At 40.8% G+C, this 72,089-nt stretch overlaps 2 protein-coding genes and 1 long non-coding RNA gene across 5 annotated transcripts; 1 reads left to right on the top strand and 2 right to left on the bottom strand.

Moving 5' to 3' along the window:
* Positions 1-22,841: 22,841 nt before the first annotated feature.
* LOC133791197 (uncharacterized) lies at positions 22,842-26,671 on the bottom strand. The gene is made up of 3 exons (XR_009874141.1): positions 26,115-26,671; positions 23,445-25,876; positions 22,842-23,353 (listed from the first exon to the last, which is right to left on the bottom strand). It is a non-coding gene; the product is annotated as an uncharacterized LOC133791197 (long non-coding RNA).
* Positions 26,672-26,944: 273 nt separating this feature from the next.
* LOC133791195 (cytosolic enolase 3) lies at positions 26,945-33,221 on the top strand. 3 transcript variants are annotated; one of them, XM_062229119.1, is made up of 14 exons: positions 26,945-27,265; positions 27,453-27,607; positions 27,928-28,102; positions 28,518-28,589; positions 28,742-28,858; positions 29,148-29,228; positions 30,079-30,155; positions 30,458-30,561; positions 30,809-30,907; positions 31,004-31,089; positions 31,465-31,551; positions 31,826-32,023; positions 32,687-32,771; positions 33,009-33,221. In XM_062229119.1, the coding sequence occupies exons 1-13, from the start codon at positions 27,161-27,163 to the stop codon at positions 32,750-32,752; spliced, it is 1,422 nt and encodes a 473-aa protein (XP_062085103.1). In that variant the 5' UTR covers positions 26,945-27,160; the 3' UTR covers positions 32,753-32,771; positions 33,009-33,221. The 3 variants fall into 3 exon arrangements, with proteins under 3 accessions (XP_062085103.1, XP_062085104.1, XP_062085102.1); XM_062229120.1 differs by having other exon boundaries at positions 32,687-32,761; XM_062229118.1 differs by lacking the exon at positions 33,009-33,221 and having other exon boundaries at positions 26,946-27,265; positions 32,687-32,999.
* Positions 33,222-33,458: 237 nt separating this feature from the next.
* On the bottom strand, positions 33,459-35,237 carry LOC133791196 (proliferating cell nuclear antigen). The gene is made up of 4 exons (XM_062229121.1): positions 34,826-35,237; positions 34,220-34,372; positions 34,012-34,109; positions 33,459-33,880 (listed from the first exon to the last, which is right to left on the bottom strand). Exons 1-4 carry the CDS (start codon positions 35,142-35,144, stop codon positions 33,656-33,658), a joined length of 795 nt encoding a protein of 264 aa, XP_062085105.1. The 5' UTR covers positions 35,145-35,237; the 3' UTR covers positions 33,459-33,655.
* Positions 35,238-72,089: the final 36,852 nt, after the last annotated feature.

The raw sequence follows: 72,089 nt of genomic DNA on the forward strand, positions 1-72,089 counted from the left end.
AACTCGTATATTTCCCTTAGATCAATCTGATTTTACAAGAATTTTCCAACCCCCTTCAATGATGAAGTGAGGTTCCCTTTATAGTGGGCTCTAATGGCCCCTAATACATTGTGGTCCTAGGGGACCAAATTGTTCACAAGTACGTTGTCAGTGTGGTGGCACAGGTAGTAGTGGTGCAGAAGGTCGTGGTGTCGGCTCTAGTACGTAGTCAAGGTCCGTGGGAACGCCTCCACTACTTATTTAGTACGAGTGTCAGAGAAGTGGCACCAGATGTAGTGGCACAGGTGGTCGTGGTGTCGACCATGATACATGGTCAGAGACGTGCAGGTAGTGCCTCCACCATTGTAACTAACTTGTACCATCACTGCCTTTCTAGTACAGACGTCATAGTCACGCCTCTATGCTCCTCATGGTCGTATAGCCTGTTCCCGTACGCGTGCCTTGTACCTGAAGGTTGCTCTCGTATATCCAAGATACACCCTTCCTCCAAACCCCTTTTTATTTTGTTAAGTATAAGAGGACTTGTAGCCTTGAGTGTGATAAGTATGTGGGAGTGGCGCCCCGCTAGTGACACCTTCCTTAGAAAATAGAGAAGGGCCTCATCAGTGGGGCATATGCTTATACCATAGAGGTGCGTCTCGCGAGATAGTGCGAGGGACCTAGGCACCTAGGCGCGGCTGAGGCGTAGCCTCGCGAGACAGGATGGGGGCCTAGGCACCTAGGCGCGGCCGAGGCATAGCCTCGCAAGACGGGATGGGGGCCTGGGCAACTAGGCGCAGCCGAGGCGTGGCCTCGTGAGATGGGGCCTCGCACCTGGGTGCAGTAGAGGCGTGGCCTCGCGTGGCCTTGCGAGATGTGATGGTGCCTCGCACCTGGACGCGACAGAGGTGTGGCCTCGCATGGCCTCACGAGATGGGATGGTACCTCGCGAGATGGGACCTCGCACCTGGGCGCGGAAAAGGCATGGCCTCGCGGGATGTGATGGTGCCTCGCGAGAAAGGGCCTCGTACCTGGGCGCGGTAGAGGCATGGCCTCACGAGATGGGGCCTAGCACTTTGGCCCGGCAGAGGTGTGGCCTCGCGTGGCCTCGCAGGATGTGATGGTGCCTCGCGAGATGAGGCCTCGCACCTGGGCGCAGCAGAGGCGCGGCCTCGCGAGATGTGGCCTCGCGAGATGGGGCCTCGCACCTAGGCGCAGCAGAGGCACGGCCTCACGAGATGTGGCCTCGCGATATGGGATGGTTCATAGGCCTGGGCACCTAGGCGCAGCCGAGGCGCCTGGGTGCGTGGCACCTAGGCACAGGTCCATAGGACCTTCAGCGAGGTAAGCAAGGTGAAGTGAGCTTGGGCCTCGCATGGGATGAGATAGGTCAATCTCGCGAAGGCCTTGCGTGAAGCCTGGGTCTTTCAGGATCATGTCCAATCTGCGGTGTTCACACTTGCCCCCCAGTCTACGAGAGAGTCTTCAGGCTCTTTGGTAGATTTCAAGGTACGATGCATTAGGGTTGTCCGCGAGATTTTGATGGTGTATGTGAGCCTATCATTATGCTTTGCCGATCCTAAGGCAAGTGCCAAGGCCCCTCCTTGACCATTGATCAGGCCTTGGGTTCGATGGCTAAGATGAGCCTATGGTTCCTATAAATAGGCCTTCATATCTAGCCTATTATTTACACTTTATCTCTTTAGCTTAGTGGTTTTGGAATCCTTACTCCTTTCAAGAGGTAAGGGGTTTGAACCCCCACAACCTCACTTTTGTTGTCCTTTTCTTTTATTATTTGTGTTAATTTCTTTTATGCCCATATCCATGCAAGTACTTGGGGACTAAAACACCATTTTCATTTGTTTTTGCAGACGCATACTTTCGACCCTTTGCTTCTCGTCGACCGCAATGGTGTTGTTAACCCTTGGCTTTCTTTTGACCGTGACGGTGCTTTCGACCCTTGGCCTTCTCTTGACCACAACAGTGCTCGATTTTACTTACTTGAGGTATACTTTCTTTCTCTCTTATGCTCAATGGGTCTAAAATAGCACTACTCAGGATGGGTTGCCTTGGCCGGAGCTTGTTGTGAGTTGATCCACTTACATGCCCTTGTTTGTGTCTCGTAGTTGGCCATTTAGAACGCTCGTGTCTAGAGGTTTTGAGCCCATTCCTTTGTGTTTTGTAGCAATCCTCTCATTTACACGTGCACCCTTATTACCTACGAGACCTGGTTTCATGGCATGTGAGGGATCATCTGGTGCTCCTCCGGGGGTCAAGTTTGTAGACTTATCTTCAGACTCAGAGTCCCCTGAAAACAACCCTCACCAAGACTACGACACTTTGAGGCAAGCCCGTATACGTCACCTTGAGCATATGGCTGAACTTAGGCATAAAATATGGGTGGTGGAGAGCAAAATAGACTCAGTTCTGAGGGGTGATGGAGTTTCTTTCCCATTTGACCTTAGCGACCACATAGCAAACCTTAGGGTGACCCTTTTAGATCTACAGATGGAGTTGGAGTTCATGGAGGGAAATCTCCCGCTCGAACCTCTTGCCCTTTTTCCCCTTATGGTTGTCATGGGGTCATCCCGAGTTCCCCTCAACCCTTGTTTTTGATTCACCCTTGCTTAGCGCTCTCACACTCAGCGCATCGGTGGAAGACCCTTGATAGGAAGAAAAAATGGAGGGTAAAGTGCCCTGTTTCTACCTCACCTTTTTCTTTTGGTTTTGAAGATGTGGCAAAGAGAGTACATTGGCAGGTGGCTTCCGAGGCGCAAGATTCTGGTCTTTTACTGGCGTCCTCCATTGTGTCCAAAGTGTCAGAGAATCGGTTGTTGGAGCTATCCGCGAAATATCGCATTGGCAAGGAATACAAGTTGTTATTTCCTTCCAATACTTGTTGGGCAGATAATCCCCCCCCCCCCCAAGGGGTGCGTGGCCATGAGCAAGCATATCATGAAAGTGGGTGGGACCATTCCTTTGCACCTGTTTTTCGTCATGATACTTAATCACTTCGACCTTGCTCCGCTCCAACTGGCGCCTAACAGTTGGTTAACCTTAAGTTGCCTATACATGGCATTCATTGAGCTCAACCAACACGCTCCTACGGCTCGAGAGGTGCATTTCTTGTATAATCTCATGCCAACCCCCAAATCCAAAGGGTTATATTTCTTACAGAAGGCCAATTCCTAGGTTTCCCTCATAGAGGGTTCTGTATCAAACCCGGGATCTTGGAAGCAAGACTTTTTCTTCGTAAAAGGTCCCCTTTACGTACGTGAACACTTTCGCTCGTCCCTAAGTAAGTACTCCAAGCTTGTCTTCCTTTTACTTTGAATTAGTTATTTTGGTGCTTATGCTTATATTGGTAATTATGTTGATTGTGCAAAGGAGTTTGGTGACCTTGACATTCCCCGGTCAGAGTCAGCGCCAGTGGACAAAATCCTCAATGCCAACCCTGCCCAGAAAATGGCCGCCCACCTCTTCACTGTAGCAAACCTGAACCGCCACAACTTATCCACGGTTTCGGATCCTGATACATTGTGGCACATTTCCGAGCGAAGGAAGAAGGCGCCTCTAGTTGAGCATCACTCTAACGGGGGCAACGCGGAGTGGGTGCCCGAGGAGGTTTCCCCAGAACCCAGACGACCTTGCTGATCATCTCTATCTCCTAGGGGGTGCCCTCCTTTGGCCCCTATGGACCATGACATGGTCTCTCACTCCCACGGTCATCAGGTAATGCCGGGGGGCTTTGTCTGTCCCTTTTCTGAGGACTACAATACCCTTCCTCCTGCTCCCCTCAATCCTGGTTCATCGGGGGTTCATTTTCCTGATATTCCCGCGCCCCCTCCTCCTTCGGTGAGCAGGTCATCTGTCCCTACCCAGCTAGGTGCCCCTGACTTAGAGGGGGCACCTTGGGTGGGTCGTATGGCGACCTCTTATGGGCAACGGTATACCCGGGTCGTCGAGGGTCTTCCTGAGACTGATTGGAGAAGTCTCGAGAATTTTTCCATGTCAGAGCTTGGGGAGACTCTTGTGCGCTCCGCCACTTGGGTGAGTTCATACATCTTACATTGGCCTTACCCCTTTTTTTTTAATTCTTTGTTTGCTCATCATCATTATTATTTTTCTTGTGCAGACTTCTCTAGTGGCCCAACGCTTCGTCGACTCGGCGCAGGACCTTTCCTCGTCGAATGCCAAAAGGGACCGTATAACGGTCAAGGTTCAGGGGCTCGAGAGGGAACTTAATAACACCAAGCTTAAACTTGAGAAGGCCCTGTCAAAGGCCTCTTCATCATCAAAAAAGAAGAGGAGGGCGAATGCCAAGGCCGTGATGTTGTAGGAGAAGGTTGCTCGCCTAGAGGCCGATCTTGGTGGAGCAGAAGCTAAGGTCACAATGTTGTAGGAGAGGGTCACTCTCTTAGAGGCGAATTTGGCTGAAATCGAGTACAAATCCATAGAGCGCGCCCTCTATGGAATGTGGAGGCAAAATCCTAACTTTGATTTCTCCTCCTTTGGTGAGCACGTCGTTGCCAGGGTGGCTGAGTAGAATTCTCGCGGCAGAAGGCCCTGAGATTCTGCTTCTGCGATCTTATCATTTAATTCGATTTGGCTGTATGCTCACTTGAGCTTATCATTAAAAAGAAAAGTATTTTGTTGGAACTTTTATAAGTCCTGTTACATTATCGCGACTCCTTTTTTCTGTATATATATATGTGCGATTATTTTCTTTTGTTCCTCTATGTTTGAGGTCCTTTTGAGCCTGCAAAAAAGGGTTCGATAGGTTTTTTTATATATATACTTTTTTATTTATCATGCTTGGGGTCCTTTGGAGCCCATACGAAAGGGTTCGATAAGTCTCTCTTTGGTGCATCTTGATTGTATCTATAAGGATATGTTGACCATTTGGGTTCTAGTTATCCTTTTATATACTTTTGCGCACGCTTATTATTCATTGCGAGAAGTGTCGTTCTCGTCATTATTCATAGTACTATTTTTGCAAGGGTCTCTTTTAGGACCTTTTTTGGCTAGATGGCTTAGTGGCCGCTCTAGGCTTATTGGTAGGTGCTTTTCCTGAGGCATTTCCTCTCGTGGAAGCATCTGCCTTTATTAGGAGGTTTTTCTTGTAGGACCTTTTGACCTCCGTGATGTTCATAAGGGTAGCTAATCCTCGTGAACTCAAGTGATGTCTTTCCAGGTCTTCTTCTTTATTTATAAGGGGTCTTTTTATATATATATATAAGGGTCTCGTTTAGGACCCTTTTTTTTGCTATATACTCTGCCCCCCAAGTGGTTGGTGAGATTTATCTCGGCAGGCAGTTTGATCATTCCATTCACGAATTTTGATAATCATTTTGCTTAAACAAGAATCTTCACTACATATTCATTTAATGTCACAACATATTCATTGGAAACAGGTGAAGTACATGGTAACTTAATGTGACTTCGTTCTTACTACATATTAAGGAGTCCAAGTTGAACTTATAGCTATTACATTTAACTTGCACGTTAGACAGATCAATAACATTCTTGCCTCAACATGGAGGTCTTATTGATAATATTTCTTTAGATGTTCTGCTTTCCATGCTCCAGGTACCATGGTATCATCAAAATGTGAAAGCTTGTAGGTGTTAGGGGGCACCACCTAGGCAACTTGGCAGGGCCCTTCCCAGTTTGCCCCTAACACACCCGCGCTCGGGTCTCGATTGTTGGGCAGGACTTTCCTTAACACGAGGTCTCCAACCCTGAACGCCTTCTCTCGCACCCTTGAATTATAGTATCTTGCAGCTCGTTGCTGATATGTTGCCAACCTCAGTTGTGCGCTTTCTCTCCTTACTTCCAACATGTCCAAATTTTTTGCTAATGCTGCGATGTTAGCCTGGTCATTATACGCTTGTATGCAGATGGAGTTGATCTTCATTTCTATCGGAAGGACATCCTCGCAGCCATAGGCTAAGGCAAAAGGCGTATCTCCAGTGGTGGAACGAGGTGTAGTCATGTAGGCCCAAAGCACATTGGGCAGATCTTCGACCCAGGCCCCTTTCAACTTTTCCAACTTTGTTTTCAGGTTCCTTTTTAGGATCTTTTTTATGGCCTCCACTTGTCCATTGGCTTGTGGGTGTACTACAGCGGAGAAACTCCTCTTGATTCCTTTTTCCCTGCAATATTCTTCGAATACACCTCCTTCAAATTGCGTCCCATTGTCGAAGATTATCTTATAGGGTACTCCAAACCTGCAGACGATAAATTTGTTGACAAAGGTGGTGATTTGCTTAGCCGTTATGTTGACTAGAGGATCTGCTTCCACCCACTTAGTAAAGTAATCGACTGCTACAACCGCGTATTTCGCTCCTCCTCTTCCTGCCGGTACCAATCAAGTCAATTCCCCACACAGTGAAAGGCCACGGACTGGTCATGCTCACCAGCTCATTTGGTGACTGTCTGGGGTAATTTGCATGTCTTTGGCACTTGTCACACCTTTTCGCAAAATCACTCGCATTCTTCTCCATGGTAGGCCAATAATACCCCTGGCGTATGGCCTTTTTTGCCGTGGATTGCCCCCCAGCATGATTTCCACATTCTCCTTCGTGTATCTCTTGTAGAACTTTTAAATCCTCCCCCTTATCTATGCACCGTAGGAGCGGGGTAGAGAAACCTCTCTTATATAAAACTCCATCTACTAGGGTGTATTGGGCGGCTTTGTAAGTCAGCTTATGGGAATCTTTTTTGTCCAAAGGCAAGGTCCCGTCACTTAAGTACCTCAAGATGGGTGCAAACCATGACTCCTCAGGGTTATTGACCATGTGGATCTCTTCTTCAGCTATGCTCGGCTTGGAGAGGTATTCGACAGGGATGGACTCAAGCGTGTCTTCATCTCGGGTAGAGGCAAGTTTCGCGAGAGCATCAGCGTTTGTGTTTTGCTCCCTTGGGATCTATTCTATGGTGTATTTTTTTTGAACTGATCCAAATACCCCTTCACTTTGGCGAGATATGCAGCCAGTTTTGGGCCTCTAGCTTAATATTCGCCTTTCACCTAAAATACTACCAGCTATGAGTCGCTAAAGACATGCAAATGGGTTACCTTCAACTCCTTAGCTAGCCGCAGGCCAGCCAATAGTACCTCGTATTCTGCTTTGTTGTTGGAAGCTTCGAATCTGAATCTTAAGGAACAATACATCTTGTGCCCCTCAGGTCCCGTCATTACTATGCCAGCGCCGGCTCCTCCCTCGTTAGATGCCCCGTCTACATGGAGGCTCCATTCTTCAGGCTACTTTTCCCTTTCACCCACTAGTTCATTCTCTTCTACTTCTCCCTCCTCATGGGGTCGGTGTGCAAATTCAACTATAAAATCTACAAGTACCTGCCCGTTGACTGAGGTCCTTGGGGTGGAAGTGATGTCAAACTGACTTAATTCAATTGACCACTTTAACAACCTTCCTGAAGTTTCCAATTTGTGCAAGACTTGACGCAAAGGGGTGTTGGTGAGCACTTCAATAGCATAAGCGTGAAAATAGGGCCTCAGCTTTTGTGAAGCCACTATCAAGGCATATGCTAACTTTTCTATTTCTGGGTATCGAGTTTCTGCGTCTACCAACCGCTTGCTCACATAGTACACGGGCTGCTGATGCTTCTTTTCTCCTTTGACCAGGGCAGCACTTATAGCATGCTCTGATATAGCTAAATACAAGTACAACTTTTCCCCTTTTCTGGCTTAGCCAAAAGGGGTAGTTTCCCAAGGTTGTAATGACCCAACTAACTACTAGACATAGCCATTATTTTTTAGAAAACATACATAACAATTAATCATAATTTTATTAAAAACTCCAAAGTAAATATTGAAATACATAATGAGCGATATGGGATCCCATTGTTTTAAAATAAAAACATAACTTTAAACTAAAGGAAATTGTTTACAAATCTAAATGCGGAAAATACATATGCCCATAGATTTGTGGGGCTTGCTAACTAAGCAAGTCATATGCCCATAAATTTTTGGGGCTTGCGAGCTAGACAAGTCATATGCCCAAGGATTATATACTATACATAATGTGAACATAAGATAACATAACATAAGCATAACATATCATATAAACATAAAAATTCTATCCTATTTTCCTTACCAACACCAGGATTTTTGAGAACAAGGACGGGATTTGGAACACTCCTAAAACCAACAACAAGAATAGTGAGTATTTCTAAAGAAAAGAGATGGAAAGAAGAGAACTAAACCACCAAGAGGAGACTTACTGAAAAGAAACCTTAAGTTCAAAGAACTTGAATACCTAACCAAGAATTTAAACAACGAGTTAGGATCTGAATGAAACTAAAGAAAACTACAGAACCATATAGAAATAAACTTAAGAATAAGAATACCTTTGGATGTACTAGAACCGATCTACACCTCGATATTGAAAACCCGCTCTAAATCTCACTTCCCAAGTGTTTATAAAGCTTAAGATGATAAATCTTTTATCCCAACCCAAGTGTTTATCACTCTATAGCAACCCTAGCAGCTTGAAGGCTCTGAACATAGCTTGAAGAATGAGAAAATCGGCTGGGTACTAGGTCCTATTTATAGAGTTCAAGGAGCGAACTATCTCCTTTTAGCTTGAATAAAAAATAATGAGTATTAATTGAAAAATATTTGAATATTCGTTCAACAGGTGCTGAAGACTCGGTCAAAACGTTCAGAGGCTAGTCAAGAGGTTAAGGAATGAATCAAGCTTGGTTTCAACAACGTTTGAAATTATGGCCCTAGGGCCGATATATCGCCTGGCTCTATGTCCCAAGTGCTCGTCGTTTCGTTTGTGCGAAGTTGACGTGTTTTTCGTATTCCCCATGTGGCGATACATCGGCTCCTAGGCTGCGATATATCGGCATACGTGAATATATTGAACACATAATTGCACTTTTTCAGCATAATTTGAATTGATTAATCAGGTTTGACTGAGTAATACGAGATTCCAGCAAGTTTTGGAAGGGTCTAGAGCTTCTAGAAACTTCTATTTTTTAATTATCCACTTAAAATGCTTAAATCCCCAAATAAACAAGATTGTGACAAATGTCATGCTCTCAATGGTCTTGGAAGATTCTAGAGCTTTCTTGAACTTTCTTTTATTTAAACTATAATTAAATCCTTAAATAAACATGCACACGACAAGTGTCATGATCTTATTAATTCTATCTAAACCTTATAGTATAATAAATGACATCTTTATAATCGGCTATATTAATCAAACCTTATGTTATAATTAATATTCTTAAACTATAGGTTAATCTTATAAAATCTATAAGTGTTGCTACGAGTGTCTAACTAAGTCCCGGTTTGAACCAAAATCCACTACAACTAAAATACTATAAGCTACTACAAGCTACTACTACTACGACTACGACTACTACTACTACTACTACTACTACTACTACTACTACTACTACTACTACTACTACTACTACTACTACTACTACTACTACTACTACTACTACTACTACTATCTAGCTTGCTAAGTAAAGTTCTTGGACTCTACAAAGGTGTTCCTTTAGCTTAGTGAAAGCTTCCTGACAATCTTCATCCCAAGCAAACTTTTTGCTCCCTTTTAGGATGTTGAAGAATGGAAGGCATTTGTCAGTGGACCTAGAGATGAACCTATTGAGGGTCGTTACTCTCCCAGTAAAGCACTGCACCTCCTTCTTGCTCCGTGGTGGGCTCATTTCCAGCAATGCCTTGATTTTGTCAAGATTGGCCTCGATACCTCGGGAATTCACCATAAAACCCAGGAACTTCCCTGACGAAACTCTGAAGGTGCACTTGAGCGGGTTTAGCTTCATTCTGAATTTTTGGAGGGTGCCGAACATCTCACTGAGGTCGTTTGTGAACTCTTCTGCCTTCTTTGTCTTTACCAGCATATTGTCTACGTATACTTCCATATTCCTCCCTATTTGATTTGCAAACATTCTGTTCACCAGCCTTTGATAAGTAGCATCTACGTTCGTTAAACCGAAAGGCATCACTTTGTAGCAATAAAGCCCCTTGTCTGTTATAAACGAAGTGTGCTCTTCATCGGTCGGGTTCATGGGTATTTGGTTGTACGCGGAATATGCATCCATGAAGCTAAGTAGCTCATGCCCCGCCGTGGCGTCTACTAACAGGTCTATCCTAGGAAGCGGGAAGCTGTCCTTAGGGCGGGCTTTATTGAGGTTAGTAAACTCCACACAAGTCCTCCACTTTCCATTGGGCTTTGGGACTAAAACTGGGTTTGATACCCATATTGGGTAGAATGCTTCTCGGATAAACCAAATTACCTTCAACTTGTCAACCTCTTTTTTTAGGGCCGCGTATCTTTCTGGGTCTAGCGCTCTCCTTTTCTGCCTCACAGGCCTTATTTTTGGGTCGATGTTTAAGTGATGACACATGATTGATGGGTCTATTCCTACCATGTCCTCATGACTCCAGGCGACTACGTCGAGGTTGGCTTTCAGAAATTCTACCAGCTTCTCCTTCACGATACCCGGAAGGTTTCTTCCTACCTTCAACTTCCTCAATGGCTCATTCATGACCGTGACTTCTTCCAACTCCTCTAGTGGCTCAGCTCTGGGTTCTTCCGTGACTCATGGGTCCAACTCATGCGGGTTTGCGCCTTCATGCACAACCATTGTCATAGGCACTGATGGCTTTATGGTCGTGCGGATGGATGTGTTATAACATTCCCTCGCTTCCTTCTGCTCTCCTTTCATGCTTGCTATTCCCCCAGGAGTTGGGAATTTCATAACTAAGTGGTACACAGAAGTTATCGCCTTCAATTCTCTTAGGGAGGGTCTCCCTAATACCGCATTGAAGGCTGAGGCGTAATCCACCGCGACAAAGTTTGCCATTATGGTGGTTTGTCTGGGTTGTTCCCCCATGGTGAGGGCTAACTCAATTGCACCTAGGGGCTATATTGAATCCCCTGTAAATCCATACAGGGAGGTATTGCAAGGCTTTAGGTGCCGGATGTTTAGTCCCATATTCTCCAAAGCTGGGTGATACAGGATGTCTATAGAGCTTCCATTATCCACCAAGACCTGATGTACTCTCATGTTTGCAAGGTGGACAGTCAACACCAAGGGATCATTATGAGGGAAATGCACGCCCCGTGCGTCTTCTTCTGTGAAGGTTATCGAGTCGTTCTCCCCCTTAAAACTCTTTGGGGGGCGTTGCTCCAAACTTAAGGCGCACGGCGATGGACTTCGCCTGGCCTCCCTAGCATATTTGTCTCAACCCTTCCTTGATTCGCCTCCGAATCCTGGCCCTCCGAAGATGGTCCTGACTTCTCCTTGTACCTCTGGGGCTACCTCTCGTGCCCGTGGCGAGGATACTCCTTCTTCTGGCCTTTGGTTCTCTTTGCGGATGTATATGCCCAAATGTCCCCTGCGTATAAGCTCTTCGATTTCTATTTTCAAATGGGTGCATTCTGCGGTGGTGTGGCCGATATCTTTATGATACTAGCAGTATTTACTAGGGTCTCTTTTTTATCGGTCTTTTTTCATTGGCGGTGGCCTTCTAAAAGGGACTTGGTTTTCATTCGTGATGAAGATATGTTCCCTAGCATGGGTGAGGTCAGTATAAAAGGTGTAGGGGCCATGTTTGCGCTCATCAATGCATTGGGGCTTTCGAGGCCGATCATCTCTTGACCCTTCATAGACCCTCTTCTTCTTTGCACCGCTTTGGCCTTCCCGGATTGAGAGCTTTGATGGGCACCGGTCTTTTCCGACCTTAAGGCTCTCGTGACCATCCTCAACACGAATATATTTCTGTGCCCGCTCGTAGAAATCGTCCAAATGTGTGACCTCTCTCTTAAGCATGTTATCCCATAACTTACTTCCCAGGCGTACTCCGGCCGTGATGGCCATTTTTAACTCCCTACAGGTCAAACTCCCTACTTTGGCTACCTCCATATTGAACATGTCGATATAGATCTTTAGATTCTCATTTTCTCCTTGTTTCATGTTAGTGAGGCTGGTGCCCGGCATTGTGTAATCACGCACGGCGTGATGTTGCTGGAGAAATTCATCAGAAAATTGTTGCCAAGACCTGATGGACCCTGGTCGGAGTTTTTTGAACCATTTGTATGCAGGTCCTTTCAACGTGACAGCAAAGCAATGGCATCTGGCCCCGCTACTAATTCCCCTTAATTTCATTAGATCGTTAAATGCGTCTAGATGGTACTTGGGATCCGTGTTTCCTTGATATGGGGTCATATGAGGCTCCTTGAAGTTGGCTAGGAGCCGGATGGCTTGGATTTCCTTAGTGAAGGGCAATTCATGGTCGAACTCGTCATCGACGACTTGTCCTCCAAATGCGGTGATTATCTTGCTCCAGAGGCTCCTCATTTCTGTGTCTAGGTCTTGTCTCCTCTTGTTCAAGGAGTCTCTCAACATGGACGGGTTAGCGTTTCTCTGTCTTTTGTCTTCCCAGGGCGCCATAGGAGGTGTAGTCCTTTTATCTGCCCTTTTCTTGTTGAGCTATTCTCGTAAGTCTGAGGGTGTTTTCCTTGAAGTGACTTCGACTTTGTTACGAAGGTCAGTGTTGTTCTTCTGCTCTGGCCTCTGGGGCTACTTCGATGGTCCGGGACATTCGCGCTGCTTTGTTCGGGGGGTATTACTGGTGAAGAGTCGAGTCCTCCCATTTTCCACTGGGACCGTGGTATTTACCCCCTCTCGTCCTTTCTCTTTTCGCCTAGGAAGAGATATGTTTGATTTTCCTTGTAGCAGGCCATTCAACATCTCTTGCATGTTCTCTAAGGTGGTTTCTAGCCTTTGGTTCTTCCGGTGCAATTTGCGTATCTCCTCCTCGTAAAATCGGGACCTAGAACTCGAGCTCACAGAATGGACTTGAGGATTCTTGTCGGGCCTGCATGCCGATGGCCCAGATCTTGCCGGCCGGAGTTTGGCACCTGTGGCGGCTTTGGGGGCGGGAACTCGCCGCCGTCTCTCGCGGGGGCAGCTGCTGACCTCGGACGATGCTCATCAGGTGGGACGGCCGGGGACGAGGCCTCCCTTTCACCTTCGGGAACTCCTAGCTCCTTTGATAATGTGTGGCAAAGGATTCTTCATGGAGGCCTTCAGTTGATCTCCATCGAGGTGTACCTCAACCTCCCGTGGTTCTCTCATCCACTTAGAGCGTCTCGGCATCTTTGCTACCGGAATCGATGGAAGAACAGTGGCTTAGCACTTATCCTTCCCACAGACGGTGCCAAACTATTGACGGTAAGAACTCGTCAACGAAATATGGATGGAAAACTCAGAAACTTAGATCAATATCTAATGAACACAAATGAACTTATAGAAACTTGAAGGAAAATTGCAAGTAGAAAATAGAAAATAGAAAGAAAACTCGTATATTGCCCTTAGATCAATCTGATTTTACAAGAATTTTCCAACCCCCTTCAATGATGAAGTGAGGTTCCCTTTATAGTGGGCTCTAATGGCCCCTAATACACTGTGGTCCCAGGGGACCAGATTGTTCACAAGTACGTTACCAGTGTGGTGGTACAGGTAGTAGTGGTGCAGAAGGTCGTGGTGTCGGCACTGGTACGTAGTCAGGGTCCATGGGAATGCCTCCACTACTTATTTAGTATGAGTGTCAGAGAAGTGGCACCAGACGTAGTGGCACAGGTGGTTGTGGTGTCGACCCCGATACATGGTCAGAGACGTGCAGGTAGTGCCTCCACCATTGGTACTAACTTGTACCATCACTGCCTGTCTAGTACGGACGTCAGAGTCACACCTCTGTGCTCCTCATGGTCGTACAGCCTGTTCCCATACGCGTGCCCTATACCTAAAGGTTGCTCTCGTATATCCAAGATACACCCTTGCTCCAAACCCCTTTTTATTTTGTTAAGTATAAGAGGACTTGTAGCCTTGAGTGTGATAAGCATGTGGGAGTCGCGCCCCGCTGGTGACAGCATCCTTAGAAAATAGAGAAGGGACTCATCAATGGATCATATGCTTATACCATAGAGGCGCGTCTTGCAAGACGGTGCAGGGGACCTGGGCACCTAGGCGCGGCCAAGGCGTAGCCTCTCGAGACGTGGCTGGCGAGACAGGATAGGGGCCTAGGCACCTAGGCGCGGCCGAGGCGTAGCCTCGTGAGATATGGCTGGCAAGACGGGATGGGGTCTTGGGCACCTAGGTGCGGCCGAGGCATGGCCTCGCGAGATGGGGCCTCACACCTGGGCGCGGTAGAGGCGTTGCCTCGCGTGGCCTCGCGGGATGTGATGGTGCCTCGCGAGATGGGGCCTCGCATCTGGGCGTGGCAGAGGCGTGGCCTCACGAGATGGGATGGTGCCTCGCAAGATGGGGCCTCGCACCTAGGCGTGGCAGAGGTGTGGCCTCGCGTGGCCTTGCGGGATGTGATGGTGCCTCGCGAGATGGGGCTTCGCACCTAGGCGTGGAAGAGGTGTGGCCTCGCGAGATGGGGCCTCATACTTGGGCACGGTAGAGGCGTGACCTCGCGTGGCCTTGCGGGATGTGATGGTGCCTCGCGAGATGGGTCCTCGCACCTGGGAGCGGCAGAGGCGTGGCCTCGTGAGATGTGATCTAACGAGATGGGGCCTCGTACCTGGGCACGGCAGAGGCACGACCTCGCGAGATGGGATGGTGCATGGGCCTGGGCACCTAGGTGCGACCGCGGTGCCTGGGTGCATGGCACCTAGGCACGGGTCCATAGGACCTTCAGCGAGGTAAGCAAGGTGAAGTGAGCTTGGGCCTTGCGTGGGGTGAGACAGGTCAATCTCGAAAAGGCCTTGCGTGAAGCTTGGGTCTTTCAGGATCATGTCCAATCTGCGATGTTCACAATCTCCATATGAGTTATGGAAAGGAAAGAAACCAAACATTGGTTATCTTAAAGTGTGGGGGTGTCTTGCTTATTGCAAGAGCATCGATCCCAAAAGGACCAAGTTGGGTCTAAGGGCTATAAGATGTGCATTTGTGGGTTATGCCCAAAATAGCAAAGCTTATAGATTATTAGACTTGGAGTCTAATGTAATAATTGAATCTAGAGAGGTTGAGTTCTTTGAGAACATGTCATGCGATGACAACAAGTTATAACCAACTCAAACTAGAGAGCCTCAAGAGAAGACTCCTAGAATAGTTGGTGAGCAACCTCAATTGCCTAGAAGGAGCCAAAGGCTCAAAGATTTGGGATCAAGCGAGAAGTGTTCTCCAATAGAGATATTATACCTTGTTGAAGGTGATAATGAGGAAGTTACTTGGAAACATCCACAAATAGAAGTTGATCCCAAAACTTTCAAAGAAGCAATTTCCTCAAGAGACTCTGTGTTTTGGAAGGAGGCAATTAAAGATGAAATGGATTCAATTATTTCAAACCACACTTGGGAATTGATTGACCTTCTAAAGGGGTCCAAACCAATTGGGTGCAAATGGGTATTTATAAAGAAATACCATACTGATGGCACCATACAAACCTTCAAGGCTAGGCTAGTAGCCAAAGGATTCAAACAAAGAGAGGAAATGAATTACTTTATGTTCACCAAATGGATGTCAAAATAGCATTCCTAAATGGGGATCTTGAGGAGAAGATCTATATGGAACAATTTGAAGGTTTTGTTCTTCAAGGAAATGAACATAAAGTGTGTAGACTTGTCAAATCATTATATGGTTTAAAACAAGCTTCAAAACATTGGCATGAGAAGTTTGATAAAGTCATTGTTTCTAATGGATTTATACTATAAGACTTATGGTGACTTCTTCATACTTGTGTGTCTATATGTAAATGATATATTGATTTTGAGTAATGACGTGAAAGGAATAATATAAATGAAGAGGTTTCTATCTTCTAACTTTAAAATGAAAGACCTTGGAAATGTGGATACCATTCTAGGTATCAAAGTTAAAAGGAATAGTGGGGGTTTTGTGTTGAGTCAAACCCACTATGTTGAGAAAGTGCTCGACAAATTCAATCATCTCAAAATCAAAGAGGCACATACACCATTTGATTCAAATGTGAAGTTTGAAAAGAATGAAGGAAGAGCGGTGGCTCAATTGGAATATGCAAGTTCAATAGGAAGCCTAATGTATGCCGCTCATTGCACAAGAGCGGATATTGCATATGCGGTTAGTAAACTTAGGAGGTTTACTAGCAATCCAAGTAAGCATTGGAAAGCTATTGAGAGAATTCTTGGTTATCTTAAGGGCACCAAAGAGTATAGTCTTCACTATACAAATTTTCCAAAGATACGTGAAGGATATTCCAATGCAAATTGGATATTGGGAGTTTGAGATAATCTCTCCACCACGGGTTGGGTGTTTACTCTTGGAGGATGTGCAATCTCATGGGGCTCCAAGAAGCAAACTTGTATATCACACTCAACCATGGAAGAAGAGTTTATAGCTTTAGCGGCAACTGGAAAAGAGGTTGAGTGGCTTAGGAATCTCATGATGGATATTCCTTTGACCACAGATATGGTATCAATAATTTCAATACATTGTGATAGCCAATCCACACTTGCTAGAGCATCTAATAGTGTGTATAATGGAAAGTCTAGACACATTATTCTAAGACATGAATATGTGAGACAATTGATTCAAGGTGGAATCACATCAATCTCATATGTTAAGACAAGTGAGAACTTAGGGGATCCATTTACAAAACCTCTTGTGAGAAGGTTAGTAAGTTCTACTTCAAAAGGGGTCGGATTGAAACTCCTAGAATAATAGATTCGCCAATGATGGAAACCCAACTCTCAACTTGTACAAATCAAGGGAAAGAGTTCAATGGGTAAGAACAAGTCATTGATAAGTGAATAGTTTCAACACTAAAATTTATGATGAGTTCCGTCTGAGATGATTAGTGTTGGTTGCTACCGAGTTAGGGATAAGCCTAGGGTTTTTAATGAAGTTCAATTGAGTGTAACAAGCATCTATAAAGGTAGCAAATATGTTGCAAGAACTTCACCTATGTGGACTTAAAGGTGGTGCTGCCTCTCATGGAAGTTGGAGTTTCTCCCCGGAAAGTTCATGAAGAAATGAGCACATGGCCATGATAGTGCTAAGCGAGAAAGTGGGAAAAAAAATGTGGTGGAGGTGTGTGAGGTATCACCGATTTTATCATATGGAATACTTGGTTCAAGCTTTAAGCAATGATTTTGATAAGACTTTGTGATATTTTCACTAAGATAAAGTTCAAACCGAAAGGCACTTTATTTTATGCGCTAAAATTGTTTTAAGCTGGAGAATGAGCCTTGTATTTAACCAGGTGGGGGATTGTTAAGATTGGTTAAATACAAAATATAAGTGTTAAATTACAAGCAAGCTATAAACACTTAGTAAATTTCACATAGTGAAGATGTGAAATTTGAGCTTCAATTGTAGGTACTTTTAAAATGCAATTTTTGGTCCAAAGTGATACATGAAAGTATCTAAGGGTTCCCAAAAAGTTTGGTAGCATTTAGATCATTTTTAGGACCTTTAGAAGTGTCAAAAAATAGAGAGGGTGGTGATACATCGCCACCCAAATGGCATAGCATCGCCTGATGCTTAGGGTTTCAAGAAACCCTAATAGGCGATGCAAGGTCCTAAAATTGCTCCAAATTCTACCATACTTTTTGGGGACCCCTAGATACCTCCATGCATCACTTTGGACCCAAAAACACAATTTTAAAGTGCCTACAATTGAAATTCAAATTTCACATCTTCACTATGTGAAATTCACTAAATGTTTATACCTTGTTTGTATTATAACACTTATCTTTTTGTATTTAACCAATCATAACAATCACCCACTTGGTTAAATACAAGTCTCATTCTCTAACTTAAAACAGTTTTGGTGCATAAAATAAAGTAACTTTCGGTTTGAACTTTACCTTAGTAAAAATACCACAAAATCCTATTGAAATCATTAGTTGCTTAAAAGTTTGAACCAAGTATTCCATATGATAAAACCGTTGATTCCTCACACACCTCCACCACATCTTTTATTTTCCCACTTTCTCGCTTAGCACTATCATGGCCATGTGCTCATCTCTTCGTGAACTTTCTAGTGACAAAACTCCAACTCCCATGAGAGGCGGCACCACCTCTAAGTTTACGTAGGTGAAGTTCTTACATCATATTCGCTACCTTAATAGATGTTTGTTACACTCAACTAAACTTCATTAAAAGCCCTAGGCTTAACCCTAACTCGGTAGCAACCAATACTAACCATCTCAGATGGAACTCACCATAAGTTTTAGTGTTGAAACTATCCACTTATCAATGACGTGTTCTTACTTATTGAACTTTTTCCCTTGATTTGTACAAGTTGGTGTTGGGGTTTTATGCCCTAATTAAAACTCAATTTCTTGTAATCTCATTTTATTATCAATAAAAGAATAGAAATCATTTTTTACTTGTTCAATCACTTTGCTTGCATGTGTTTATTTTCATGATTATTTGTTTAATATAAACTTCTATTAAATCCCGAGCATATATAGTGACGTAATGACAATAGAATATAAATATGATTATATGTTCAAAATAAGTTAGTCCTAAGATTAGTCAGTGCACAAGATTTACACTAACTTGTCAATCTTCGATATGATCTACTTACACATTGTAGTGTTATGTTCTTTCCAAAACATTAGCAATGTAGATAAGATCGGGTGTATTTCTTATATCGGACAGGAATGATATTGACTTTAGATAGATAAGTAAACATATCGTTATTATCTAATATAGTCATATCATAAAGTTGACCATAGGTCAATTCAATCTCAATTTTGAGTGGTTAGTATTCTAATTGATTGTATTATTTAAGTCATTTGATTTGTTCGTTACTAGCTTACCTTATGAACTAGCCCATACTTACATCTTGGGGACTTGGTAGTATAATGCAGTAGGAGTGTTAATCATAAATATGAACATCTATAGCTTCTATCAATAAGTGAAATGATGATCACCTTATAGCTTGGTTCAATGAGTTAAATGATTGAGTACTCATTTGTGTGATTAAAGTTCACGGAAATATCATTTACAAGGAACTTAGTGGTATTTAAGGATAAAAGACAACGAGGGGTAAAATTGTAATTTGTACCCAACTCAGTTGTAGATCATCTATAGAGGATTGAATGAAAAATTATGGTAGTAACAATGGATAACGTATTTACTTTAAGTGTAAAGTGTTCTATGATTTCAAGAGTGTAATTCCGAGTCTTTAGTGGAGTCACGAAGAATTAATAAGGTAGTGAAATTATTCGATAATAATTTTACGGTAACTTATTGGAGCTTGAATTCATGGGTCCATGGCCCCCACAATGCCCTTGATTAAATCATCTAGATAGTCTCGATTAATTGATTTAATTCTCAATTAGGATTGTCAAAATTGTTTTGTGTCAATTTTGGACAATTTTACTAAGATGTGGAATTTAGAGAATAAAAGAGAATTTTGGGCAAATTTATTAATTATGACAAATTGGTGTCAAATTGATAAATTATATTAAATTAAGGTTCAAATTATAATTAGCTAATTTTAATAAATGATTTAATTAATTAAGTAATTAATTTTTAAATATAATTATATATATTAAGTTTTAATAAAATATATTATATTATATTTAATTAATTAATTAATAAGGGTTTTGTTTTATTATATAATTATAGAAAATAATAGTATTTGAATCTAAAAGGCTTTTATACTTTGAATTTAAAAATGGAAAAATCTCAATGCTTGGCAAAATATCTAATTTTCAGCCATATAGGGATTTTAAGCTATTATTTTAATTATTTAATTAAATTAACCATAAAATGTTCTATAAATAGGGATTTAAGTCTAGGGTTGTTAAGTAAGTGTGAAAAAGCAAAAACCTAGACTTAAAAGAGACCTATTGTCGCCGCCCATCACTACTGTCTTCTTTTCCATAATTTTCTCATCTCATGTGTTGAGAATTTCCCACCCTAGTCTAGGTAGTCAAAGGAAATTGTGGAATATTGTGTAGTTTGAAGATCCAATTCACTCTCTTGTTATTACTCTGCGACAACAAGAAACAAGAGTTAGAGAGAATGAAGGAAGGAGTCTCAATATCCGAGGAATGAAAGTAAGATTCTTAAACTCTATTATTTTATTTACTTTATGAAATTCATTAGAAACATGTTTCTAGGTTGTTTTATATGTTAATTTGTTTAATATATAAAACATACATGAAAATATTTATGATCCTGTAAAATATATTCCTAACAGTTGGGAGTTGGGTTGCCATCATTGGTGAATCTATTATTCTAGGAGTTTCAATCCCATCCATTTTGAAGTGGAACTTACTAACCTTCTCACAAGAGATTTTGTAAATGGATCCGCTAAGTTCTCACTTGTCTTAACATATGAGATCGATATGAATCCACCTTGATTCAATTGTCTCACATATTCATGTCTTAAACTAATATGTCTAGACTTTCCATTATACACACTATTATATGCTCTAGCAAGTGCAGTTTGGCTATCACAGTGTATTAAAATTATTGATACCATATCCGGTTAAAGAAATATCCATCATGAGATTCCTAAGTCACTCGGCCTCTTTGTCGGTTGCCGCTAAAGTTATAAACTATGCTTCTATGGTTGAGTGTGATATACAAGTTTGCTTCTTGGAGCCCCGTGAGATTGCACCTCCTCCAAGAGTAAACACCCAACCGGTGGTGGAGAGATTATCTCCAACTCCCGATATCCAATTAGCATCAGAATATCCTTCAAGTATCTTTGGAAAGTTTGTATAGTGAAGACTATACTCTTTGGTACCCTTAAGGTAACCATGAACTCTCTCAATAGCTTTTCAATGCTTGATACTTGGATTGCTAGTAAACCTACTAAGTTTACTAACCGCATATGCAATATCCACGCTTGGCAATGAGCAGCGTACATTAAGCTTCCTATTGCACTTGCATATTCCAATTTAGCCATCGTTATTACTTCATTCTTTTCAAACTTCATGTTTGAATGAAATGGTGTATGTGCCTCTTTGATTTTGAGATGACTAAATTTGTCGAGCACTTTCTCAACGTAGTGGGTTTGACTCAACATAATACCCCCACTATTCCTTCTAAATTTGATACCTAGAATGGTATCCACCTCTCCAAGGTCTTTCATTTTAAAGTTAGAAGATAGAAACCTCTTTATTTCTATTATTCCTTTCATGTCATTACTCAAAATCAACATATCATCTACATATAGACACACTAGTATGACATAGTCACCACAAGTCTTAGAGTATAAGCACTTGTCCGCATTGTTGTGTCTAAATCCACTAGAAACAATAACTTTATCAAACTTATCATGTCATTGTTTTGGAGCTTGTTTCAAACCATATAATGATTTGACAAGTCTACATACTTTATGTTCATTTCCTTGAAGAATGAAACCCTCTGATTGTTCCATATAGACCTCCTCCTCGAGATCCCCATTTAGAAATGTCGTTTTGACATCCATTTACTTGACAATGAAACCTTGTGATTGTTCCAAATTGTCGTTTTGAGGGAGAAGTGGTTTATTATCATGAAACTTAATTCCATATATTGAGTAATAAGGAATTTTTTTGTATCTTCTTCTTCCTCTTTGTATTTCTTTTCCAAGGCCTCCCAAATCTCCTTGGCAGTCTTGGTGTTGGTGTAGAGATCATAGAGTCTATCTGAAAGAGCATTAAGGATGTGACCCCTACATATCAATTAATCTTCTTTGTGCTTCTTCCTTTCTTTGACAACTTCTTGAGTATCATCTTCCTTGGGCTCTCCCAAGGCTCTTAGGTCTTTGTCCAAGATGTATAAAACCTTCAAAGTAGTGAGCAAGAATCTAATCTTGCCCTTCCAATGAACAAAGTTAGTCTCATCAAACCTATCCAATCTTACAAAGTCTTGAGTCATGAATTTCAATGCTGAAAAAGAGTTACATTCTTCCATGATATGCGAGAGTGAGATAACACCACCTCTAATTTTAGAATCTACACAAAAATTGGATTGACAGAGACTAAAAAATATTAAGAAAGATTATGCAAACCCAATTTGGTGAATGATCTTCTTCAACCTTGATGAACCTTGAAAACCCTTGTAGAGCCACCACTTTGAGCAAATCCTTAGAACAAAAGCAAAACACAATTCCAAGGCTTATACACATTTCTTAACGCTGTATTAATACTCTAATTCCTAGCCACCATTGATGCTTGAGGCCTTTTCTAGGAGGAAATGAAGATTGAGATTGAACAAGTCTTAAACTCAAAAAGTCAAGCACTTTCTTTATGAGTTCTTGGAGAAAACTTGAGATTCTTATAACTAGAGAGAAAGGTTAGAGAGAGATTTGAGAGAGTGATCAAGTCTTCCAAAACTCTATTTTGACCCTTATATAGAGTAGGCACTGTCATTAGGTCTAACCAATAGGATTAGACTTGTAAAATACGTCATTTAGAGCAATTTACATAACTTGTACGGACTCTAGTAGGTGACACGTCGCCTTCATGTAGGTGATACGCTACCTACATGCAGGTGATGCATTGCCTGCTAGAGTTTCAAAAACCCCTAAGCATCAGGCGATGCCATGCCACTTGGGTGGCAACGCATCGCCACCCTCTCTATTTTTGGACCCCTCCAAAGGTCCTAAAATTTCTCCAAATGCTACCAAAATTTTTGGGGACCCTTGGATACCTCCATGCATCACTTTGGACCAAAAAAACACAATTTTAAAGTGCTTACAATTGAAATTCAAATTTCACATCTTCACTAAGTGTTTATATATTGCTTGTATTTTAACACTTATCTTTTGGTATTTAACCAATCATAACATTATATGCATCAATAACTTGTATAACATTATCATTTAAGGAAAAAAATAAGCAGTAATAACTTGCACACATGACTAGTATAAATAACTTGTTCATTATAATGGCATGTTCAATAAACAAACATGTCCAAACTACCCAACATATTTAGCAGATGTACAATGGATATACACCATTTACATGTAATGACATGACCCAAAAGCACCTGCTATACAACATCTACAATTAGAAATATACAAATCTAACCAAGAGTTACACATTTCCAAAAAAAAAAAAAAGACCCCCTGAACTATGTAATTGACATTCTGCAACTACATTTGACTAATACTTAACAGTTTTCTAAATCAGCAAATGTCCCAAAAAAAAGGAACAAAAGACATCATCTTTAGAGAATCTATCCATTGCTTCTTCCACCTAGTTCTGGGAGCTTGTGGGCTACTACCTCTTTCTCTTGCAGCTAGCCTAGTTGCAGGTCTGGAACATGTGTTAGCATCTTTAGTTTTCTGCTTTCTAAATCTCTCCTTCCTCTTGATAGTTTCTTGAGTTGGATTGACCAGTGGTAGACGACTTCTCTTCTTAACAAGACGGGGCTACATTCACATAAACGCTTTAAGTTAGACATTTACCAGTTCTATTGAAGTGTTTATTTAAATATTACAAATGAGTAAATATGTGACATACCTCATTAATAGTAAAGTTTGTGCAAGTAGGTTGAATATGGCCAGGTTGCTTGCAATTTGATCAAGTCTTTATCTGACCAAACCTTCTACCTTTTGTTGCATTTGGGGCTGGTTCATCCTTGTCTCTCCTCCTCTGCTTCTTTGGTCTACCAGGTAAATTGGTTGGTGTTGGTGGGAAGATTGGATTGTTCCATTTTTCTGGCCACAAATCAAGGCTTGGCATAGGTTGTATCATTCCTTCATAGGCTGCCATAAATGCTTCCTTTTTGTAATAGTCATGGACAAAGTCCATAACATCTAACCTCCTACCCCATATACAAGCCAATGCATGGCCACATGGGATTCCAGTAAGTTGGTATCTCCTACAGCTGCAAGTTTTCTTCACCAAGTCAACAACAAAGTTTTGAAGGTTTAAAAAGTGCACCTAAAAAAGAGTTACATCAGCTCTAGTTGTGTAATAGTTTTAGGCAACCTCTTTATTCTTCTCAATGATTTTCAATATCCTTGTATCAACTAGGTGAACCCATTTTATCACACTCTCTCGCTTCTTGAATAACCTACTCATCAACAAAAAAAAAACAGATCTTCTCAAGTAGGGTAATTATAGGCTTCTCCCTAGCATCCAAGATTGTTGCATTAAAACTTTCACATAGGTTGTTGAACAAAATATCACACTTCACATTTTCAGTAAATTGTGTTCTAGTCCACTCAGATTTCTTCTTTTGAGCAAGCCAATTGTAAGCCATTTCACTAACTACCTTAATATCTTCCATTCGTTTTTCAAATTCCACTTTAGTTGTAGCCTTTGCTACTAACCATAGAAGTTGCTTCAATAACAGCCTTGGGTGTTCCTTCTTGAAGTTAGAATGGAGATGTCTAACACAGAATCTAATAGCTGCATCACCCACAACAGATACAAGGCTTATCACTTATCATACACAGCCTACTTGGGTCCTCAATCTCCAAGTCGTCAATGACCAACTTCAAAAACCAAGTCCAAGAATCTATATTCTCCTTCTCCACAACTACATAAGCGATCGGAAACATATAATTAGACTCATCAATCCCAATGGTCGCAAGCAACATACCCTTACAATAACCCTTCAAAAAACAATCATCAAGGCCTATAAATGGCCTACAACCATTCCTAAATCCATCATTGCATGCCTTTAGATAGACATAAACTCTTTCAAAGATTCTCTTGTTATCAACTAGGTTGGTCTTGATTATTATTGTACTACAAGGATTAGTATGCAGCAGTTGCTTACAATAATCTTCTAGAATGGCATATTGCTCCTCAATTGACCCTTCCAAAATCTTTTTTGTCTTCTCTTGAGATTTATAGAATTTCACTTTATGATATGTGAGTGTTTTGTCTTTGACACTTGAAAGTAGGGTAAGACATATCTGGATGCAATCTAAACTGTTCTAGAATTTTTTTTGGCCAACCAAGTTCAGGTAACAAGGTTATTGTCCAACACCAACCCACATGTGTGTACATCAACCAATGTGTTGACTCTAAAGGTCCTATTGTCAGTTTTTAAAACATGAGCACAAATCAGCCATTTACAACCTACTTCAACTCTGAAACTCTTTGTGTCATTGCTAATGATTTTGTATCTTCTTTCAGTAGGAATAAAATGCTCTTTCAAAGCATTCCTCAATAACTCTACACTACCAAACTCCATCCCTAACACAAACTTGAATTGATTAAACTTTGTTTTCGGATTGAATTCTTTGTTGGATTTTTTTTGGTATGGCATTCTCATGTTCACTGGCCAAGTCATCTTCTTAGGCCATCAAATTCATTATTGCCTGCATCTACACAAAATGAAGTGACTAATCCCCACCATGTAGATGGATCAGTTTGCCTATTCATCTTCCTTTCTATGGTCATTGGCCAAGTCATCTTCTGAGGCAATTCCATCATATTCATTAATCTCTATCTATTTATCGTACAAAGGTGGTGCAGATGGAATCCCAACCTCATATGCAACTGCATCAATACCATTTGGGAGCTCCTCAATGATACAAGCTTTCAATGGAGGTTGTGGGGCAGGTTCAGGCACATGTTTCAAAACCCCATCATCCTCCTTCCAGTCTAAAGCACGAGCCTTCTCAGGCAATATCAGTACACATCTATTTCCCAAATTTTTAGCTTCATCATCTCCTCAACTATTTCAATAGTCTCCTTATCATCAATGATCATCTTCCCCTGATTCAGAATCTTTCCCAGTGGCTAGTAAAAAAACCCAAATGGCAGTTTGTACCCCTCCATTAGTCCAATATCTTCCAAAATCATTCTACAAAGTCCGCCAACCTCATTCATGTTCTGGTATGAGATTTCACCATCATGGTAGTTTCTATTGCCAAAAGGAAAGAACCACATGCCTCCATGGCGAAACTTGACAGTGAAATACTCACTATCCTCACCTGCACAAACATAAGGTTCCAAGCAGTACAAGGGAAGTCCCAAGTCAGACCCATTTTCCATTTTCAATGCAAACATAATGTTAGAACAGTAAAGGGTAACGAAAAAAAAACAAGAACAATGAAGAATTTCGAACCATTTAATTAAGCAAATCTAAAAAAAAATTGAACATCCCTTGACCAAATGTTCAAACCTATTTCTATATCTGATTTGAACAAGAAATCAAATACCAATACATACCATACATGGGTGGTGCTTCATCGGGCTTCTGTTTCTTCATCTCCATTCCGTCTCCTCCGTTTCCTCTAATTGGGTCCACCGGTCTAGGTATTACAGCTAGTTTTTCTATCACAAAAACTATATAACAAATTAAAATAGACTAGAAGGAGTGAAGAGAAAACAATTCTCAATGATGTCCCTCAGTATTATACACACATAGTCTCTCTTTAAAATGGTGATATTTCTTAGGAAGAGAGAATGGAGCATTGACCTGAATTTGGGTAATGGAGTAATGGGTATGTTGGTATAAGTTCGGTTTGTTGTTTCTTCGTCTCTTCCGGCGTCGGTCTGGGTCAACTATCGCGCCTGAGGAAAGATATCCTCAGGGTCAGTAATCGCCTGAACTCGACTTTTGGTTCTTCTGTAGAACGGTGAGGAGGGCTGGGAATTAAGGATTTCAACGTTTTAGGATTTAGGGTTTTCTTTGTTTAGATTTTATTTATCTTCTAAAATAGTATATTTTAATTAGTTTTTGTTTAATAGTTTATTTTAGTTATTATCATTTTAAAAAAGAAAATAAAATTATTTTTTTTTAAAAAAACAAAAGTATAGTATTAAGTGACATTATTTAAATGATATGAACGAATGAATGCGAGTCACCTGTACTCATGTTCCTCCGTTAATAGCGTGTACCAACAGTTACACTGATTTCAGAAAGGAATATACTATTACCAAAAAAAATTTGAGTATTAAATTTTTTTTTTTTTAAATTGGGGTATTATCGCATCTATATACCTATTTATTTTCATAACAACGGTAAAAGATTACATGAATTTATTCTCACACGACAACAAACTTCAAATAAACACACGATTGGGGACTGGCCAAGACATTTGGCTTTAGCAGTATTATTCAGCTCAGCTCACTCGCAAATAGAGGAAAACCCGGGACCTGACTGGACTGGAGAACGCTCTGAGCGTCACGAAGAAGACGACACACAGCTCGAGAAATCGCCTCTTCGTCGATTTCAAATCTAGAAGAAGAGAACCGATAAAGGCAGCGACGAAATGTCGGTGCAGGAGTATCTGGACAAGCACCTGCTTTCTAGGAAAATTGAGGACGCCGTCAATGCCGCCGTTAGGGCCAAGACTTCTGATCCGGTCCTCTTCATCGTAATGTTCCTCTTTCACCTCTTTATGTTTCATTCCCTAGAAAATGGGAGAAAATTTTGTTTAAGGAACTACAATTTTGAATTTCCTGCGTAATTAAGCCCCTTTTAACGTATTCTGGCTAAGTTTTGCAAGGTTTGTCTTCTTTTGATTTGGTTTTGTTCTTGGCGTCGTCATGATGTATTTACAGTCGAACCATATGAAGAAAGCGGTTCCTTCAGCGATCACGAAGGTAAAAGCTAGACAGATCCTCGATAGCAGAGGAATTCCAACTGTTGAAGTGGACCTTTTCACTAACAAAGGAATGTTTCGTGCTTCAGCTCCCAGCGGAGATTCTTCTGGAATGTATGAGATATTGCTATTTATATCTATTATATAGTTCCCTCTTATTGTCTATGTTCACAGTTTAATTGCCAGAGGAAACAAAATCAATAAACGAAAATGGGAATCATAAATTGAATCTTTAGTTTTATCTATATGTATTTTCTAATACTGATTGGTAGTGCCATTGTCTTTTCTATATGTTTTGGGTGCATAACTATATCACTAAAATACCTAGCAAAGTTTATATATAACTTGACTATGCCATTTAGACTGGTTATCATTCAAATACAAATTTCATTGAGCTTCGAAAGTTGTAATCCTGAATAGATAATTGATCTCAGGTATGAGGCTGTTGAATTGCGTGATGGTGACAAGGGATTGTATCTGGGAAATAGTGTGAATAGAGCTGTTAAGAATGTCAATGAAAAAATATCCGAAGCACTAATTGGCATGGACCCAACACTTCAATCCCAGATTGATCAAGCCATGATAGACCTTGATAAGACAGAAAAAAAGGTATTACATTGTATTTCACTATAGTGGGATGCTCTCTTTAATTCAATACTTTTGGATAATATATTCCCAAAATTTTAGTACTTTTAGTAAGTCTCACACCTAGAGGCCTGATTATGTGGGGATAACAGTATCAATGTTCTTTATTGTCCCTCTATTTATTATCTACGTCTATTAACGTGGCTTCAAGATTATTATAGCTAGTTATACTTGAAAGAAAGGAGATTTGGTGCTGATTCCTATATGATCTGGACTATATGAATAGGATGTGTTTTTTAACATGCATAACCACCTGGGTATTATCAAATGCACATTATATGCATCTGATTCAACAGAAAATATCTTCACTTCATTTAGCGAGTTAATTTTGCTTTTCTTTTGAATGGGGAGATGTTTCTTAGTTCATGTCATTTTTCAGGGTGAACTTGGAGCAAATGCCATACTGGCTGTGTCAATTGCTGCATGCAAAGCCGGCGCAGCAGAAAAGGAGGCATGCCCTTTTCTTTATTAGCTTTCCTTTTTCTTTCTCTCTCTCTCTCTCTCTCTCTCTCTCTCTCTCTTTTCTTTGCGAATGGTTTTAGAGTTTGTTGTCTACAAGTTGTATACCTTGCTTAGAACATTCTAAGAAATGACAAATATCAGGTTCCACTCTACAAACACATTGCTGATCTTTCTGGAAAAACCAATTTGACTCTTCCTGTCCCTGCTTTCACTGTTATAAGTGGAGGGAAACATGCTGGGAACAGTTTAGCCATTCAGGTATGCTGTTTTTGAGCTTTAAAAGCTAACGTGTTCTCTACAATACTCATGATTTTTATTTTCAGTTATTATAAATTCAAAGATTGTGAATGCTTTGCTACATTTGAATTATAATCTATGTTTTACTTTATATCCGCATGAGTTTCAGAATTTAAAAAAGAAATCATCCTTCTATGACGATGAGTATGTTTCATTCTTGCTGCAGCAGTTTTCTCTATTTATTTTTTAAAAGTGAAATTCTATTTTACTATGAGACTCATCAATTTTATTAAACTTCACTGTTTATCAGGAAATCATGATTCTCCCAATTGGAGCAATCAGGTTTGAAGAGGCATTGCAGATGGGCTCTGAGACTTATCTTCACTTGAAGGTGATTTTATCCACCTGAACTCTCAAAAAAGTTTATGTTACTCTCAATGCTTTTGCTTACAGTATAAAAGAAGGTTATATTTCAGCAGTTTTAACATATTTATGTTGATTTTAGTTTATTTTTAACTGGAAAAAATGCCAATTTCTTCATTTCAACATTCTTTGAGAATATTCGAAGAAAAAGGTCATGATAATTAAATGATCATGATATCAATAATTGATGACTTTAGGCCAAGCAATTTACATGATTAGCATTTTCTTTAATTGAGACATTATTCAGCTTTAATTGGTTGGGTTTCTTACATAACTTTCTTGATTAATATGATAATTTTTTAAATGGAAATTTGAAAAAAATACACATATATATAGGGAGCAATTATAGTGCATCCACTTTTTTGACAACACCAGTGTAGCCAGATTGTGTTTTCTACATCTTGATAAAAAAATTTATATGACAGTGTACATTGTAATCATTTAAAACACCTTGCAAATTTTCAAGAAATTCTGAATAATTTACTGTGCCGAAAATAAGGTTCAAACAATTGACTTTTACACGAGTATACAAAAAAATAAGCACGCGTGCAACAAACTGTTTGAACTTTGTTTTCGTTAATATAATTTATTCAGAATTTTTTGAAAATTTTCTAGATAGCTACAATGTATACCGTCATATAAATTTTTTTTTGAATTACATGTATCCAGATGCCAAAAATAGAAAGCGAACGCACCGGTGTTGTCAAAAAAAGTGGATGTGTTATAGTCGCTTCCTATATATATATATATAAATATTGATAAGGAGATATCACTATTGTTCACTTAATCATTGACTTTATTGTTAATAAAAAGAGCAGGCTGTTATTACAGAAAAATATGGTGCACATGGATGTAACGTTGGTGAAAATGGTGGTTTTGCTCCAAACATCTCCAGGCAAGTGTTTTTTTTTTTGGTTACCCAAAAGTCCTGTTCTTCTATGTATAATGGAATCTTTCCTTTAGTACTACCTTACTGAAGAAAGAAAGAGAGAGAGAGAAGGAAGGAAGTCATCTTTGAGCGTAAAACTATTGTAAATAAAAAATATATATAATTATATAATAAGAAAATTCTAGATACGAGCACTGTAATCTATAAACAGAGGTTTACTGTTACATTCAGCGTTGTGATAATCTGCAGAAAGGTTAGAAACTTGTTCGGAAATGTCACATGTCTTTGTTTATTACATATATTTGCAGTGTTAAAGAAGGCTTGAATCTTGTAAAGGAGGCTATCAGCAGAACAGGGTATAATGAGAGAATAAAGATAGCAATTGATGTTGCTGCCACTGATTTTTGCATAGGTGAAGTATTCTTCACTGAAACATCCTATGTAAGCGTATTGGAAGAATAAGAACTAAAATCTAACCTTGATTTGACCATGTTCAAATGAGTAAAGAAATTTCATTTGGTTGATGCATATTGAAATTGCTTCATTCAATCATGAATTGGTATACAAACTCTTGTTCAATAGGATGTCTTTCCATGCATTGAAGTCCTTTTTTTGGTTCTTTCTGAAAAGCTAAAGTTTTGTTTTGTATTTCCCTATAGGAACGAAGTATGACCTGGACTTCAAATCTCCGAATAAGTCGGTACAAAATTTTAAGTCAGGAGAACATATGATTGATATGTACAAGGAACTCTGTGCTGGTACATGATTCAATTTTTCATATCATAATCTTTTTTTTTTTTTTACCTTTACCGAGACATCTTTGTAGCTTAATTCCTTCTTTGGGATCTTATTAGAGTACACAATTGTCTCAATTGAGGATCCATTTGACAAGGAGGATTGGGAAAACATCAAGCACTTTTCGAGCCTTGGACTTTGTCAGGTATGTATGATTTCCTTGCTGGTGATACTTGTCTGTCGTCCTTGTTTGCAGTCTCTCTTCACATCAAGTTGTAATCCATAACATGGTTTAGGCTATCATTTAAAGGCTGATACAGAAATTTGCAACCCAATTTCGAAAGGAAAAGAAAATTAAAAAAAAAATTGTTTCATGCATGTGTGTGTGAATTTATTACTTATTTGTTTTTATGTAGAATATAACTATTAACATTTTCATTGGATACTTTGTTGTGGCTAAGGAATTTAAAGAGGATTCTGTCAGTGCAACTTTATATATTCGCATGTGGAATACTTGATATTTTTTTTGTTTTGACTCAAGACATAGCTAGATTTCATTGAAGGTTTGATGGTTTTGCAGGTTGTAGGGGATGACTTGTTAATGTCAAATTCAAAACGTATTGAGCGGGCAGTAAATGAATCAACATGTAATGCTCTTCTTCTCAAGGTATCTAGCTAATCTTTTATGAAGGTGTGAGAATAGTGTACTTTTATTACTAATTCTGATATTATGCTGCTTACCTCTTTGCATAGTTGAATGAAATTACCTATACTATGGTGAAAACATTTAATGCAGACCCAAACTTAATATGAATCGTGACCTTATCTATGTAACAACAGTAGTGAGCCTTGTTCTACTGGACAGTTCTTCTGAATCTGAGTTTTGTAGTTGATATAAACATGTACTACTATTAGTTATGAGAATTTTTTGTTCAAATCAGATCAATCAGATTGGGACTGTTACAGAAACTATTGAAGTGGTAAAGCTTGCAAAGGATGCCCACTGGGGAGTTGTTACGTCTCATAGATGTGGTGAAACTGAAGACTCTTTCATTGCTGATTTATCTGTCGGCCTTGCCACTGGTCAGATCAAATCAGGTGCTCCTTGCAGAGGAGAGCAGCTGGCAAAGTACAATCAGGTCCTCATTCATCATGTTATCTAGTCTTCTGTATTATACTTTCAGCTACTCTATTTTTTCACATCAGAAAATGAAGAGCAATTATTTTCATCTAGTACCAGCTTTTATGCTTTATTTTTTGGTCTCAACATTGAAAAAATTTCAACTACATTTGCAATTTTAAAACATAATAATAAGGTTGTTTGTCATCATTCTGTCTATGGGAACAATTTGTTGGTTTCTATGCTCCATTAGTGACATTTCTATTATTCCGTGCATTACTAAAAAAAACATTTAGCAATCTAAGCACAAGATTTCTAATAATGGTTTTATAGCGTATGAGGAATTGTAGTTATGCAAACAGAATAATGTGTCCCTCATTGAATCTCCTTTTGTTTTTGAAACAACGCTTTTGGTCATTGCTAGTTTCCTTATTACTTGCACCCATGTTCGAGTTTTATTTTGTATACAACAAGTTGTCTGCGTAGAGGTTTTCTGTTTAGGACTTCTAGTTCTCCTTTACCTCCACTTATTCTTGATTGTTCATCTGTTTTGTGGATTCAGCTAGTTTGAGAAACCATGGACTTGTTTATCTATCCATAATCCATGTATCTATGTACAGATAATTTTACTTATTATATTAAACTTGATTTATAATGACTGACAAGCCAAAATTTCTTGCAGTTGCTTCGCATTGAAGAAGAGCTTGGTGATCGTGCAATTTATGCTGGTGAAGATTGGAGGCAATGATCCTAATTGGTATCCTCAGGTTTCATCTCCACAAATCTTTAAAATTACATGATATCGACAAAATCATAAACCCTCACAGTTTTGCATTTCTGCTGCTTCCTTTTATTTGTTAGGTGCTTCTTTTATTTGTTCAAGTGTTTCCATTTTGGTTCGAAGAGTAGACAGCATTTAGGAATGTGTAATCAATATTGGAAGTTGTAAACGTGGATTTGAAATTATTAGATAACACAGAATTTTTTTGTTCAAATGGTTTCAGGCTGTACTTTGCTAGTGAGATTGCACGCACTTTTGAATGTCAAGAAGTTAATAAGAAAAAACTGTTTTTATTTCATTATGTACAAGGAATTCACATGCAATGGAGTCATCAATCCAAGCCAGTGTCTGCGGATACTTTTGTTTCTAAAATGCTTGTAACAAGAGAATATTATCACAATGAAAAGTACTTCACGTACTCCGCCTTATAACACAACTATGATGCCTACTCTGCTTAATAACACACAAATAAAGTTGAAAATCCTTACAAGTTTCAACTGCCTTCAAATGCACGTTTCTTGTTTCCCTGACCGAAAGACCAATCTTGTTGAGACTATTTTTCTACGTGAAAATGTTAAAAGGTGAAAAAAATAACGTCCAGACTCAAATATTTGAAGTTTTGCAAGTTTTCTTGACCCTTGGTTTTGGCGGCAGTGTTAATTTCGAGAGCATATAAACAAACAATGAACATTAAAATAACATTGTTTTACACAACAAAAGAAAAATACTGATAAATTTGGGAAATCATCTAAAACTACAGATTTGACTAGTTAAAGAAGTGAATAACCCTGGACGAATTGTACAAGAAAAACTTCTAATTAACTTTAAACAGAGCAACCAGGGTTAATAGCAAAACTAGCTGTTCTAAACTCAAGCCTTCGTCTCTTCTTCGTCCTCTTCTATCTTAGGAGCCAAGTAGAACCTAACATAACCCATCTCTGCGATCTTGTACTCAACCACAACAGGCAATTCAGAGGACAAGCTGATCGTAACAGTGTTTGACAATGGAGTTGCCTTTGTAAAGGAATTCATATACCTCAGAGCAAACGTCAAAGAAACTGGCTCATTCATCTCTATAACTGTTGCTTCTTCTGGCTGCAATTTCATCAAATCACATAAATATACATGAGTTGCTGGAAGCATAATGAAACATGGATGAATCTCTAAACATATCCTATTAAGAAAAAAAATAACGTGACAAGACCATTCAACTGCATCAACAATACCTTATCTACTGTTGAATTTTGCCTGCAAACTATGTTAGCAGTCCCAATATCTCCTCTTGTGGAGAACTTAACACCCTCCTTGGTCACAGAAATGACAACTGCAGGTGCAAAAAAACCAATTCAAATTCAAGACAAGCCCGCAAATGAAATAACCAGCAAAACTTGGATAAGGAATGGATTTTGTTGTTTGAAAGAATTTAGACTGTACCAGTATCACCAATGCTGCTAAGATCTTTACAAATTCTAGCAAACTCAGATGAAGGCATCCTAACAATAGCATGGTATTCGGCTTCTGGAATACCGAGATGTTCACTATCAATGTCCATTAGCTTCATCTCAAAGTCAGCAATTTTGTCTTGCGCTGTAATCCCGTATCCATAGGTCAGAAACAAAACAGTAAACAAGCTAGCAAAATAAAAATCAGTATGCGTAACCAAAATTGCTCTTTTTTAACAAAAATTAATAGTAGACAACCCAAAATCCAGATCATCCAAATTATCTTTCCAAAAACTCAATAAAAAGCAAATGAATCATATATCTTCCCATTTTTCCTTCTAAATTCACTCCTAGTGTTTTCAGCAGAAAACAGTATATTCTTATCCAATAACAACACCAATTAAATCGAAGTTACAGTGATTTAATTACTAACTACATGCGAGAATCTTAAAATAAATTTTCTAACTTACGAATGCAAGTCTATAAATAAAAAGATAAAAAAAAACAAAAAAAAAAAACTGTAACACGACCAAACTATCGAAAAAATACATCACGAAGAACTAAACAAGATATAGAAGTAGAGGAAGAATTAACATACTGGGACTTTCAAACATGAAGGTGACAGTGTCACTGCCATCGTCGGCCTTGATAGTAATGATATCATCATTTCCGGCACACTTGAGCATCTTGGACATGTTGTTGAGGTTCATACCCATAGAAAGATTCCTATCACATCGGTAGTGCTCAAAGCCCTCCGATCTGAGCAGCAGCGCCACCAGGGCCACATGGCTCGAATCCATGGCCTGGAGAGAGAACCCAGTCGCCGAACAATCGAAGTTGGCATCAGTGACGAGGTCCTTGAGCGCCTCAAGGACCTTCTTCAATAGCGAACCCTGAACCAACCGCAACTCCAACATTCTCAGATCTCGCTGATTTCTTCGATTTGAGAAAGTTTCTCAAGTTTTAGGGTTAGGGTTTTGAAATGAAAAAAAAAATGGGGGGAAATGATGATCGGGTTGGTTCGGTTCGGTTCGGTTTTTATAATGGATTTTAAGAGCGGTTTCTAAAAAGCGTCTTTGAAAAGATTGGCGGGATTTGGCGCAATTTAGTTCCCGCCACGCGTTTGGGAATGGGCCAGGATTTCCTACTGCGCTTCCATCCTGCACCTTCACTATTGATGGTGTGCACGTGCGACGTGTGTCACGTGTGAGCACATTCATTTACCCTAAAATTACATGTCGTTTGTCAAGGCGACAAAATGTCGTAACCAACTCAACAGTTCAGTAATTTTTATGTACAGACGTGGCATATTGGTTTCAGTAAAGTAATTATTAATAAGAAAATTTTAATTCAAAAAACAAATAAACTAGAAAAGAGTGAGAGTTAAATCAAGTAAATGGTCTTTAGCTTAGCTTTTTTTTTTCCTTTTAAGAGAAGATTGTTTATATTTAATTAGCCAAATTTACAGTAACATAACCAATAAAGAAAATTACAATTGCATAATCAATCTTAATATTTCATTTTTAATGGAATATTTGCGTCAAAAGTACCCAAAGTTTGTGATTTGTAACCGGCATAGAACCAATTTTTTTTTAGCAGGTAAAGTACCTCTTTACCCAAAAAACTGCTCCTGATGATGTGGCAGGATCGACCTACACGTGGCAACTTTAAGAGAAAGAATCATGTTCGACCATCGACCAAAGAGTTATTGATTTATCAAGCCTCACACTTAGGTGCGACCAATCTGGTCGCACACTTTCATTTACTTCCTTTTGGATATGCAATCTTGTAATATTTGCATTAATTATATTTTCTTTTATTACCATGATACGCAAGTCTTAATTGTAATTAAGGCACAACGACTCATGTAACCTTCTTGAGCCTATAAATAAGACTCAAAAGGCTCAAGGGATGGGACTTTTGGAACGTTTGATCTTGGTATCCTGAGAGAAGAATATAGTGTGATTTTCCCCGAAGTTGTAATCTTCCCAAGGCTTGTGAAACTCGTGAACTCTAATTCATTGATCACAGTGTTGTGATTCAATATCAATAAGAACACTAAGTAGACGTAGGTCATTACCATCCAATTGAGGCCGAACCACTATAAATCGTTTGTGTCGTTTGCTTTCCATTTAATTTATCTTCTTGTTTTCATCTAATTTTTTATCGTTTATCTGACTCTGTGTCGTTGACGAATTTGAGGGTCAACATTTTGGTGCTTTATTGAGAGTTGAACTCAAGACTTCAAGAAGGTAAAATGGCTAAGACATCCAAGAAGACATGGTAGACTGCCAGCATAGTATCATGGGAAATGTTCGTGAGGGAATTCTACGGGTAATTCTACGCTGGTCGTGTGCACCCAACTGAAGCCAACCAGCTGGTCGAGATACGTCAGAAGGAGGGAGAATCCTTAAAGGAATATGTCTAGCGTTTCATGCGAGCAGCTTCTAGGACTAAAACGGTTGGCGATGAAGGGAAAATGATGGCCCTTACTACTGGAGTAAGACGCCATTCTCCCCTCTGGAACAGCTTAAGAAAGAATGGGGTGAAGAGTACCCAAGAGTTTCTTGATCGAGCATATCGATACATTAAGCTCGAAGATGTGATTGCCAACGAGGGGAAATCGCCTGCGAAAGACAAGGGACCAAAAAAAGATCCCACCAAAGCCGCCAATGAGTCAGATAAACCCAATGGCAACGGCAAAGGCAACGGGAACGGTAAAAACGGTGGAAAAAGGACAGACATTGAACCATTGGCGTCCAAAAATAAGTGCCCTAAGGGCAGTAGGTATGCGCCAAGGTTTACCAACTACACGGCCCTTGTCAAGAGCAGAGCAGTGGTGTACCAGGCGACCAGCTCCAATGTCCCTTACAAGCGACCAGCACCAATAAGGAAGGATATCTCCAAGAGAGATACAACAAAGTTTTGTCGTTTCCACAACGACTATAGTCATGACACTAATGAGTGTAACCAGCTGAAAGATGAGATTGAGTTCCTTATCAGACAGGGACACCTGAGAAGATACGTACGAGCCACTGGAGGTTCTCAGCGAGAGGCTCAAGGAGGCAACGAGCAGGCGCCTGTACGCCAACGCTCGCCACCTTTACAGCCAGCTCCTGTGGCAGGTACGTTGCTAATAATCTGTGGCGGCCCACACCTTGCAGGAGATAGTGGGAAGGCGAGAGTGATACGCTAGGACCTTACGCCACGACCATGACATCAAGATGCTAAATGTGGAGGAGCGAACTCCCAAGAAGGCTTGAACAGAGGAAGAACTAATAACTTTCTCTGAGATTGATGCTCAGCATGTCCGATTTCCTCACTCAGACCCCCTGGTCGTGGACGTCCAGATAGCCAACATGATGGTCAAGAGGGTGTTAGTTGACACAGGGAGCTCAGTAAATATCTTATACAAGTCTTCATTAGAGAAAATGAAGTTATCCGTGAAGGACCTAGAACCATGCAACCAAACCATTTATGGTTGTTCTGGCAAAGGGCTCACGCCAACAGGATCGATTAGGCTTACAGTGATAGCAGGAGCTGCGCCCGCAAACCGGACGTCACTCACTACTTTTATAGTAGTTGATTGTCCTTCTGCGTACAATGCTGTAATTGGAAGACCTATTCTGGTCGATCTGTGAGCTGTAACCTCGGTTTGGCACCTTGCCATGAAATTCCCAACTGACGCAGGGGTAGGATGTGTATTGGGAAACCAGCGAGAAGCGAGGGAATGCTATAATTCCTCGATATCTAAGGCAAGGAGAGGTGGATCAAGGGAGAACGCCAGGTAAGAGTTGCAGTTGGCCAATGAAACACAAGCCCAATCAAGTGAGCACGTCACCAAATAGGTTGTTGCCCAAAGCGAGGATAGGGATTTTGATCCTCGCTTTGGGGATTTTGATGAGGAAGTAGGACCGATCGAGGATCTTAAAGAGGTCCAACTCGATGAGGCAGATCCGACCAGGGTTGTGAAAGTCAGTAAAAACTTAGAGACAACAATAAAGCAAAAGCTGGTGGACTTTTTGAAGAAAAACCAGGAAGTCTTTGTCTGGTCGCATAAAGACATGGTTGGGATTGACCTAGTAGTTATCAGCCATGTCCTGAATATAGATTAAACCTTTCCACCGGTGCAACAGAAAAGAAGGCTACTCGACAAAGACAGATCAAAGGCTCTAAAGGAAGAAGTCGAGAAGCTAAAGGAGAACGGATTCATCAGGATAGCGTTTTATCCATCGTGGGTCTCTAATCCCGTACTAGTACCCAAGTCGAATGGCAAGTGGAGAACATGCATGGATTTCACAGATCTTAATAAAGTCTGCCCAAAAGATTGTTTCCCTCTCCCAAGGATCGATCAGCTGGTCGATGCCACTTCAGGGCATGAGATCCTATCATTTATGGATGCATACTCTGGGTACAATCAGATCAGTATGCACCCACCTGACGAGGATCACACTAGCTTTCGGACCGATACAGGGCTTTACTGTTACAAAGTAATGCCCTTCGATTTGAAAAACGCTGGTGCAACTTACCAGCGACTAGTCAATCAGATGTTTAAAGAGCTGATCGGAACAAACATGGAAGTATATGTTGATGACATGCTGGTTAAGTCAAAAAAGGCAGAAGAACACGTAGGGGACTTGCAAGAATGCTTCAACGTCTTGAATAAATATCAGATGAAGCTGAATCCCCTCAAGTGTTCTTTCGGAGTTGGATCAGGGAAATTCTTGGGATTTATAGTGAACTCACGGGGAATTGAAGATAATCCTGAAAAAATCAAGGCCCTGGTCGACATGAAATCGCCAACAAAGATAAAAGATGTTCAAAGTTTAACCGGAAGGATTGCCGCTCTAAGTAGATTTATCTCCAAATCAACGAACAAGTGTGTCCCATTTTTTAATCTACTTAGGGGGAATAAGAAATTCGAGTGGACGGAGGAATGCGAGCAGGCTTTCCAAGCTTTAAAGTCTCATATATCGCAACCACCGATCCTATCAAAGCCGGTTGAAAAAGAAACTTTGTTCATCTATTTGGCGGTCACAGAATATGCTGCTAGTGTTGTCTTGGTAAGAGAAGAGGAAAATGTGCAAAAAGTCGTGTATTATGTAAGCAAAAGGCTAATAGGAGCAGAGTTGCGGTATCCGCCCATCGAAAAATTAGCATATTGCTTTATCTTAGCCTCCAGAAAGTTGCGGCCATACTTTCAAGCTCACCCCATCACAATACTAACCGACCAGCCCCTACGACAAGTCCTGCAGAAACCAGAGGCTGCTGGTCGATTATTGAAATGGGTAGTCGAACTTGGGCAGTTTAAAATTTCGTACTTACCACGAGCAGCAATAAAAGGACAAGCTCTAGCCAACTTTGTCGCAGAGCTCACTGGGCTTCCAGACAGTGAACAGACAGAAAAGCCTGAGCCTCAAAGTCAAAGTCAAACTCCCTCTTGGAAGTTGTTTACAAACGGTTCTTCTAATGAACGTCACGTTGGAGACAGAGTGATTTTGGTAACGCCTAAAGGACATCGATTCCACTGCGTAATCAGATTCGACTTATTGGAATGGAGAACACATGCGCAAGTACTATCAATAAACAATTCTTCTGAAAGAATTGGCTTGTATTAATTTTACTTTTTACAAGTTTATGAACAAGAGTTAGTCAATCTTGTGACTGATCGCTTATAAGTGTAAGATCATATTTTTTATCACTCGTACAGACACGATTGTCCATTTATTACGAGAAATAAAAGGGGCGGTGCGCAGCCAGTCAATCTTTCCAACTATTGTATTTATTACAAGTATTTTCTCATTACGTGTGTTGTTTTGCTATATTATCATTCTAAAATCTATATTACGAGCAGTGATGTTCGAACAGGTCCTGGTCAAGGCAAGTGACCGAGGACCTAAAGCTCCTCAATCATTTAGGGGGCATATAAGGTATCTAGGAAGCAAAGCATATCACCAGGTATGTAAACACACGAGCAAAATAAGTGAAAGCATACTACGGTACTTAGAGTATTTTTCAAAATTTTGTTTAAATTTTGTTAAATCAAACCAAAGTGTTATGCTAAGTTTGGTCATGCGAACAAATGTTATAATAAAATGAAAATATTATAATGTCAAAAGAGAAAACCTTTTACACTGCGAGCAGTTACTGCTTGGATGTAATTGTCTATCAAAAGGAAAAGCTGCCCGTGCAGCAATAAAAATTTCAATTGTCTCAACACTACGAACCAAGGTCCGTGTGTCCCGAATTACAAAGATAAATAAAAACAACAAAAATTATGAAGCAGGAGGGTCCTAAGGAGTTTGCTGGTTGACGGAGGCCCCAACTTCCTCTTCAATGCCATCAATGCCCGTAGCCAAGGAGATTTTGGGGGAGGCTGGGACTTTCGATCTCTCCTCTTCTTCAAAGCGAGCAAGGCACCTGTTTATTTGAGATTGCCTCATGCATTCGGAGAGATAGCTGAAGTCTGCCTCGCGGTTATGCTTCCAGAACGCGTAGAAGCAATTGAAGGTGGCACCCTTATACCTCTCCAAGTTACTGGCATTGGTCTCCTCGAGCTCTTTGACGCACTCCTCCAACCCCTTGATCTCTTTTCTAATGATGACCAGGTCATCTTGAAGTTTAGATGCTTTATTGAAATTAAGCAAATAAGCCTCCTTGTACTTTTCTTTGGTCTCGATGGCTTTGAGCAAAGTAGCCTGGTGTTGTCTCAGCTCTTCAGCCAGTTTAGCCTTCTGTTCGAGCAGCTCAGTGTTTTTCTTCTCAGTTGCCTCAAGCTGCTCGGAGTATTTCACCTTGGTCGCCTCAAGTTGCTCGTTATATTTTCCCTCAACCGCCCTGAGCTCCTCAGCGTGTCTTTCCTCGGACACCTTAAGTTGTTCGCCAAGCTTTTTCTCATACTGAGTAGTTTGGGCTCCCGAGCGACGCCAGCTGGCGGTCATAGTCAGCATTCCCTGCGATAAAAAAAAAAAGTTAAACTGATGGCAGAAAATGACAAGATAAACAAATGGACCTCAGCAAGAAATGGCAACTTACACTGGCTATTTCATTTAGCCCACGGTTAATTATCTAGTCAACCTCCATGGAGTCAGTACCAATGATGGCCTCTCGGTTGCGTCGATGCCTCGATATTTTAGCCCTCTCCTTGGCCGAGCTAAGCACGATACTTGTCAAGGCGTCTCCTGTTTGATCAGGAGGTGTTTGGTCGACAAGTGCGGGAGGAGGTATCTGGTCGGCAGGTGCTGCAGGAGGAGTCTGATTGACAGGAGCTAGGAGAGACATCTAGTCGAGGGGGGCCGGAGGAGGTGTGGTTTCCCGAGAAGGAACTGGCACTGGAGGATCCCTGGTCCGAGCTTTTTTCTTCGGGGGGTTTTTGCTCCTTTCGCCTCAATGTGGCCTACTCCCTTTTTTCTTGCTCGAAGGAGCAGTAGGTACAACTTCACTGTAAAGCTCGAACAGATCTTCAGATGACATGGCTGCAAAATAGAAGCGAGCAATCAGATAATGTGGATGGAGGTATCTACTAAATCAAGAAAATAAGTTCAAGGAAATTATAAGTAAGATACTCAAGCTACAACTACTGGTCGCTACACTATTTACTGTACTACTGCTACACTCATTCTCTGGCTTGAAGAAGTCTGAATTTAAATTAGGAGTGTATTTAAAGTTGTCATCCCCGTCAAATAAATGACAGGGAATAGGAAAACTATCTACGAGTGAAAGGTCAGTACCGTTCTCATCTGATGATTCAAGAATAGGTTCGGGGTATTTAGAAACCTTCTGTTTGCCCTTTCCTGAAGGAGCAGGGGCAGCAGCTGCTCCCGAGGTGTTGGAGGGTTCCCTGATAGTCACTCCCATTGTCCTCCTCCTCGGAGGTTGTGACACATCGTGGTGCTGCTCGGGAACTTCTCCACCAGTAGCACTCCCCGTAGTTGTTTCCCTCACATCCTGGTGATGAGCCAAAAGGCCAACCAGCCTTAGATTATTCTCTGTGACCAGCTTTTTGACGCTTTTTTCAATGTCGGTCATGGTGGCCAATGATGCTGCTCGTATCTCCATCTATGGAGTGGGAGCTGGCTGGTGCCATGGACTTGAAGAATACTAAAATTCTAAGGAATGTGCGGAAAAGTTAAAGGAAATCAAACGACCAGTAAATGAAGAATTTACCTCCTTCAGTGAAGGCCAGATTGCTAGCGACCAGATCTGGAGTTAAAAAGTACTCCTGGAAGTACTTTCCCACATTGGACTTGTGGGTGATCTCACTCAGGAAGGTGCAAGCAAACTCCTGGTGGTAAAAATGGAAGAACCCCGTGTTGTTGTGATTGGGGTTGGACTTGAGATCGAACAGATAGTTGATCTCATGTGGTGTCGGGACGGGCCACTTCTTATGACTGTACAGGATATAGAAAGCAGAAAGCACTCTATACCCGTTTGGTGTTATTTGAAAGAGAGCGACCTCAAAGTAGTTGGCCACCCCCTGGAAAAACGGATGAAGAGGCAAGGTTGCCCCTGCCTCGATATGATATCTCAACCAGGTGCTATAGGCGCCCCCAGGCAAGTTTGCCGGCTGGTCGATGGTGGGCTTGGCTAGGGTTATCCCAGGAAGTTCGTACTTCTTGAGATAATTCCCTACCATCCTATATGTGATGTTGCTAGGAGGTACCACGTACAATTCTACCTCTGGTCGAAGGACGTCCCTAGGTTGGGCCTTTGTTTGGATTTCTAGCTGGGAAATGTTTTCAGACTAGGGTCTAGGCGATGGATTTTCAGCCCGAGGAGCAGGTTGTTTGGCAGGAGGAGAGGTTGTTTTCCTTTTCTTTTGGGCGGTGGATTTGACTCGACCCATGTTCGATGGACTGGTTGAAGGTCTATTAGAAGGGATATGAGAAAAAGGAATCTTCGGGATAAGTAACGACGACTGTTCCTGATCTTCGAGCGACTAGGCGAGCAAGTCATCATCGATCGGCCTCTCCTCCCCATGGATCGTGCATGAAAATCAGCGAACAGAGAAGGGGAGATGAGAATCTACAGCCAAAAGACCAAGAAAGCGTAAAAGTTGGAATAACGTTGCTCATGTATAAAAGTTAAGATTCTATACGACCAGCAACATTCTAACAAAAATACTAAATTTTATGCAAGCGGTTTGGAAAATGGATTAAAAAGCAGAAGTGAAAAGTTTTTCAAGAAAAACTTTTCGACTCTGAAAGGGTGGGAAAAACCCAGTTTTTCCTACATGCTTAAAAATTGAATTTTTACTTCGATTTTACGCCCTAAATTAATAGTCCTAACTCCCGAACTAATTCCTAAGCCTTATGAAGTGTTATTTCTTTATCATATTATACTCAAACTTACGTACCCATTTACCCCAAAACAATTTCTTTCAAGAAAATTCAAGAAATCAAGGTCCGAAACAGATATAGAATAGATATTGCATGGAATCTTGATGACTGAAAAATTCGAGAAACTTACTTGGATAAAGATTGGAGTAAATCTCTGAGACACTAAGTCAAGTGGCAGGGCAAAAGCTTCGCGGATCGTCAAGATCATCTGAGTTTCTGGGTTTTCTATGCCTTGTTCTTCGGTGTTCTTAAGGAGAGAGTGAAATGTAAAAAGTAAAAAGTTATTTTGAAGGGTTATTTATATTGGTCGAGGTGCAGTTACCTAGGTAATCATAAGGGGTAACTTTCCAAGGCATGGGTAAGTGTAATAGCTGTCAAACCATTTTTGGGAAACTGCAATGATATGATTGGTTGCCTTTTTCGAGAAGGCATGGACGGCTCTGAAAGATTTGACAAGGCATACGAAAGGTTGGTTGTCTAAGTTTACTTTATGCTAGTCGTAGTAAAATAAACTTGGGGGGCAAATGTTTACCCAAAAAACGGCTCCTGATGACATGGCAGGATCGACCTACACGTGGCAGGCACGTGGCAACTTTAAGAGAAAGAATCCAGTTCAACCATCAACCAGAGAGTTATTGATGTATCAAGCCTCACGCTTAGGTGCGACCAGTCTGGTTGCATACTTTCATTTACTTCCTTTTGAATATGCAATCTTGTAATATTTGCATTAATTGTATTTTCTTTTATTACCATGATACGCAAGTCTTAATTGTAATTAAGGCCATCGGCCCCATGTAACCTTCTTGAGCCTATAAATAAGACTCAAAGGGCTCAAGGGAGGAGACTTTTGGAACCTTTGATCTTGGTATCTTGAGAGAAGAATATAGTGTGATTTTCACCGAAGTTGTAATCTTCCCAAGGCTTGTGAAACTCGTGAACTCTAGTTCATTGATCACAGTGTTGGGATTCAATATCAATAAGAACACTAAGTGGATGTAGGTCATTACCATCCAATTGGGGCCGAACCACTATAAATCGTTTGTGTCATTTGCTTTCCATTTGATTTATCTTCTTGTTTTCATCTCATTTTTATCGTTTATCTGACTCTGTGTCGTTGACCAATTTGAGGGTCAACAATACCCAAAGTTAGTAAAATAGTAATTTCGTCAGTCACCGTCTCTTACACTCCGTTAGGTGATGGCTGGGACAACACTTGTCACCACCTGATTAGGCCTTCTCATAATTAAAAAAATAAATTCATTTAATTGATTTTAAATTAGAAAAATCAATTTAAAATAATAATAATAACAATAACTAATTTAAAAGTAAATAAAATAATAATAAAAGAAATATCTAATTCCTATATCTCTCCTAATGCTCTCCACTAAAACCAAAAACCTAATCAAATATGCCTCCATCGTTTTTTCTTCTTCTTCTTATTGATGCCGACAGCGATGGGAAGGCAAGGACAACGTCGACGGGCTCCAAGCATGGCAGCGGCATGGGTCTGGTTTTGGATTAGGGAAGATGCAAGGTAGTGGCATGGGTATGTGCAACACCCTGGATAGCCAAGACCGTTACATTGTGTATTTCAAATAGTGTTAGACTCTCTAAACAAGTCTTTTGGCCTTAAACGTGTAACTAAACGTGATTAACAATTTAGGGTTAAAGATTTCAGTCAAAATGAATAAACATTTCATTAAAACATTTAATTTCATACATGGGATCCCAAAATAACGTTTAAAAGGTTAATTACAATTCAAAAGTTACAACTAGCTAACCTAAGTGGAAAAATAGGGTTTGACCCTAGTTCCTCTGGAAAATCCTGGCTGTGGTGGTCGAGCAGCCGCTATTGTACACGTCGCCACCGGAGCTCTTAAACTCATGGCTGGTCTAGCTTCCCTTTCCCCTTACCTGCACCACAAAGCACCTGTGAGTCGAGGCTCAGCAAGAAAACTTAAACATGTTCATAAGCAGTTAATAACATATCATAGAATCATAATAAGCATGTATAGCAGTAATAACCCTACTCATGCATGCATTATATTTAGATAAGTGACTACAGTGTCACACTGGGGCCCGTTGCCCTAAATACGTGACCATAGAGTCACCCCAGGGCCGCTGCCCTAAATAATTGACTAATAAGTCATATCAGGGCATGTTGCCCTAGGATATGGGACTATAGAGTCACCTCGAGGCCCACTGCCTTATCCTCTGTATAACCAGCCTTAGAGCTGGCTCAGTGTACCTGGCGCTTTAATTTTCCAATGACCATAGGGTCAATCAAGCGTATATCACGCCCTCATTAGGCCTAACCATATCGACCATCGCTCAGCGCGCTATTGCCGCCCTTAACTTATAAGTCAATACTTTTGACCAGCGCACTATTGCCACCCTTGACTTATAAGTCAATGCTTTTCAATCAGATAATGCAAACAGACTGTAATGACCCACTACTCTAGACTATTTGGACCATTAACGAAACTATACATAAAACTTACATTTTTACGAAAATACCATAATTTATTGAGTAACTTGCAAAATAAGAGTTATTTACAAATAAACAGAATACTAAGAAGGATTATGGGATCCCATTGTTTTTTAAAAACAAAAGATGATTTAAAATAAAAGACATTACATAATTGGTGCGGAAAATACACATAAAATCATAAAAAACATAAAATGAGACTACATCCTCGAATCGAATAACGCTCGGCCCCTTGACTCCATTCACCATCGATACACATCCTCTAAGCGTCACGAATCTTACCGCCTCTAAAGCTTATTTTCCTGCACATAAAACAGAAAGGAATGAGCCTAATGCCCAGCAAGGAAAATCTAACACATAGTCATACACATAATTTCATAAGAAACATAAAGACTTAACATAATACATATAACATACACTTATTATAATGGCCATTATTACTTGGGGTCCCATAGACTAAACAAGCATATGCCCATGGAATTAGTGGGGTCCTACTAGCTAAGTAGGTCATATGCCCATAACCCATTTGGGGTCTTGTTAGCCATATGGGTCATATGCCCAAGCCTACAAACATACATACATATCATAACACATTTAATAACATAAAACATATAGATAACATAAGCACATAACATATTGATTCTAGCCTATTTTCCTTACCAAAGTTACCGGGATATAATGGACTGAGTTAGGACTTTTGGAACACTCCTAAAACCATATGAGAAAGAGTGAGTTTAAGAAGAAGAAGAAATGAAAATGAATAGGAAGACTAAACCATTAAAATAATATATGCTTACCACAACTTAAGTGCTTAAGAACTTGGATTCCCTAACCAAAATAAGAACGAGGTTAGGAAATTGAGTAGAAGACTAAGAGAAAGGAAACATAATACAGAAAGGAACTAGAGTTTTGGTTACCTCAAAGACTTGAAAGACCAATCTATACCTCCTCCGAAATACTATAGAACTCACTTCCCAAAGTGTTTGATAAGCTTATGATGTTTAAGCTTATAGTTTTTCCCAAACCAGGTGTTTATACTCTCACACTCACTTAACACTAGCAGCTTCTGAACTTAGAGCAAATGGTGAATAATGGCTGGGTACTAGGTCCTATTTATAGAGTTTGGGAATGAAAATATCTTGATTTTACTTGAATAAAAATAATGGCTTTTTAGGTGAAAATCATTTGAATAATCGTTCAGCAGAGGCTGAAGACTCGTTCAAAAGATGCTGGACTGTTGAAGGAGTTTGAATGGCTGAAAGGAAATGAATTCAAAAACATTTGAAAACATACTGGAGGAGGCGATATATCGCCCCCTGTAGGCGATATATCGCCTGGGCCAGTATGCCCGAGGCGACCGTGCATCGTTTCGTGTTTTCCGTATTTACGTGCTGCGATATATCGCCCCCTATAGCTGCGATATATCGGCACACGCTGAATAATTAAACACGAAATTACACATTTTTAGCTAAGTTTGAATGGAGTAAACAGCCTTGACTAAGCCCTCAACGTATTCAAAGCTGCTAACTGACCCTATAACATTCAAACTTTACCCTTATTTAATTTAATCCTCCAAAATACTTAATCCTTAATTACCATTCATAACATGTGCTTAAAGTCCTATTGGTTGATGTCTAAAACTTATAATATAATAAATATAATCCTTAATATCAGTCACATTAATCAAACCTTAGGTTATACTTAATATTCTTAAACTATAGATTAAACTTAGAAAATCTATAAGTACTACTATGAGTGTCCAAATAATTCCCGGCCTGAACCAAAAATCCACAGTTACAAAGATAATACTAAACATACTATAATACTACTAAACAATTAGCTAAGTAAAGTTCTTGGACTCTACACAGACATACATCATTAACAGAGTTTTTGATGAAAGAGTTTCTTAAGAGAATTTGGAGAAAAGCTTAGTCTCAAAATGAGAGGTTAAGAATTTATTTATAGAGTAGCTGTTACAAGAGAGAGTTGTTACAAGATAAAGTTGTTACAACAAAAATGTTTAACTGAAAATAAAGAACACCTATCTCTAACTAATCTTGTTTATAAAAGTAAACAATATAGCTACAAAATACAACAGAACTAACCAATATGGTTATCATCCCCCTCAAACGAAATGGGGTATTGACCACTTTCAGTTTGGACTTCAAGTAATGAAATCGATCAATGGGAAGAGGCTTTGTCAGTATATCAACAACTTGGTCCACCGATGGTACATAATGAACATGAAGTTTCTTGGCCAAAATACGATCACGCACATAATGCATATCAATCTCGATATGCTTGCACCTAGCATGAAACACTGGATTTACAGCTAGAGCTGCTGCTCCTTGATTATCGACCCACAGAATAGGAGCATCATGAAGAGAGAACTTGAGTACAGTCAATAGAGAGGTAAGCCATTGAAGCTCAGCTGCTGCATTAGCAAGTGATCTGAACTCACTTTCAGTGCTTGAGCGTGCCACCACCTGCTGTTTCTTAGCCGACCAAGAAATTAGATTTTCACCAAGGAGCACTACATAACCACCTGTTGATTTCCTATCATCAGGGCAATTGGCCCAGTCAACATCTGAGTATGCAAAGAGAGACATGGTGAGAGCAGACTTGAGAAGAAGACCTTCATGTATTGTACCCTTAAGATATCTCCGCAATCTCTTACAGGCCTCCCAATGAATGACAGTAGGTGCATAAATAAATTGGCTCAAATTGTTGATTATGAAAGCCACATCCGGTCTGGTCAATGTCAAATATTGTAAGGCACCAAGTGTGCTGTTGTATAAGGTAATGTCTTCAAATGGTGCACCTTCAGCAAGAGACAGCCTATGAGCAGAACTTGTGGGACTTGAGCATGATTTGGCACCTTCCATATGTAATCGAACCAACAAATCAGTGATGTATTTTGTTTGGGAGAGATACATGCTAATATAATTTTGAACTATCTCCACACCTAAGAAATAATGAACTAACCTCAGATCTTTAAGAGAGAAATTTGAGTTCAAATAAGCTATAAGCTGCTGAATAACATCTTTATTTGGTCCTGTGATGAGAAAATCATCAACATAAACAAGAAGAAGAACCAAAGTGTCACCTGAACTGAAGACAAAAATAGAGTTGTCTGATTTAGAAGCTTGAAATCCCCACTGAAATAAAGCCTGCTTGAGTCTCTCATTCCAAGCCCGAGAAGCCTATTTTAATCCATACAAAGCTTTGTTCAATTGGCACACATGATTAGGTTCGATAGGATCCACAAAGCCACTTAGCTACTGCATATAGACAAGCTTAGTTAGAGTCCCATTCAGAAATGCATTGCTCACATCGAGCTGCTTGACATCCCAGTTAAAAGAGACTACTAATGTAAGGACAATCCTCACTGTTGCAGGTTTAACAACAAGATAAATGTGTCCTCATAATCTATCCCCGGAGTCTGAAGATACCCTTTAGCAACAAGCCGAGATTTAAACTTGTCTAGACTCCCATCCGCTTTCAATTTTACTCTAAAGACCCACTTATTCCCAGTGACATTCATGTTAGGAGAAAAGGGAACCAAGGTCCAGGTTTGTTGTCTTTGTAAAGCATCAAACTCCTACTTCATCAATGCAAACCATCTCGGATCCTTCAAGGCAGCACAAGTAGAAGAGGGTTCCGAAGGAAGTAAGGACTCCACCAATGGATATTTAGTAGCCAAAAATGCTCTAGGCTTATAAATCCCTCTCTGAGATCTTGTTGTCATCGCATGAGTCCTTGTATGTTCAGATAAGGATGGAACATTAGTTGTTGGTGCAACTACAGTTGGGACATCTGATGGAAGAGCGGGTGGAGCTAATTTAGAAGATGTTGCTGAAGCAGGGACCACCTGTGGAAGAGGATCAATGAGAATTTGCTGAAGAGGCTCAACTGTAGTCGGGGTCAAGTCTGAACCTGCTGTGTTTGATGCATGAGTCTCAGTAGCAGCAGGCACTGAAACAATAGAAGGATAAGGAATTGAAATTGTTGGTGTTGTACTAAATTAAGTTGAAGGTAAAACATGAGAGAGAGAATCATGTACCAGTTTATGTTCTTCTTTTGAGTGATAGTAGAACTGGAACTCATTGAACAACACATTTCTGGCTATAAAAATTTGACCAACAGAGTTCTCACAAAGATATCCCTTATGTTGAGGAGAGTATCCCAGAAAGATACATTTCTCATATCTAAACCCGAGCTTATGATTATTGTAGGGTCGCAAATGGGGATATCAAACACACTGAAATGGCTTTAAAAAATTATAATTAGGCAGTGTACCAAATAGAGATTGATAAGGGCTAATATTATTAAGAACTCTATTTGGAAGCCGATTAATTGTCTAAACCCCACTTTGAAATGCATGCCACCAATAAGACAAGTCAAGACCAGATTGTGCAAGAAGGGTAAGCTCGATTTCCGTTATATGTCAATGCTGTCTTTCAGCTTGTCCATGTTGCTCATGTGTATGAGGACAAGGATGCTGAAACTTGATTCCTTGGTCCTTGAGAAATCTGTCAAACACTTTGTATTCTCCTCCCCAGTCAGCTTGAACACTCTTTATTGGTAACGAAAAATGTTTGTCAACTAAATTTTTGAACTAAAGAAAAGTGTCAAATGCTTGAGATTTAAGTGTTAATGGAAAGATCCAAGTATATCTACTAAAATCATCAATAAAATGAATGTAGTATCGAAACCCATCTTTGGAAGGAGTGTGAGAGGGACCCCATACATCGATATGAATAAGTGCTAAGGGTTGATTAGTCTATTTGGGGATAAGGGAAAGGGTTGTTTATGGCTTTTACCATTTTGACAAGCATCACAAATTTTAGATTCTTTAAAGAGGTAGGGTAAGATAATTGAGAAAGAACTTGAGCTAATGCCCTAGGGGATGAATGACCTAATATCGAATGCCAAAGATTTACATCATTGTGTAAAGAAACAGTATGTAATTGAGGTTGAGATGAATCAGAGATAACGAAAGACTGATCTTTATTGATGTGAGAATCGTTACAATGAGAATTTCGATGAACAGAGTTACAAGAATTAGTACAATTGAAAGAATTACAAGACAAATTGGCATTAGGACATTCTGACATATTTTTATTATGGTCGATTTTGGAAACAGTAGCTAGATGACACTGAAGTGTAGGCTGAGTAGAGGTGGTAGATTCATCCACAAGCATGTATAAACCATTCCTAACGCTCCCTTTGAGCAAGACATTCCTCGTTTGCTTGTCCTTGACAAAACACAATTTTTTATGGAATTCAAGAAAAACGTCATTGTCTTTGGCGAGTTTAGAAACACTAACAAGATTCTTAGTGATTGAAGGACTTGTAAGACAAATTTTAACTGTAAAGAAGAGTGAGGAAGAGAGGCTTCACTAATGTGAGAAATAATGAGTTTCTTACCATTGCCAACAGTTAGACTTTCTGATCCATGATAAGGTTGAACAGATGCAAGATGTTCCATACCAAACGCAACATGATTCGTTGCACCTGTGTCAGCATACCAAGAGGAGTCATCACCAAAGTCAGGTACAAAGGCGGACATATATTGCTTGAGCTTCTCCAATTTCACCAGTGTGACATTCTTGCTCTGTGAGATAGGCTCGCGGTTGAGCACTTGTGTTCTTTAGGGTGACAAAGTTCTTGTCAAAACGATAATGACATATAGCTGCGGTGTGACCAAGCTTTAGACAAACTTGACAGAGAGGGTATGTGGAAGGGGGAGGACCACAATAGTAGTTTCTACCAGTTGGTTTGGACCCCATATCAGTAGAAGATCCTTTGCCAGAGCCATAGTTGGGTCTATACGTGTGTGAGGGCATGTTTCTTGAGGAGCCAAAGGTCAAATTTGCAGCCATCTTCCCCGAGATATCAGCAATGGAATGATGGCGTTCCAGGCGACATTCATGAGCCATCAGAAGTGCTTGAATCTCTTCAAGACTTTTTGATTTAGAACTTGAGGTAATGGCAGAAACGACAGGATCATATTCCGGACCAAGACCATTGAGTAGTTGTAACTCAAGATCTTGATCACTAATGTAGCAACTAGCTATAGCAAGACTGTCACACAAACACTTAATTTTGTCAATATAATCAGAAATTGACAAGGTACCTTTCTGAATGTTTGATAATTGTCCCTTGAGTTGCAAGAGTCGAGCCTTGGATTGACTGGAAAATCGTTGCTCGAGAGCTTTCCAAACATCATACGAGGTGGAATAGGTATCGACTGAGGCAAGAAATCCTTCGGACATAGACGACTGGAGCCAAGAAAGTAGAAGCTGATATCTATGTTTCCATGTCGCATAAGCAGGGTTAGAATCTCCAGACACCAATTTCTTTGGAGGAGAAACATTGCTGAAAATAATTTCATCTAGGTCATGACCAATGACCGTGGGTACAACTTGGGATTTCCAGGCAAGGAAATTAACCCGATCACGTTTTACAGTGAGGGAAGAAGTTAATGAATTGGAAAAAGGATTCCATGGCTGAGTAGAAGTTAACACCGGAGCTGCTGGAGCAGTGGTCGCTAGAGCAATAATTTCATCAGAGTCTGACGAAGTCATGGACGTTAGTCAGAGGCACTGATACCATAACAGAGTTTTTGACGAAAGAGTTTCTTGAGAGAATTTGGAGAAAAGATTCATCTCAAAATGAGAGATTAAGAATTTATTTATAGAGTAGTTGTTACAACAGAAATGTTTAACCGAAAATAAAGCACACCTATCTCTAACTATTCTTATTTATACAAGTAAACAATACAACTACAAAATACAACAAAATTAACCAATATGGTTATCAATCATTTAACAATTATCCAGATATAGAGTATTCAAGCATGATTAATCAAGCAATCACATGCACAATCATAATCATGCTCATTCACAAGGACCCAAGCCCTAATCATATCTATATTTAACAACCGGTCCAAGCCCTGATCACATATATCACGAATTAGGTGTAGTTTTTGTTGGGGTTTTATGCCCTAATTAAAACCCAAATTCTTTGTAATCTCATTTTATTATCAATAAAAGAATAGAAATCATTTTTTGACTTGGTTAATCACTTTTCTCACATGTTTTATTTTCATGATTATTTGTTTAATATAAACTTCTATTAAATCCCGAGCATATAGCTAATCTTATTTATAGTGACGTAATCACAGTGGAATATAAATATGATTATATGTTCAAAATAAGTCAGTCCTAAGGTTAGTCAGTGCACCGGATTTACACTGACTTGCCAATCTACGATATGATCTACTTACACATTACAGTGTTATGTTCTTTCCAGAACATTAGCAAACTAGATAAGATCAGATGTATTTGTTACATCGGACTGGACCGATATTGACAGTTGATAAGATAAGTAAACATACCGTTATTATCTATTCTAGTCATATCATATAGTTGGCCATAGGTCAATTCAATCTCAATTCTGAGTGCTTAGTATTCTAACTGATTGTATTATTTGAGTTCTTTGACTTGTTCGTTACCAGCTTGCCTTACGGACTAGCCCATACTTACATCTTGGGAACTCGGTAGTATAATTGAGTGGGAGTGTTAATCATAGATATGAACATCTATAGCTTCTGATGAAGAAGTGAAACGATAGTTTCCTTTTAGTTTGGTTCAAGGTGTTAAATGATAGAGATCTCATTTTAGTAATTAAATTAGTTTACTGAAATATCATTTACAAGGAACTAAGTGTTTTAAGGATAAATTACAATGAGGGGTACAACGGTATTTTAGTCCTATCTCATTGTAGACCGTCTATAGAGGATTGAGTAACAATTATGGTTGTAACAATGGATAATTAATACCGTATCTATATTTGTTATAGAGCGTTCTATGAATTCAAGAGTGCAATTCCGAGTCTATAGTGGAGTCACGATGAATTCATAAGTTAGTAAATTTATTTGTTAGATTTATGATAACTTATTGGAGCTTGATTTCATAGCCCCATGGTCCCCATTGTACCTTGGATAAAATCATCTAGATAGTCTCAATTAATTGATTTAATCATCAATTAGAATTATCAAATTGACCAGGTCAATTTTGGATAGTTTTACAGAGTTGTGTAATTTTGAGAAGAAAAGAGAAATTATGGCAGATTTATTAATTAAGATAAATTGGTATCTAAATTAATAAATAAATTTAAATCAAGGTTCAAATTATAAATAATTAATTTGATAAATGATTTAAATAATTATTTAATTAATTAAATCAGTAGAAAATAATACAGACCTTGATTTTAAGTCCAATGGGCTTATAATCAAATGGGAAATTTCACGGGCCTATAGCCCATGATAATTTCGACCTAGGGATTCAAAATGGCTATTATTTTATTGATTTTTTAATTAAATTAAATGGCCTAATTAAGTCTATAAAAGGAGTGCTTAGAGAGAAGTCAAAACATAAGTCACAAGTCAGATTTTCTGATAGTTTTAGATTCTCTCTAAACACAAGTCTTTTTCTAAGCCTCTTTGTTATTTTCTCTTCTTCTCTCTATATCTATCTCATGTGTTGAGAATTGCCCACACTAGTCTAGGTGGTTCTAAGGATACATTGGAAGATTGTGAAGAAAATAGAAGATCGGTTCAGTTTCTTGATAATACTCTGCGACAGAGAGGATACAAGAGTTAGAGAAACTGAAGGAAGGACTGTTTCATTCCGCTGCGTATACTGTAAGTATTCTATTCTTTGTTTCTCTTTGAATTTAATTTTAGAAACATGTTTTAGGGTATCTTGTATTAATTTGTTTAATATTAGATATACATGAAAATAAATAAAGATCTTGTATAAGCTAATCCAACAGTTTTCATACCTCTGGTCCAAACACAAGTTAATTAACAACAACCCTGAGCATGACCCCATCTTGAGCCCTAGCGGTACCCTAGTCACAACCATAATAAATGATATCCATCAATATCGAGTAAATAAAGACTTCCGGACCAAGTCCTAGTCTTTGGGACCTTGAATTTTATTAAACCGGGTAGTAGAATCTTTCCCGAGCCCTTAGGTTTGAATTCCCGCCACCCAAAACCTAATTTGGCCAAAGTCTCCAATTTGAGTCGTGGCGCCTCTCACAAGCATCGTGGCTGTAACAACCTGGATAACCAAGACTGTTACACTGTGTATTTAAAATAGTGCGATACCTGCTAATCAGGTCGTTTGAACATAAATGTGTTATCTAAAGACAATTGACAGGTTAGAGTTAAAATATTTTGATCGTAAACGGTTAATTTTTATTAAAACATGTGTTTGATACATGGGATCCCAAAAATAGTATTTACATGGCGGAAAACAACCCTCAAAGTCTGATACAACAAAAGCCAGTCTAACGACAAAACACAGTTTAGCGCTCTAATTCTTGTAAATTCCCTCGGCCGTGGCGGTCGAGCAGCTAACGATGTACACTCCGCCCCTAGAGCTCTCCAACTCATGGTTGGTCTAGTTTCCCTTTGCCTTTACCTGCACCACATAGCACCCGTGAGCCAAGGTCCAGCAAGAAAACCATAAACGAAAAGCATAAATAGCAACAAGAGCATGTAATCATCTTTAATCCAATCAGTTCAACTAATCAACATATACAGATATAAAGCTAGATAGCGATAAACATACTTTCAACATACATCTCGATCAGTAATAAAAATAATTATGTGTCGATGCCCTTAGGCCGAGCCCTCTGGTTATATAGCTGATCCCGGCTTGCTTAGGCCGAGCTGCGTTCAGTACGCTCATCATCAGCCTCGGCACCCTTAGGCCATACTTTCTTATTGCATATAACAACCATACAATTACATAATACATACGTTCAATTACAGGGAATCTCAGTCCCAAACACAACCACATGGTTGTAGTTTTCTTACTTCGAGTCTCAAGCGATAGATAAAGAGCGGTCCCGAGCACGATCCTCAGTCCTGAGCCTTAACGATAATCCTAGTCACAAGCAATAGTGAATAACTATCAAATTCCAATCCAATAAATAACCTAAGAATATTAATCTAGCCTTCGGGACCTTGGATTCTACCAAACTTGGTAGTAGGATTCTTACCGAGCCTTAACAGTTGGGTTCCCAAGCTAAAACCCTCAAACAACCTGGGTTTTGTATTAGAGCTATGGCTAGCCCCTTAAGGGTCGCGACGCACTCAAGTCAGAGGCGAAATGTCTCCCTGCTGAAGGACATGGGCTGCGGCGCACTACACCTTGCGCCGCAACACGCCTAGATAGAACAAAGGCCTTCCAGCCTCCTCGAGCACATGGGCCGCGGCGCCTGAAGAACAGGGCCGTGACCTGAGTCCCCCAAACCCAGAAAACCAGCATTTTCCTGTGTTTTTCCTCGAGCCTAAACCCAAAATTCAACCCCAATCACCAGCCAAACTCAGAACTAAGCTCAGAATCCTTAACCTTATAACCTAAACGTCATGTCTAGCCTATAAACAATTCTCTTACACCCATCAAACATCCATAACCAATCATAACCTAGAATTCATGCAAACTCTAAACTCTAATAGAAATACAGTAGAATTCAGTGATTAGAACTTTGAAACCTTACCTCAGTTTGCAGCTTAGATCCTTAGCAAACCCTTTGATTAATCCTAGCTTTAATTCCCCCTGGTTTCCAGCCCAAAGACCTTGAGTTTTTCTTCTTCAAAGCTTCAAGCTTAAGAAAGGGAGAGAGAGAGTGAACGTGAGTGAGTGAGAGGGAGAGAATGTTTAAGTGTTCTAAGAGTATTCTGGTTATGTCTAGAATTTCATTGAGTTTATCCTTATCTCCAAAAAGACCAAATTGCCCCAATCTTTCCCAGCCCCCTAATTGCCTCTAGGGGTAAAATGGTCATTTCCCGATTCCCGCTAATTCCTCGAGTATTCCTACCATTTTCCAATTAATCCCATCATGCTCAACTAATTACCAACTAATTACTCAATAAACCCCAAAATATCCTCCAAGTTCCCAAAATACCTCTAGGCTCACCCCGAGCCGGGTATTAAACCCTATTGTGACTATTTCGCTAATCCACTCACTAGGATCGCCTCGAGCCGTGTACTACAAATATATCCACATAATAATGTGGTCTCTACCAGTTATCACATAATATCGCATTTATGCCCTAACATGCCAAAATTATAGATATGCCCTTATAAATAATAAAGGGCCCACATGCATATCTAATACCCATAAACATGCATATAATATATTCACATCATCATATATATCATGCATGCCACATAGTCACACATTAAATCACATAATCACAAACATATCCAATTGTGCCCTCCCGACACGCTAATCAAGGCACTAAACCCTATTAGCATTTTGGTTCGTTACAATTATCCCCTCATACTGAGAATTTCGTCCTCAAAATTTACCTGAATAAATCGGGATACTGATCTCGTATAGCTGACTCAAGCTCCCAGATCGCTTCCTTGACCTTGTTATTCCTCCATAATACTTTGACTAGAGGAATCGTCTTGTTCCTCAAAACCTTATCCTTCTTATCTAGGATTTGGACTGGTCGCTCCTCATACGATAAATCTGTCTGTAGCTCCAGATCCTCATATCTCAGTACACGAGTCGTATCTGAGACGTATTTCTGAAGCATAGAGATGTGGAATACGTCGTGAACTCCTGATAATTATGGTGGCAGAGCCAATCTATAGGGTACCTGCCTGATCCTTACCAGGATCTCAAAAGGTCCTATGAATCTAGGGCTCAACTTGCCCTTTTTCCCAAACCTCTTCACACCTCGCAATGGTGAAACTCGCAGAAACACGTGGTCCCCTACCTAGAACTCCACATCCCTACGCTTAGGATCAGTGTAGCTTTTCTATCTGCTCTGGAAAGCAAGCATTCGAGGTCGGATCTTCTCAATAGCTTCATTAGTCTTCTGAACCATCTCTGGTCCCAAATACTTTATTTCTCCCATCTCATCCCAATGAATGGGCAATCTACATTTCCTTCCATATAACATCTCGTATGGAGCTACTCCAATCGTTGATTGATAACTGTTGTTGTACAAAAACTCAATCAACGAAGGATACTTACTCCAAGACCCCTCAAAGTCTAGCACACACGCTCTAAGCATGTCCTCCAATATCTGAATTGTCCTCTCAGACTGTCCGTCGGTCTGAGGATGAAAGGTTGTACTGAACTTCAACTAAGTCCCCATAGCCTTTTGCAAACCACCCCAAAACTTGGAGGCAAATATGGGATCCCGGTTCGATACTATAGATTTAGGAACCCCATGGAGACGCACAATCTCCCTGACATATAACTCCACGTACTAATCCACAGTATAGGTCGTCCTCACTGGTAGAAAGTGAGCTGACTTAGTGTATCTGTCTACTATCACCCACACCGAGTCATGTAACCCCACTGTCTTGGGTAAACCTCCCACAAAATCCATGGCAATGTCTTCCCATTTTCACTCGGGAATATCTATTGGCTATAGCAACCCCGCTGGTCGCTGATGCTCAGCCTTCACCTGTTGACAGGTTAAACACTTGGCCACGTACTCAACTATGTCCTTCTTCATCCCAGGCCACCAATATAAAGTCCGTAGATCCTGGTACATCTTCGTGGTGCCTGGATGGAGTGAGTATGGTGTGGTATGGGATTCATCAAGTATCTCTCGTCTAATCCTCATATCCATTGGAATACAAATCCGATCCTTATATCGTAGTAAACACGTCTCTGAAATAGAATAATCCTTAGCCACTCCATCTAGGACATTCCCTTTAACCTCCTGCAACTGCGTGCCATCCAATTGAGCCTCTCTTATCCTCTCTAGGAGGGTAGACTATAAAGTAATATTGGCCAACCAGCCCATAACCAACTCTATCCTCGCTCTAGCCATCTCCTCTACCAATTCCCTTGATATCTGCTTCGAACTATACAACTACCCTAGGTCCCTCCGGCTCAACGCATCTGCCACTACATTGGCTTTTCCTGAGTGGTAAAGGATGTCATAGTCACAATCCTTCACCAATTCTAACCAACGTCCCTGTCTCATGTTCAAGTCCTTCTGGGTGAAGAAATACTTCAAACTCTTATGATCGGTGTATATCTCGCACTTCTCCCCATATAGATAATGTCGCCACATCTTCAGTGCAAACACCACTGCTGCTAACTCCAAATTAGGGGTGAGCACGGTGTGGTTTGGGTGGTTTGAACACTTTTTAATACACCACGCCACAAGTGCGGTTTAGTAACTAGAACACACCATGCGGTGTGATTTGGTTGCACCAAACCGACCAAACCAAACCATTTTTTGTGGTGTGGTTTGGGCGGTTTTCCACGGTTTGTGTTAAAAAATGTCATAGCAAAATTTAAAATTTAAAAAAAATACTAAATCCTTAGTTCATAACAAATCCTTAATAAGTTCTAAACAACATCACAAGTTATCAATTAAGTTCAGTGAAACACAAAAAAAATATACAAGTCTCCCATATTGGGTAACTATAAAAAATGGTATATATGTAAAGTTTATTTATTTTTAATATATTTGTAAGTATGCGATGTGGTGCGGTGCAAACCAAAATTTCACACCGCCAAACCACGCACCGCACGGTTTAGCTCAAATACAAACCATACCGAACCATTACACTTGTGACACCGCGGTTTGCGGTGTAGTATGGTGCGGTGCGGTCGGTCACCACGGTTTGTCAGTCTAGATGCTCACCCCTACTCCAAACCATGGGTAGGATATCGCTGCTCATACTCCTTCAGCTGTCGTGATGCATAAGCAATAGCTTTCTCATTCTGCATCAACACGCACCCCAATCCTAGTCTCGATGCGTCACAATACACCACAAACTTCCCTCCCTCCAAAGGGAGACTCAACACAAGAGCAGTAATCATTCGTCGCTTCAGTTTCTGGAAGCTACCCTCACACTTGTCTGACCAGATGAACTTCATACTCTTCTGTGTCAATTTAGTCAACGGTGCGGCAATCTTTGAAAACCCTTCCATGAACCGTCTGTAATAACCCGCTAGTCCAATGAAGCTCCTAACCTCTGAGGCGTTCCTTTGCCTTGGCCAATCCCTAACTGCCTCAACCTTGGCCGGATCTACCTTAATCCCATCTCCACTAACAATGTGTCCAAGGATTGTCACTTCTGGTAGCCAGAACTCACACTTCTTAAACTTAGCATATAACCAATGCTCTCTCAATCTCTATAATACCTGTCGGAGATGCTGCTCATGCTCTGCCTCTGAACTGGAGTAAACTAAGATGTCATCGATGAAGACAATCATAAACTGATCCAAGAAATCCTTGAACACCCTGTTCATCAGATCCATAAATGTTGCTGGGGCATTGGTCAAATCGAACGACATGACCAGGAACTCATAATGCCCATACCTCGTATGGAAGGCCATCTTCAGAATATCCTCGTCCTTGATCCTCAGTTGGTGATAACTAGATTGAAGATCAATCTTCGAGAATACCGTCTTTCCCTACAGCTGATCAAACAAGTCATCGATCCTTAGTAAGGGATACTTGTTCTTGATGGTCAACTTGTTCAACTACTTGTAGTCTATACATATTCTCAGAGTCCCATCCTTCTTCTTCAAAAATAAAATCGGAGCACCCCATGGTGAGAAGCTAGGTATAATAAATCCCAAGTCTAGAAGCTCTTGCAACTGCATCTTCAACTCCTTCAGCTCTGTCAGAGCCATCCTATATGGTGCCCTCGACACCAACTCAATGATGAACTGAATCTCCTTATGTGGTGGAAATCCCAGCAAGTCCTTAGGAAACACGTCCAAGAACTCGCATACCAGTCTAGTCTCTCTTGGCCCCAGTGGCGTAACCCTAGTGGTATCCACCACACTAGCTAGAAGGCCTATACAACCTCATTGTAATAGGTCCCTAGCCCTCAACGTTGATATCATAGGAATACAGGGTCCATGCATAGCACCCACAAAAACAAAGGGATCCTCACCCTCAGGCTCAAAGGTCACAACCTTCTTCTTGCAATCTATAGTGGCCCCATATCTAACTAGCCAATCCATCCCCAAAATCATATAGAAATCATCCATACACAACTCAATCAAATCTCCTGATAGTTCCCTACTACCCACCATCACTGGCAGTGCTCTAATCCATCTCCTAGAAACTAACAGCTCCTCTGTAGGCAGTATAGTCCCAAACCCTGCAGTATAGTACTCACTAGGCCTACACAGTCTATCAATCACCTTACTAGAAGCAAATGAATGTGTAGCACCAGAGTCAATCAATACAGTGTATGAAGAGACAGCACTAGAAAGCTGACTTGTCACTACCGAGGGACTAGCCTCAGCCTCTGCCTGTGTGAAGGTGAACAATCGAGCTAGAGTCCAACTATCCATCTTCCCTGGTTCCTCCTTCTTTAGTGTCAGGAAATCCTTCTTGAGGTGTCCAACCACCCTGCACAAGTAACAAGCCTTTGCCCGACATTCGTCCAAATGGCGCTTCCTGCATCTAGTGCACTCTAGATAGCTCCTCCATGACTCACCGCCTCCCTGGTAGCCACCCTAAACACCCCGACCCTTCCTATCAGGACCAGTTGTGGTCAAGGTGTCAGGGGTCTTCCTCTTCTAATCATTGGGGCCTCTACCCCTACTAGACCCTGTATATGGAGGCACTGCCCTGCGAACATCCCGTCTCACAACGTTCTCCCTGCAAATCTTGTTCTTTGCCTCCTCAGCAGTGAGGGCCTTCTCAACCACCTGTGCATAAGTTGTCTCCCCAGGTACTGATGTGATCCTCACATCTTGGGCTATCATAGCATTAAGCCCTTGAATAAACCTCTCCTGTCTGACCGCATCTGTAGGCATTAAATCTGGTGCAAACTTTGCTAGCCTATCAAACTTCAGGGCATATTCAGTAACTGCCATACTGCCCTGTACCAATCCAATAAACTCATTCACCTTTGCTGCCCTGACGACAACGTTGTAATACTTTTGGTTGAATAGATCTCTGAACCCATCCCAACTCATAGCAGAAACATCTCGAGATTGTGATGCTACCTCCCACCAAATATGTGCATCCTCTCTAAGCATATAGGTAGCACAAGTCACCCTGTCTTTACCTTCCACCCTCATAAAGTCCAGGATGGAGGTGATCATACTCATCCACTATTCAGCCTTCAGTGGATCTGGTCCTCCCTCAAAGGTTGGAGGGTGCTGTCTCCTGAATCTTTAATAGAATGGCTCCCACCTGTTTCCAATCTTAGGTGGATGTACAGCTGGTGCCAAAACAGGTGGCACATTAGGTGCGACACTCCCTAACGGAGCCTGTTGCCTCAGAAGGCGAATATGTTCTTCCTGACTCTGAAGTCTGGCTTGCATATCAGCAAGCAACTACTGCCAGTTCTCAGGGACTAGCGGAGGGTTTTGGCCCTCCTCTTCATCTCTAGCCTAGACCCTAGTGCTGGCTAGTCGTATTGATCACCTCAGACACATAACTATCCAAGTCTATCTGCAATCAATGACTCGGCGGTCAGGCAATGATGGCAGGTTAACATTCTTTCCATGGTCCAACATTAATACTCAACAAATGTTATGAAATAAGGATACAAACAAGCATTTAAACAATTATTCACATACAATAGCAATGCTAATAAGCACGCCTTATTATAATCACATAGCAGTCAAGGGCCAGGCCATATCAGTATATCTCATTCTCCCTATTAATCATGCAAATAAAGTATTTATATTTCATTTAAACATTTAAGCATATAATCACATATATGGCTACCAAATCCTGAGTCGGGCTTGTCTTTAGCGACGAGTGTACATGCCCAGCCAGTCTTCAAGAACCCTTAAACCTAGACCGCTCTGATACCAAGTTGTAATGCCCTGATAACTAAGCCCGTTACACTGTGTATTTAAAATAGTGCGATACCTGATAATCAGGTCGTTTGAACATAAATGTGTTATCTAGAGACAACTGACAGGTTAGGGTAAAAGATTTTGATCGTAAATAGTTATTTTTTATTAAAACATGTGTTTAATACATGGGATCCCAAAAATAGTATTTACATGGCGGAAACACAACCCTCAAAGTCTGATACAACAAAAGCCAGTCTAACGGCAAAACACAGTTTAATGCTCTAATTTCTATAACTTCCCTCGGTCATGGCGGTCGAGCAGCTAACGATGTACACTCCGCCCCCAGAGCTCTCCAACTTATGGTTGGTCTAGTTTCCCTTTGCCTTTACCTGCACCACGTAGCACCTGTGAGCAAAGACCCAACAAGAAAATCATAAACAACAAGCATAAATAGCAACAAGAGCATGTAATCATCTTTAACCCGATCAGTTCAACTAATCAGTAGAATACAGATATAAAGCTAGACAATGATAAACATATACTTTCAACATATATCTTAATCAATAATTAAAACAATTAGGTGTCGACGCCCTTAGGCTGAGCCCTCTGGTTATATAGTTGATCCCCAGCTCACTTAGGCCGAGCTGCGTTCAGTACGCTTATCATCAGCCTCGGCACCCTTAGGTCATACTTTCTTATTGCATATAACAGCCATACAATTACAGAATACATACGTTCAATTACAAGGAATCTCAGTCCCAAACACAACCATATGGGTGTAGTTTTCTTACCTCGAGTCCTGAGCGATAGATAAAGAGCGGTCCCGAGCACGATCCTCAGTCCTGAGCCTTAACGGTAATCCTAGTCACAAGCAATAGTGGATAACTATCAAATTCCAATCCAATAGATAACCTCAGAATATTAATCTAGCCTTCAGGACCTTCGATTCTACCAAACTGGGTAGTAGGATCCTTCTCGAGCCTTAACATTTGGGTTCCCGAGCTAAAACCCTCAAACAACCTTGGTTTTGTATTAGAGTCGCAGCCAGCCCCTTAAGGGCCGCGATGCGCTCAAGTCAGAAGCAAAATACCTCCCTGCTAAAGGACATGGGCTGCAATACGCTACACCTTGCGCCGTGGCATGCCTAGACAGAACAGAGGCCTTCCAACCTCCTCGAGCACACGGGCCGTGACGCCTGAAGAACAGGGCCGCGGTCTGAGCCCCCAAACCCAGAAAGCCAGCATTTTTCTGCGTTTTTCCACAAGCCTAAACCCAAAATTCAACCCCAATCACCAGCCAAACTTAGAACTAAGCTCATAATCCTTAAACTTATAACCTAAATGTCATGTCTAGCCTATAAACAATTCTCTTACACCCAATCAAACACCCATAACCAATCACAACCTAGAACTCATGCAAACTCTAAACTCAAATAGAAATACAGCATAATTCAGTGATTAGAACTTTGAAACCTCACCTCAGTTTGGAGCTTAGTTCCTCAACAAACACTCTGACTAATCCTAACTTTAGTTCCCCCTGGTTTCCAGCCCAAAGACCTTGAGTTTTTCTCCTTCAAAGCTTCAAGCTTAAGAAAGGGAGAGAGAGAGAGAGAGTGAACGTGAGTGAGTGAGAGGGAGAGAGTGTTTAAGTGTTCTAAGGGTATTCTAGTTATGTCTAGAATTTCATTGAGTTTATCCTTATCTCCCAAAAAACCAAATTGCCACCAAGCTTTCCTAGCCCCCTAATTGCCTTTAGGGGTAGAATGGTCATTTCTCGATTCTCGCTAATTCCTCGAGTATTCCTGTAATGCCCTACTTCCTTAGAGTCGTTACTAAGTGAGTTATAAACATGCATTTAACTCGTTAATCGAGGTTTTAGGTTAAAAGTGTAGCTAAACTGTAATAAAAATCATATAATTTGAAAATGTAACCATTCATTGAAATTACAAATCGTTATACATTTGGGATCCCAAAATACTGTTTAGAAATATTTATAACTCAAAATATGATTAAAGTCGACTAAACGACAAAATTCGGACTAGTACAAAACATCTCCCAAAAATACCCCTGGATGTGGCAGCCAGGTAGGCCGAACATGTACACGCCGCTTCATGCTCCCCGTACTCATGGTTGATCGACCTTTCCCTTGCCCTTACCTGCACCATAGAGCACCCGTGAGCTGAAGCCCAGCAAGAAAACCCCACACAAGCAATCAACATATGCATAACTATCAATCATCATATAACAAAGCTGCCTACAGGCTAAACACATAATGACCATGCCGTCCTAGGTGCTTTACCAGGCCCTGGGTTCGCGGTCTACACCGTGAGGATATCCTAGGTATCCAATAGGGGTCTCACCCTGGAAACTTGCACTCTGCGTGCTTAACGCTGCTTCCGGCACCTTGCCGTACTCGGCTTTCGCTATTCCTGGCCCTTGCCGTACATTTACAGATATACAACATGTAGCATAAACTTAACAAATACTTAAGCAAATACAAACATAATTAATAGGGCTACGCCCTACAACACAATCACATAGGGTTGTGCCCTGCAATACAAACTATAGGGCCACGCCCTGCTCTACGGGTACAACAATTTTCTTACCTGTGTCCCGAGCTTTCCAAGCACCAGTATCCTGAGCACAGTCCCCTAGTCCGAGCCTCGCTAGAAACCTAGTCACAACATATCAACAACATCCATCCATAAAGTTCTAATCCATTAAATAACTTTGGGTTATAACTCTAATCTCGGGGACCTTGAATTCTATCAATCCGAGTGATAGAATCCATCCCAAACCTTAACTTTTAGATTCCCGAGCCTAAAACCTTCTCGGGGCCCAAAAACCCACTAAGTGCTGCGGCCCCAAAGTCTTATGTCGTGGCCCAACCTATAGGGCGCCGCGACCTGCCCCTCTTCCTGGCCTCCCATCTGTTCTAGAGGGCCGCGGCTCACCAAGAACAATGTCGCGGCCTGACCCTTTGAACCCAGAAAAATCCCCCATTTTCACAACTAAAACCAAGCCAATTTACCCCAAAATCAATCTAACATCTCAATTTAATCACCACAGAAGTTCTAGAATAGTCCCATCAACAAAACCTAACAAAAAGCTAGCTTAAAACCTCATCAAATCCAAAATTCAATCTTCAATTTCCAAGACTCAAGAAAGCTAAAACTCAACCAAGAAATATAGAATTTAATGGCTAAAATCACAATTCAAAGCTTACCTTATCCTCTGCTTGAATTTACAAGTTGAAACTGAGCTAATCCCCAAGTTTAGAGCCCAAATTCCTTACTTAATCTTCAATGTTTCCCTTGGTAAGGTTTAGAGAAACTAAGAGAGAGAGAAAATGGTGTTTGGGTGGGTTTACCAAGTTCTGAGTGTTTCCTAAGTTTTGTTTTACTTATCCTAGGCCACTTAAGTTACCTTCAAGGCTCGGGGTACCAAAAACGTCCCCGAGGACAAAATGGTAAATCTCCCCGATATTCTCTCCTAAACGTTCTAACTTCAAATATATTTCCATATATTTGTTTTCATAACCCAATAACTCAGTAAAATGTCTAATGCTTGAAATACCCCTTGACTCGCCCCAAGTCGGGTATTGGGTCCCGTTGTGACTTCCTAGCTAAACCGCTCCCTAGGACTGTCTCAGATCGTGCGTCACAAATATATCACCACTCACACGTGGTAAAGATCATAATATTCACAAGTATTACATTTATGCCCTCAACAGGTTAAAATTACAAACATTCCCCTAATAACCAAATGGGGCCCACATGCATATTTAATTCACCTAACACATGCATTTCTAATCACATACTCATCAAATTCACATATTAATATAATAAATCACTTATTGCCCTCCAGACACGCTAATCAAGGCCTTAATCCTTATTAGCAAATCTGGGACGCTACAACTATCCTCTCCTTACAGAAATTTCATCCTCGAAATTACCTGAATAACTCTGGATACCACTCCCGCATATCTGATTCGAGTTCCCACGTCGCCTCCGCAACCCTGCTGTTCCTCCACATCACTTTCACCAAGGCGATGGTCTTGCTCTGCAAGACTTTATATTTCCGGTCGAGAATCTGTACCGGCTTCTCCTCATACGATAAATCCTGGTCTACCTCCAAGTTCTCATAACTCAATACATGTGTAGAATTTGATACATACTTCCAGAGCATGGACACGTGAAAGACATCATGAAGCCCTGATAGAGCTGGAGGCATCGCCAATCTGTAAGCTACCTCTCCAACCCATTCTAGAATCTCAAAGGGGCCAAAAAACCTAGGACTCATCTTGCCCCGAACACCAAACCGTTTTACTCCTCTCAAGGGTGAAACCCTAAGGAACACATGTTCATCGACTTGAAACTCTACGCCCCTGCATTTCAAGTCCGAGTAACTCTTCTGGTGACTCTGGGAGGCGAGCATTCGAGCTCTAATATTTTCAATTGCCTCATTGGTCATCTGAACCATCTTAGGACCTAAGTATCTCCTCTCAGCCATCTCATCCAAATGGATAGGTGATCTGCACTTCTTCCCATATAGCATCTCATACGGAGCCACTCTAATAGTCGCCTGGTAACTGTTGTTGTATGAAAACTCAATCAATGGGAGATACTTACTCCAAGATCCCCCAAAATCCAATACACCGGCTCGTAACATATCCTCCAATATCTAAATCGTCCACTCAAACTGTCCATCCGTCTGAGGATGATAAGCGATACTAAACCGCAACTGAGTGCCCATAGCCTTCTGCAGACTCTCCCAAAACTTGGAGGTGAAGGTGGGGTCCCCATCGGATACTATCGACCTCGGAGCCCCATTAAGTTGAACAATTTCCTTCACATACAACTCAGCATACTGCTCCACAGTATAAGTAGTCCTGATAGGTAAAAAGTGGGCGGACTTGGTATACCTATCCACAATCACCCACACTGAATCATGTTGTCCCACGGTCTTTGGCAAACCAACCACGAAGTCCATGGTGATATCCTCCCACTTCCACTCTGGAATCCCTAGAGGCTGCAATAACCCCGCTAGCCTCTGGTGTTCAACCTTTACTTGCTGACAAGTTAAACACTTGGCCACATAATTCACCACGCCCTTCTTCATTCCCGACCACCAATACAAAGCTCTCAAATCTTGGTACATCTTTGTCGTACCTGGATGTAAATAATAGGGAGTGGTATGAGATTCATCCAAGATCTCTCGCCGGATATCAGAATCCATCGGAACACAGATCCAACCCTTGTACTTCAGTAATTCCATCTCTGAGACAGAGAAGTCCTTAGCCGCCTTGATTAAGACACTCTCTCTGTGCCCTCTCAATTGGGGATCCTTCCCCTACCCTTCCTTGATCCTCTCAAGGAGTGTAGACTGAAGAGTGATGTTGGCTAGCTGACCAACCACTAACTCTATACCCGCTCTAGTCATCTCCTTGACTAACTTATCAGATATTTATCTCAAACTGAACAATTGTCCTGGGCCCTTTCGACTCAATGCATCAACCACTACATTAGCCTTCCCAGGATGATATAGGATATCACAATCATAATCCTTTACCAATTCCAGTCACCGTCTCTGGCGCATATTCAGATCCTTCTGAGTAAAGAAGTATTTCAAACTCTTATGGTCGGTGTATATTTCACACTTCTCACCATACAGATAATGTCTCCAAACCTTAAGTACAAATACCACCGCTACCAACTCCAGATCATGCGCGGGGTATCTTTGCTCATACTCCTTTAGTTGTCTCGATGCATAGGCTATCACCTTTCCGGCCTGCATCAACACACACCCTAAACCCTGTCTGGAAGCGTCACAATAAACCACAAACCTCTCATTGTCTGTCAGCAGACTCAACACTGGAGCGGTGATCAGTCGCCACTTCAATTCCTTGAAATTGTTCTCACACTTGTCTGTCCACACATACTTAGTCTTCTTCCTTGTCAATTCAGTCAACAGTGTGGCTATCCTGGAGAACCCCTCAACGAACCACCGATAATACCCTGCCAATCCCAGAAAACTCCTAACTTCCGGAACATTGCTCGGTCTAGGCCAATCTCTCACTGCCTCAATCTTACTTGGTTCAACCAGAATCCCTTCCTTATTGACAATATGGCCCAGAAACGTGACTTGCGGTAGCCAAAACTCGCACTTGCTGAACTTAGCATATAACCTATGCTCTCTCAACCGCTGCAATACCAAACGTAAATGCTACTCATGCTCTGTCTCTGACTGAGAGTACACCAGTATGTCGTCAATAAACACAATCACGAACTTGTCAAAATAGTCCTTGAAAACTCTATTATCATATCCATAAAAGCTGGTGGGGTGTTGGTCAATCCAAAGGACATAACCAGAAATTCATAATGTCCATATCTCGTGCAGAAAGCGGTCTTTGGTATGTCCTCCTCTTTAATCCTTAACTGATGGTAACCTGACCGAAGATCAATCTTAGAAAACACGGTCTTTGCCTGTAGCTGGTCAAATAAATCATCGATCCTAGGTAATGGGTACTTATTCTTAATGGTTAACTTGTTTAGCTCTCTGTAGTCAATACACATCCTAAGAGATCCATCATTCTTCTTAACGAACAACACTGGAGTACCCCATGGCGAGAAACTCGGTCAGATGAACCCCAAATCCAGTAACTCCTGCAACTGAATCTTTAATTCTTTCAACTCTGCCGGAGCCATTCTATAAGGTGTCCTGGATACTGGCTCCGCCCCTGGCGCCAACTCTATAACAAACTCGATCTCCCGCTGTGGCGACAATCCTGGCAAATCTGTTGGAAACAAATCTGGAAACTCACATACCAATCTTGTCTCACTCGGTCCAACTAACACAACCCTAGAGGTATCCACAATGTTTGCTAGGAATCCTATGCAACCTTCCTGCATCAGGTCTCTAGCCTTCAGTGCTGAAATCATAGGTACTCGCGGTCCACTAACTGTCCCCACAAATACAAAGGGTACCTCCCATTCTGGTTCAAAAGTGACCATCCTGCGCTTGCAGTCAATTGTCGCCCCATACCTTGATAGCCAATCCATCCATAGAATCATATCAAAGTCATCCATCACCAACTCAATCAGATCAACAGATAACTTTCTACTGTCTATCTCTACTGGCAATGCTCTAATCCATCTCCTAGTGACTACCAGTTCCCCAGTCGGCAACATAGTCTGAAAACCCCCAGCATACAAATCACTAGGTCTACACAGCTGATCTATCATTCTAGCAGACACAAATTAATGAGTAGCTCCTGAATCAATCAATGTAGTATAAGAAGAACCAGCACTAGAAATATGACCTGTCACAACCGAGGGGCTAGCCTCAGCCTCAGCCTCAGCCTCAGTTTGAGTCGAGGTGAATACTCTAGTAGGAGCAAGACTGTCGCCTTGCTTCAGCTCCTCTTTCCTAGCTTGTGGGTAGTCCTTCTTCAGATGATTGATACTCCCATAGATAAAGCAGGCCCTGATCCTGCATCCTCCCTGATGTCATCGTCTGCACCGAGAACACAGTAGGAAACTCCTTCAGTTGTCACTTTTGCCCTGACGGCTTCTAAAAGCACCCCGTGCCCTCCTATCCGAGCTAGGAGGAGCAAAAGAATCTAGGGCCTTTCTCTTCTGTTCACTAGGGCCACTACCCCGACTAGATCCGGTAAAAGGAGGCACCATCCTCCTGGCATCGCGCCTAGCAGCACCTTCTCTCCAAATTTGATCCTCGACCCCCTCAGCTGTAAGGGCCTTGTCCACTACCTGAGCATATGTAGTATTCCCCAGATCCAAAGTTATCTTAAAATCATGGGCGATCATGACATTCAACCCCCAAAAAAACCGATCCCTTCTTGCCGCATTAGTCAGCACCAAATTCGGTGTGAACTTCGCCAACTAGTCAAATCTCAAAGCATAAGCAGTAACTGTCAACCGATTCTGAGTTAGGTTGATAAACTCGTCAACCTTTGCAGCTCGGACTGCAACACTATAGTACTTCTCATTAAAAATATTTATGAACTCTTCCCAGGTCATAACTACAACATTTCTTCTCTGAGCCACTACACCCCACCAGATACGGGCATCCTCTCTGAACATGTAGCTGGCACAAGCTACCCTCTCATTCCCTTCCACCCTCATGAAATCCAGGATGGAGGAAGTCATATTAATCCACTGCTCTGCCCGCAGTGGGTCTGGTCCACCCTCAAAGGTGGGAGGATGCTGCTTCCTAAATCTCTCATACAAAGGTTCCCACCTATTCTCCATAACAGGCTGAACTGGCACTGGCGCCACAGCCTGCTGGACCTGCAACCCAATGCCTTGACGAGGGGCCTGTTGCCTCAGCTGTCGAAGTTCCTCCTCTGTTCGATGCAGTCTAGCTTCCATTTCGACAAACATTTGTTGCCAATTCTGTGGGGCAGGTGGAGGGTCCTAACCCTGGTTGTCATCCTCGGCCCTACTATCGCGGAGTCTAGATGATTTTCGAGGTATGTCAACAATATGCCTGCAATCAACGATGCCACTCATCAGGCATGATAACAACATCCAAAACCACCTCCCAATTCACCACAACCAACCTTAAATAGTAGTCCACAAAACACAAACATCATACAACACTCAAGGGGGCCATGCCCTAGCATCATGCATATGTTAACTCATTCATCATGCTCTATATAAAATAATCAGGCAAACAGAGCATTTAAACACATAATCAAGCATATAATTCAATCATTACCAACCAACCCTGAGTCGAGCTTGTCACTAACAGTGAGCGTACATGTTCGGTCAATCTCCAGGAACCATAAACCTTGGCTTGCTCTGATACCAAGTTGTAACACCCTACTTCCTTAGAGTCGTTACTAAGTGAGTTATAAACATGCATTTAACTCGCTAATCGAGGTTTTAGGTTAAAAGTGTAGCTAAACTGTAATAAAAATCATATAATTTGAAAATGTAATCATTCATTGAAATTACAAAGCGTTATACATTTAGGATCCCAAAATACTATTTAGAAATATTTACAACTCAAAATATGATTAAAGTCGACTAAACGACAAAATTCGGACTAGTACAAAACATCTCCCAAAAATACCCTTGGTCGTGGCAGCCAGGCAGGCTGAACATGTACACGCCACTTCACGCTCTCCGTACTCATGGTTGATCGACCTTTCCCTTTCCCTTTCCTACACCA

This window comes from Humulus lupulus, chromosome 7, assembly GCF_963169125.1.
Source record: "Humulus lupulus chromosome 7, drHumLupu1.1, whole genome shotgun sequence".
In the NCBI taxonomy this organism is placed as follows: Eukaryota; Viridiplantae; Streptophyta; class Magnoliopsida; order Rosales; family Cannabaceae; genus Humulus; species Humulus lupulus.

Coding starts and splice junctions, on each gene's coding strand:
- LOC133791195 (XM_062229119.1), top strand. CDS start 27,161: ATGTCGGTGCAGGAGTATCTGGACAAGCACCTGCTTTCTAGGAAAATT. Junction 30,562..30,808: donor TGCCACTGATTTTTGCATAG/GTGAAGTATTCT, acceptor ATTTCCCTATAG/GAACGAAGTATGACCTGGAC. Junction 32,024..32,686: donor AGCTGGCAAAGTACAATCAG/GTCCTCATTCAT, acceptor AATTTCTTGCAG/TTGCTTCGCATTGAAGAAGA.
- LOC133791196 (XM_062229121.1), bottom strand. CDS start 35,144: ATGTTGGAGTTGCGGTTGGTTCAGGGTTCGCTATTGAAGAAGGTCCTT. Junction 34,373..34,825: donor CTTCATGTTTGAAAGTCCCA/GTATGTTAATTC, acceptor ACGGGATTACAG/CGCAAGACAAAATTGCTGAC. Junction 33,881..34,011: donor AAAATTCAACAGTAGATAAG/GTATTGTTGATG, acceptor ATGAAATTGCAG/CCAGAAGAAGCAACAGTTAT.